Source organism: Lygodium microphyllum, chromosome 10 (assembly GCF_053477565.2).
Source record: "Lygodium microphyllum isolate KBCC chromosome 10, Lygodium_microphyllum_v1.1.10, whole genome shotgun sequence".
Lineage (NCBI taxonomy): Eukaryota > Viridiplantae > Streptophyta > Polypodiopsida > Schizaeales > Lygodiaceae > Lygodium > Lygodium microphyllum.
The window spans coordinates 70,464,193-70,536,281 of NC_141144.1; the positions used below are offsets into that span (position 1 = coordinate 70,464,193).

At 39.1% G+C, this 72,089-nt stretch overlaps 2 protein-coding genes across 2 annotated transcripts; one reads left to right on the forward strand and one right to left on the reverse strand.

Moving 5' to 3' along the window:
- Window positions 1-14,846: 14,846 nt before the first annotated feature.
- Window positions 14,847-53,756, reverse strand: LOC148030140 (E3 ubiquitin-protein ligase At4g11680-like). Its single transcript, XM_087686416.1, has 5 exons — window positions 52,963-53,756; window positions 44,349-44,468; window positions 44,102-44,234; window positions 16,064-16,231; window positions 14,847-15,850 (listed from the first exon to the last, which is right to left on the reverse strand). The coding sequence occupies exons 1-5, from the start codon at window positions 53,544-53,546 to the stop codon at window positions 15,677-15,679; spliced, it is 1,179 nt and encodes a 392-aa protein (XP_087542542.1). The 5' UTR covers window positions 53,547-53,756; the 3' UTR covers window positions 14,847-15,676.
- An 11,032-nt stretch (window positions 53,757-64,788) lies between these two features.
- On the forward strand, window positions 64,789-67,194 carry LOC148030141 (uncharacterized). The gene is made up of 4 exons (XM_087687365.1): window positions 64,789-64,928; window positions 65,138-65,199; window positions 65,297-66,040; window positions 66,851-67,194. Exons 1-4 carry the CDS (start codon window positions 64,789-64,791, stop codon window positions 67,192-67,194), a joined length of 1,290 nt encoding a protein of 429 aa, XP_087543491.1.
- Window positions 67,195-72,089: the final 4,895 nt, after the last annotated feature.

Sequence of the window (72,089 nt, forward strand, 5' to 3'; positions counted from 1 at the left end):
TTCTCATCAAAGCATCTCCAAAATGTTAGGTTTACATTCATTAGTAATGCAAAAATATGGCTTACAACAACCGTTGTAAGCTCAAGGCGACCTGCAATTTTACTCTGGAATTGTCGCAAGATATCCAGCTGTACTAAAGCATGTAAATTGGCAGCCTGTAGCGTGTTGTCCAAGCACGTTTTAGCGGTCCATCGAGAAACAAATCTAAGTGTCGCTACACGGCACTCCCATGGAATGTTACGGGGTTTGTCCGCTTAGGGATTCCTGAGTCCGCCGCCTCGCAATGGAACGTTCACATCCGAACCCACTAGGATCGACCTAAAATCTTGGTCCCTGATGGTCAAGGTCTCCTGATAGCATTCTAGTATCAGGTCCCAGACATTCTACTTTACGCAGAGATGTCCAAGCCGAAGCAGATCCATGCCGCACTTGGTTCAAAGAGAATGGGAAACAAGAGGGATGCGCCGCTCAACCTCTCTGCCCATAGGGCATAGTCTCATTCTGGTGCCCTAAAACGACATGAATCACATTCTAACCTAACCATATCTAAAGGTCAAACGATGGTAAAACCTTGTGAGAAGCCTCCCAGTTCTCTGGGACCACCATGTCATAGGATAATGCGTCAGGGTTCTGCCCACCCACTTCCCTTGATAGCTTTAGTTTTCTAATTAGGTCCTATCACATTTATGTATGACATTCACAATCAGCTTCCTTAATTAGGCCTTTTAGGGAATAGGACTCGTTTGCGTAATTTATAGCACTAACACGAAAACAAAACAAGCAGTCCTTTTTACAAACAAGTTCCTTAACTTATCTTCAAGTTAATCTTTGTCTCATGCCCATACAGGAGAATTATGTATCCCTTATGTCCAACAGAAGTACCCGATTCAAATCACATGGCACCATAATTTCCATCCAGTATCTAGAATAGGATCTTCCAATGCCCTAGACATTGGACTCACAGGAGTCTACAACTCCATTCTGGACTCGGCAAGGGGTGTCCGGAGCTCCACTGACCCCAAGTGACCTAGGACTGAGACACACTTTCCCTAGTTGGCCTTTTTACCACTCGACCTTCGGCCCATGAATCGAGCAGTGCCCTCTCGGAGTAATCCGTAGTGCGATCTTGGAGATTATCCACCCATGCAAATATCCTTCCTTAATTAATCCAATTAAGAATCAAGCACAATTAAAGCAATTAGCTTAATATCATCTTTCAAGGAAACATTCATTTATTTTCCATGGCAATTTTTCAACACAGACCCATGCCATGCATTTACCATCAACACAAGCACTTGGAATAATCATCCAATTCACATCCACAATCAATTTAATGCAAAAGAATTTAGGACGCTATCTGACCAATCAACAAAAACAATGGTATCCTTTTCCAAACATTGCAGGAATAGTCGTGATAACCTTTCCATCGCATGTTTTCTCTCCCCCTTGGGACCAAGAGCAATTCTGAGTAAAATTTATTTAACACACTCTTCTGTCGACTAAGGCATATGTTAAGGTTTCAAACACTGTACAAGACATAAGCTCTATTAATCACTTACATTGATCGATAATCTAGCCCTCTTCTCGATAGGTACAAAAGCATTTGTCTTTCCTTCGACTAAGGGTTTCCCAATCCCTAGAGCTCTCCTCTTGCCTTTGAAGATTGGGATTGTAATTCATACCTAGCCCAATCCCTGAGTTGGGTTAATGAAGGTGGTAGTTGCCAGACGGACCCCAAGGCATCTTAGTTTTAGCCCTTATGATTGTTATTTATGCTAACTATACATAACATCAAGGTTCCAATCTATCAAACATGAGCTATTGGTTCATGTTGTTAGCAAGAGGTTGGGCAAAGCCTAAAGCTTCGAAAAGGAATTTCCTTAGGCTAAATCGCTTATCATGCCTTCCATCGAGTGTGCGAGCTACATCATACCAATGGGGTGGTGGAAAGACACCTATTGTTGCGAGGATAGGAAGACAGCAATGCTTGAAGCCTTACATGTTATTTATAAGTTTATCGTATGGCATCCGAATACAATTAACTTTCCTTAATACACGCATTTGGGGAATTCAATCCTTCAAATACTTATGATGCAGTTTGTCCTTTTCAATGTCCTATTCTTGAATGGCATCATACGGCCCTAACGTGTCTATAATCAAGCAAGCATCCAATAATCCGGAAATACATTACTTACGACCGGTATCGCATCTGGATTGGTAGTGATGCCTTTGCATGAGGCTTCGTTGCTTGTTGAGGGACTACCATTTGGGTGCAACAATTTCTTCTTGGGTGCCATCTCTGATCTCTTTTCTTTTAGACATGCTTCGCACAGGACTTCCGCATCTTGTACTCCATTAGCGAGGGCCAGTTGGGGAGCAAGATGAGTTGGCGATCGAAGGATAATCATGTGGAAACGAGGTATAGGTCAACGGCCAACAGGAGAGAAGGAATGCATGTGTACACCCTCTCTCTCTCTCTCTCTCTCTCTCTCTCTCTCTCTCTCTCTCTCTCTCTCTCTCTCTCTCTCTCTCTCTCTCTCTCTCTCTCTCTCTCTCTCTCTCTCTCTCTCTCTCTCTCTCTCCTTCTTCTTCTCTTCTTTTTCTCCTCTCTCTCTCTCCCCCTTCTCTTCTTCTTCTTCTCTCTTTTTCTTCTTCTTCTTCTCTTCTTCTTCTCCTCTTCTTCTTCTCCTCTCTCTCTCTCCCTCTTCTTCTTCTCTTCTTCTTCTCCTCCTCTTCTTCTCTCTCTATCTCCCTCTTCTTCTTCTCCTCCTCTTCTTCTCTCTCTCTCTCCCTCTTCTTCTTCTCTTCTTCTTCTTCTCCTCCTCTTCTTCTCCTCTCTCTCTCTCCCTCTTCTTCTTCCTGGCAGTCAGGGGGGGGGGAGAGAGTAAGGCTATCATTTTCCTTTGCTTAAGGGGGGGTTTTATAAGGGAAAGAAAGTTTATTATGGGGGGGTGAAAACAGATAGTGGGGGGGAGTGAGGTGGCACATGTGTGCCCCTCCCTCCATCGATTTGATCATCGACTTCATCCTGATCCTCCTCGTGCTCGTCACCATCATCTGCAACCTCCTCGTCGCCCTCTCCATCATGATCTTTGTTGTCGGTGATGTCCCTTCCCTTTCCTCCCTCCTTGCCACCTGTCGGCGATGACAAGTGGTTTTTTTTTTTAAATCGATTGATTATTAAGGCCGATTTCTGGGCCGCAAAATATTGCACAGTCCAAGAATCCCAAGGAAGGCATGCAAACTAATACAACCCAATTCTTTCCAGCCATGCCTTGTTAGATGCATGCTCAACATCCAGTGCCAACGTAGAATCTACGAGCGTTGTAGACGCAGCACTTGAAGTAAGTACCTTAGGTGAAGACCTCAGTATTGATGTCGCTTCTAACTACTCCAAGCGCTCCTCCTCATGCGGATCATACTCGGTGTTGTCATCATCCTCCACATGATCTCTTTTCTTCCTGGACAATGCTTTGGTGGATGTACATCGAGTATGTGTCATGGCTGGAAATGCAAATCGACACACAGATGAAGATGGAGAGAAAGAAGAGGAAACAAAAGAAGAACTCTTCATCTCCATCTCAAAGTTGAATTCCAATTGTCTATGAGTTTGAATCTTTTTGTGTCATTTGTCACTTCAGTATGACACAGCTTAGACCACTCCACACAATCACTACATATCACACTTGAGTTAACAAAGCATGATAAGATTAAATTAACATGTGCATAATAAGGTTGAAACAATCTCTTAAGTCTGAATCCATTGACTGCAGGCTGTAACACCTTACCCTGCAATCTTTAAGCAAAAATGTACCATGTCCGACATCTTTAAATATCACAAATGGACCTGCATAATGGAGTTTCAATTTACTCGAAAAATACCGAATTGAGAATTATACACCACAACCCAATCACCTTCCTGAAAGATTTTCTTTCTGATATGTCTGTTCACCCAAGCTTGTCTCCATTACTGGGTAATTCCTAAAATGTAGGCACCAAGAACCATATTCTCCTCTAACTTCAGGAGTTGTCCTAATCTGTGGTTCACTAATTCTTGAGGATCCAACTTATGTGTTACTGCAATCCTTAGACTTGGTACTACAAACTACATAGGTACTAGAGCTTCCAACCCATAAACAAGCCTAAAAGGTGTAAGCCATGTTGAAACCTTATATGCTGTCCTAAAAGCCCACAATGTTGAATCAAGTTTTACATCCCAATCATCCCTGTTATCCTCAACAATCTTCTTCAAAATACGGAGTAAAATCTTATTTGAACTTTCAACTTGACCATTAGCCTCCTGTAGATGATAAGGAGTAGACTTCCTATGTAAAATCATCTGCTTGATAGTCAGTTCTCTAACAGCTTGATTCAAAAAATGTTTTCCCCAATCACTTATCAACTCAATAGGACAACCAAACCTGGTCATAATGTTAGAATACAAAAATTTGGCCACACTAGCTGCTTTATTGTCCTTCAATGCTTGAGCTTCCACCCATTCGGTACAATAATCCGTACGAACCAAAATATATATGTTACCGATTCTCTTGGCTGATGGCTTAATCGGCCCCACAAAATTAATTCCACTTTTGAAAAGGATCAAGTGGTAAGGCAGGATGATCTTGCATTCTATCCCTATCAAGAGGTTGACCTTCCTTCAAACATTGCAAACATTCTTTAGCATACTGATGAGCATCCTTCAACGCAATAGGCCACCACAGATCTACCTGCAATATTTTCTTGCCTATGATTTCCCTTGAAAAATGACCACCTGACAATCCGAAATGGGCTTCATGCAGAACTGCTCGCTATTCATATTCAAGAACACATCTTTTCATAACATTATCTACTCCTCTTTTATACAAAACATTCATAATAACGTGAAATGATCAACTTTTTAATGCCAATCTTCTTCTTTGATTTGTAGTAAGGTGTGCAGGCATAACTCCTTCCTTCAGGAGCTGCAACAATTGATCATAATATGAATCACGATTAGAACATGTACTTCAAATAGTTCAGCATCTGGAAGTTGATCAAGAACCCCAACTTCAGGATCATCATCATCCAATCTACTCAAATAATCTACTACCGCATGCTCTTTGCCAGAAGTACGAATAACCTTAAAATCAAACTCTTGTTGGTTTCCTAACAAATAATGCTGAAATTTCTGTAAAGAAAAAGCCATACCAAGTGCTTCTCTTTCCATAGCTGAGTAATTCCTTCAATAGCACTCAATCTCTTGCTAGCATAGTAATATGGTCTAAACCAGCCTGATACTTTATCCTGCATAAGCATTGCTCCCACTGCAATGTCAAAAGCATCCACAAATACATGAAAAGGAAAATCCCATATTGGATGTTGCAATATTGGAGCCACTACAAGCATTTTTTTGAGAACACTAAGAGCCTTGTCTTGATCAGACCTCTGGTTTTATCCATATCATCAAGATGCATTTTGATCTGATTATATCCTGAAAATCCATCCAAAAAAATATACATTTCATGTCCTCCTACATCATCAAGCAAGGAATCGGTAAAAGGTACTGGGAAGGGGTCAGTAATTGTAGCTACATTCAACTTCCTATAATCCACACAAACTCTAATCTTGCCATTCTTCTTAGGTACAACAACAATGGGGGACAACCAAGTCACCTCATTGACCGGTTTAATAAATCCAACTCTCAACAACTTATCACTTTCCTCCTTAACCTGCATAGCATATTTAGGATTCATCCGTACCGCTTTTGAATAATTGGTTTAGCATCCTTTTTCAAGTTGATTCTATGCTAACACACTACTGGGTCAAACCCTTTCATGTTTGTATAATCTCAAGAAAAAATATCCTGAAATTCATGACATAATTTGATAAGGTCCAATTTGAATACCTCATCTAGATAAATGCTCATTTTGATAGGTTTTCCTTCCCCTTGTTCATTCGCCTCATCTTCAACTACCCTTTCAGATCTTCTCATGGTATGCTCGTACCTCTGTTTAGCTTGAAGAATAGCTCTGTGCCCCTCCCCTTCCTGTATATCAAGATAATCATGGTCCTCTATCAATTGCTGATCTTCAAGTCAAATGCTGCATTTTCTTTCAGGAGAACTACTTCCTGGATCGTAAATCACTTTTCCCTTATCAGTTCTTCCTAACCTCTCATGAACATCAAGTTGATTCTGCTTTTCACAAACAGTCACAAATTGATGTCTAGACAGATTTGGGACTATAGAATAAACAGTTTGTTACTCCAAACATGCCTTCCCCTCCATCAAAGGAAACTCTTGATATCCTTGAATAATACCATCAATATCAATCTCAAAAACTAGGACTACAGAAGGATTTTCTTGCAAAATAATTCCTCCTCATCATCTTCCACTTCATCCACCAAATTAATGGTCTGAAGAGCCACTACAAGTCAGGCCAAACTTTTCAACATGACTTTATTCACTATAAACAACCTAACCTCCTTAATGGCCCTAGGAATACAAACATAATCATTTTCCCAATCATGTTTCAACTTAGCCAACTTAAACCAAGGTCTATCCAAAAGCATCTTGTAAGAATCTCATATTTCTGACATTCTTAGAACCACGAGGCTTACTTTGAACTTCAAGCTTGCCACTTTGATAAATTGATTCCATAGAATACCCAAAGGTTGTAATCTTCTCTGATCTGCCATCCTAACCTAAAATGAAGCTAGTAGCAATTGCTCTTGCTTTGTTGCCAAATATGTATACTCAGGTAGTATATTCACTCCTGAACCACCATCCAACGATACATCTTCAAGATTCCTTCCAGAATATTCCACCTGAATTGTAGGAACTTGATAGTCCACCACCTCTTGCTGAGTCAGAATAACTACTTGACAATCAAGAAATTCCTGATGCTGCACTACTGTACTATCAAACACCTCCTAGTGTTTCTATTTAAGTTTCAACAATAGCTTTTTCTCAAAACTAGGAATTAATGCACTAAAAGTTGGACTTGCAAAGCCAAAAGTTGGATTAGCACCAAGATTTGTTCTAGGGTTAAGTCCAAAGAACACTTTTCTAAAGCATGAAATAACTTCTCAGAGCCACCTTGCTATGACTTTTCAAAACCTAGGCCTTTAAAAATTTGATCCTGATGTTCAGGGCACTCCTCCTACAGTTCAGGAGACTACTCCTGCAGTTCATGAAACTGCATTCCAAAACCTCTACTATCATCCAATTGTTCAAATTGAAACTTTTCAACAAGTTTTGAAACTTTTGAACTTGCATTATAGCTTTTTTTCTTGTCTTCTCTTGTTCATGCCAATCCAGCTTTGGGCCTGCTTATTAACTCCTAGTGTCTGCTAGTACCAATGCTTCATCAGGACATTCTTTCACTTGAATGCAATTAGAACAATCACATTCAACATGCAAACTTACAACATTTGATATTCTTGACACGTTTTCTGACCCTTTGGGAAGTGTTTTAGGATACCTTTCCTCATAACCAGCCAGATTTGAATCTTCCAAAGGCTACCTTTGCTCTTGTTGGTCAGGAAGCTCTATGACAACTGGTACAACCGGGGTAGGTGGTTGTTGTGGATGAGATGGTCCTGTAGGTCTTCCTTCATTGCGTAACCTTTATTGGCATTCCTCTCTCAGTCCTATGCCTTGTCCAAAGTTCACAGTTGGGTCCAACAAAATTCACTTGACCACCACAATAATGGCATGCTCCCGTTTGTGTAGGTTGTTTCTATGCTTGAAAATTTCCCCAAGGTTGTCTTGCCTACATTCTTCTGAGTCCCCTAAAAGGCCTCTAAGGCACTATTCAGACATAATCTGATTAACTGCAACTAGCTGCATAGGTCTAGCCCTAGGCTGCATCATTGGAACCTGTTGTGCTATCCTGACATTAGGATTATACTACCAATTCTGAGTCTCATGGCCATTTCTCTGGCAGATGTCACAATACTTGTCTTTCTTCTTAATATTAGAAAGACCCAAATCTTGTAACTTCTGTTTAATCTTCTTGTCTAGTTTACTTTCCACAACCTTTGCTTTAATTTTATCTTTTGTTTTCTTACCTTTGCTTTTGACTGAAAGAGATTTATTTTTCTTATGCTTCTTCTTCTTGTTTGAATCATCCTCATCCTTTGAATCATTGAAATCCTCTTCTGAATCCGAATTAAAATCACTTTCCTCTTCTCCCGTATCACTTTCTGATCCTGAATCCAAATATAAATTTGAATTTGAATCTAAAGAATCATCATATTTCAGGGACTTTGACCTAGAAGTACCCAACCTCTTTTCCACTCTCATAGTAACTCTAATCATAGTATCCAAAGTATCATTCTAACCAAGTTCCAAATTGACTATAGGGTTCCTCACCTGACTTCTTAGACCCTTAATAAAGTAAGTAATCTGCATTTCTATGGATGGTGTATCAGCAGCATCCAACCTGTTAAGGAGATTTTTAAACTTTTGAGCATAATACTCAACCAACATACTCTTTTGCTTATTCTTCTTGATCTTCCTCAAAATATCTCCAAGAGTTTTATCCTTCCTAAACCTGCTTTAAAATGCAATTTTCAGTGCATCATATGTATTAAATGCTCCCATTCCATAACTACTGAACTAGTCCATAGCTTTTTCCTAAAATGTGGCTACAAACTGTTGTTTCTTAACCTGATCACCATACATCTGGTTAAACCCACTTGCTATCCACCTAGTTTCAAACTGGGCTACATGACAATCACGGTCTTCTTTTTTCTTTCTAAAAAACTTAGAAGCTCTGACCTTTGGTTTGACAAGCTGATTGGGATTCATTATGTTCGGCTTATGAGGCCTCCACAATGATAGTAATGGATTAAATTTTAAAGACTTCTTAACTTGAAATGTTGTACTTCTCAATAAAACTGATCTCCCAAGCACTATATGTTGTAGCCTCTCCAATGCTTGCTTAAGAGGAGTTTCCTCATCTTCAAGTGGCAGTAATGGTTTCTCATCTTCTGAAACATTAGGTAAAATTGAAGGAGTTGAAGGAGTTGGAAAAGACTCTTCAGAACCAGCAGGAGAATTCTAGATAATTGATGTACCCCCACAGGGACCCACATCCTGATCTCCTTGACTATCAAGTACAGCATGTTCTTCATCCAGCCAGCCTAATACTGCAACTACCTCTACATCATTGCGAAAACCTTCCTGTTGCTGTTGCCGTGCCAAAGCCTCCCTTAATTCTCGTTATATGCTCCTGGTAAGAATGGGATTGGATAAATAAGGATAATTGTCTGACATAAATGTTGCCCATAGAAGGCACTTGATACATCGTCAATGCCATTAGCATTCATGCCGCCTAATCTTGTAATCGAATTCCCCAAAGATTGATTCCATATTTGCACCTAAATCAAGAGATTATTTCCCTCAAACTGGCAAGGATCGCCAAAGTGTTTAGGGCATTCACAAGGAGGAAGCAAAGAATGCATGAACACGCCATGGTACTAGAATAAAGAACATAAGCATAGACGTAATCTCTGCATAAGCTTCAATACCCATAACCGAAAATCTTTTATGATTCCACAATATGCAAACAGAGATTCAAATACTTAAAGAACATGACATAAGCATTGAGAACAGCCTGCAGTGACCATGAAAACATGTCACTGACTCTCTATATTCAAAAATCATGCGACTCTCTTCCAAAAAATACAACTATCTGCATATCAAAATCAACACGTGACATACAGGTATTCTATCCCATGACATTTAAAGACACAATCACCTAGGCCGATCTCAAACCATTATATCCGTATATTAAAGTAAGAGACTAAGGTCATTAATGGAATTCAAGGCCTAAGGATTTACGCCCCTGACACTCGCTATTGTATAAGTATACATTCTCTAAGTCAATGCTTGGATTCATAGAGCTCACCACAGTTGCTGAAAAGTTTGTGGTGCACATGTGCAAAATCTAAGTACTATATAATGGTCATTCCGTGCCATTAATATCTGGTAGATGCATATGCTCAAGAGTTCCATATTCTCAACTACCCTTAGGTAATATATACTTGGAATCATGGAAAAAAACAAGATCCTCTATTATCTGCTTGGGCGTACACCCCTTAAAAAGAAGTTGATCAATTTCGATGTGGTAGCACTTGTAAAACTCATGACGTTTTGCCACTATTAGCAATCCAGAGGATATTCCTTTGTAAACATGAGGAAATCAAGCATGTAAATATCATGAATTTGCTCATCCTCAATGCACTATAAAGACTTAATATTTGCAACATTTCATTGAACACTTATTGTGGATGCAATATGTATGTTGTGTGTGCATGAATACACATTGCACCAATGCAACTACTGTAGGTTGAGAATCAACCTTTCTTTAGTTAAGAGCTAAAATTCTACCCTTCTACTACTTTCATCCATCCCCAATTGCATATCCTTTCACCTTGAAAGCTCCCTTCATACTTGGACATATGTGCACCCAATATGAACAATTATTAGTATCAATGATCCATTTCCCTTCCTCATATTTCCTATTACGCACTTCTACTGAAAAATGGTCATTCTTCTCTCCATCACCATAGAGTTTGGCAAATCCAATTGCACATGTCCCCTTAGTAGTTGGACTATGAGTTATGTACATATAGAAAACTAAGTCCTTATAGTATTTCTAAGATTTATTTACCAATCAAAAGATTAACATATCTTTTAAAGGCTAAGCATTGGCCCCAATAAGCATTCCTTTTAAGATTCAATATGTATAATATTGAATAATACTCAAATTCATTGATGTTTTGTAACATTTATAGATTGAAAAAAAAGTAATCCCACAAGTGTTGTTTATTAGTATTTATAGCTTTAAAAACAAGCTTTATATAAACTACTATTTTTTGTGGTGCTCATGCAAGGTGATGTGAAGAAAGTCTTCAATAAAGTGGGTTGGGAATCTATAAGGCAAACCTTGTTGAAGATGGGCATTAAAGAGAAAATTGCCAAGTTGCCCTATCTAGTAGCTACCAATGCCTTGTCTTATGGGCCAGTCAATGGATTACTGATAAAGCCTTCCAAAATTACGTGCATCAAGGTTTCCCCTTGAGTCCTCTCCTTTTTGCAATAACAACTCACACTCACTACACCAAATGGTAGGCATGTACATTGTAAAGGATTGTGCATGTCCACAATCCTTTACATACCGAAGAGGACATGACTTGTTGTTTACCTACTAAATAGGTCAACTCCCCACTGACTTTTGGATAGGAAGTCTCCCCTAGCTAATTCATAAAGTGACACACAAGAGTGCACTTTTTGCATTTGTAGTCAATCAAAATGATAATAAACATGATATTTTTCAATTGTTTACAAAATGTGTCCTTTTGGTGTGTAAAGGGTTTGTGCCAATGTCCATGCCCAGTTTTAAAAACTACATGCCCACACTCTGGGCAAGGGTTGACTACCCATCATTTGGTATGTAACCAACCTCACCCTATGTTTTGTCTCATGGAAAAAATGGTCAGTAAACCGAGAGCTAGAAGGAATCCATTATAGGAGAAAGCAAATCACATGTCAAGGGAGAAAGCCCTTGTTTGTCAAGTTAGGAATATTGAAGGCCCTTGTCTCCCCAACACTTAGATATTACCTTACCAATTCTTAGATGGAACAATAAACTCTATGTATTGAATGGGATTCAATTATTTGGCATTTCCTATGGGGCAAATTTCATAAGGTAAGATATCCTACACCCATTAGTATGCAGAACCTCAAGCCCAACCTCAAGAAAGGTCATCTTCCACTACTTGAGATTGGCTTTGAATCTAATGTCATGAGAACCAAGCTCCCCAGAAAAGCTTTGGAATCAAGAATCACATTGGTCAATTATGATGGTGGACATAATTATAGCCTAGAATAAGCAATTAATGCTAGCAAATGGAATGAATATAGATGACTAGGACTTTCTCTCTTCCCAATTGATCTTTGAGATAAAGGCTAAAGGATTGTTGTCTCAAATTCTATCTTCACGGAGGAAAGTCCTAGTCAATAGCATATCTTGTAATTCTGGTCCAATACTATGTGAAAAGAATAATGTCTTTTGGGGCTGGGTGTTTCAACCTCCCCTTGCCCAATCACTTGGTAGGAAAGGCATATCAATTACTAAAAGGGGAGTATACAAGGCAAAACGCTAGATAGGCAAGATGGCAAAGCCATGACAGCATTAACTTGGTCATTGGTAGAGGTTTCTTCAATAGCCACAACAATGTGCTTGCCATTGATGACAAGAAGAAAGCATATTCTGAAGGGTCTACAAACTAAAGCAATTTGGAAACTATTGCAAGATAACCGTAGCATTGCTATGAGAACCGAGGAAAGCTAAGACCTTGAAGTTTCAAAAACAAATTTGCAAGACATTTTCAAGGAGACTTGGGCCCTCATATTACCATTCAAGGACAAACTATGTACTCAACAAGAAATCAAAGAAGCCTTGATGAGAAATTTCCCTATGGAGTTCACGAAACAAATCGTACATATCTTCTAGAATGAATGTGCTACCATGAGAACCTAGGAAGTTCTACCACATCTTAAACTAAATAGTTCAAACCACCACCACACAAAACACTATATTTGGTGACAAATTTAGAGGTGGCAAAAATAATCTTTTTGGTCTACAAAATCTAAGAACCCTAACAATCCAAGAGTTGTGGGATGCTATGACTAAGCTTGTTTTCTTTGTTATTAGAATAAAAGTAAACTAGGCTAAAATCCAAAACGAAGTATGGTGGTTTTGGAATGTTGCATGTTATTTTGGGAAAATTGAGAGGGACAACCTAGGTGCATTGAAGTGTATGTTGAACTAGCATGTCCCCTCAAAGCTATGTATGCACAATGTTCTTTCCTAATACAAATTTTGAACCTTAGTTGAATTCGTAACAAAGTAGACAATTTTTTTCTTTTTGTTCACGAGTTCCATGTTGTAAAGTTGAACGAATCATTTTTCATTTCCACCAAAAGAAAGAGGTATAATACAATGAAACCCCATTTAAAGTATTCACAAAAGTAAATGGTTCATTGACATAATATCATTGTGCTTATAATAAATAACCTTTATGTTTCTCTTATATAAGAAGAAAACATTTGCCCAATGGTTTATATTGAAATGTTATTTTGTGATCATGTCTTACATACCTTAATCCTTGATATTTTTGTGTATTTAGAGACCCTTTTTAGACCCCTTGTGACTAATAATTATCAAGACCTTGACCTTTCATTGCCATGACCTAAGAGCCTTGATTATCTCAACCCTTCACTCATAATCCTTGGCCTTTCTTTCACAACTTTAGATACCCAAAATCATTCACGTTCATTGCCATGACTCTATTGTTAAACATAACTATCCAAATGCTCCACAATAACCATTGATTCCTCTCATTACTTGAATGATCTGAGTTATACTAGATCAATCTTTTGATTAAGTAGATATTGTTTAAGAGAAGCATGATGCAATTAGATAATGCCAATGTTGTCCAATTTACAATCCAATAAGAATGGCAATTTGCTGCCAACAAGGTTATAGCTCAAGTGGTTTGAGCATGTGGGTGTGTATAATGGCATGGGAGTTCAAACATCGGGTACATCCTTGCGACATCTTTCAAATTTCAAGCCATTCTCCAAAAAAAAAGGACAAAACAAAAAACAGTGGTAATTTGCTTACAGAAAATCATTTTAAGCCAAGAACTAGCATCATTTTGCCATACTTTGGAGAAGTTTTTTCAGGTAGTCCTGATTCAACGGCCAATTAGCTACAAAATAACTAGCAAAATCTTCAAATGGTTGTCTATCCTATAAGATGTCCTGAACTTCCACTCGAGTGGTAGTTAGGACCTCACAGCCCCTCATCATGGATCACAGTTAACAATCATGTAACAATTTACAGTGCTCTACATTCAAAAATGTTGCTGCTCCTTGGAGGCAGGGCAAATGGATCATGCAATTGTGACTAAGAAGAATCTCTCAAACACATTTTCTGGGCTGGATAAACTGCACATCAAGCCTGGGCCCAAGTTTGTTTGAACTTCACAGTACAAGGGGACAATTCACAGCGCATTGGTGACCTGGATTTTTGGCATCAACAGCATCAAGAGCAAACATAGGCTCTTAGCATTCCATGTGATCAGACTGGTGACCTTAAGAGCATTGTGGGAAGCTAGAAATGCAAGAGTTTTCATGGGCAACATCTGTGAGATTGCCTGGAAGGAACTAATCCCCAGAGCCTCATGATTTTTGGAAATGTCCTGTAATCTTCATAATATGAATAAAACTGATGTGACTCAGGAGTATGGCCCATATCAAGTGGTCTTAGTAGCATGTAGCTCGATATTTATTAATTCAACTATCTTTTCGCATCTAAACTGCTCCTGTGCCATTCACAATATATTTTGCTCTGAGTCTTACTGTTTACATGAGAGTATGTATACCACAACACTTTAGCATGAAAAAATGATAAAATATCACCTTAAGCACAATTAAATATACACCTTACATGCGTGAAACTTACTATACTTGTATGAAACACAATTTTATGCCAAGCTATTATGATATTATATCAATTTCATGCTGTATAACAGAAAAAACATAACCTGAGAAACTATACTCAACAATAAACCCTTGCATAAGCATACTGTGGAACCTCACTAAATTTGTTTTCAGTACCCTAGACATAAGGAAGAAAGTTACAAGTTAACATTGAACACAAAAAAAACCACTTCAACCTAAAGCAACAAGGGTGGCTCAACAAACTACACAAAGCTCTACACCAATATAGCTTTTGTAGCATTGCATGCATTTGAAAAATGTTTAAACTCACTTTAATATAGATCAAACCCTCGTATGAATAAACCCGGTTACTAGTTGTTCTCCTGATAATATGAAGCTAATCTTCTGGACTGGAGCCTCGAAGCACCTACACATCATCTGAACCTTAATCGTCTCATAACCTTTCTCTGATTCCACACACACCATGTACAAGGTTCACATAGAAAAGAGTAATTCTAAAATAAGGTTTACCTGGGCCTGATTTTGACCCACATTGGCCACAAAAATGAAAAAGCATTTCTTGAAAAACTTCCATGCTCTTAATTTAGAGGGCAATCGGGCCTGATCACATAAAAAGTTACAAAGCGTAGTTTCTGGAAAGAGCTTTGCGTAATATTGTAATACTTTTGCTATAAAGCATCCAGGAAGATGCTTGCCACCCCAAAGAAGACGGCTTTGAACTCTGGCTTTAGAAACTGATAGCATCAACAAAGATGTTCGGCACCGCCAAGAAGAGGTTTTTGAAAGAGCACTGGCTTTAAGGAACTGACAGCAGCCTGAATCCTTTATCTGGTTACAAGCAATTGATTGAGAGATTCCATTTTGCCCAACTCTTGAGACCGTAATTAAATGACATTCCCCCTGACATTATGCCAGATACCACTACTGATGCAAGGGTATCTCCAAAAGTCCGACAATATTAGTCATGAAGACAAGTAGCAAGATAACCAGCACCAATGCAAAGCTTTTCAGTACCCATTGGTTTAAGTGGGTACAAAAATTCTCTGTGGATCTACATGCCACCCTCTCATAATATTGGCAAACACATGGCAGATGCATCCAATGCATCGGACATCCAAACTATATACATATCAGAAGCAATTCAAAGCATCTCCACTGCTAGGCATCCTCCCTACCAGCTGTGTTGTTTTTAATAATATTAAACTTGCAAAGAGGACATGTGGCATTAATCCGAAGCCATTTGTCAATGCATGCACAGTGAAAGTGATGTGTGCAAGGAAGTTCCCGAAGTTCCACCCCATCATCGTAAACTGAGAGACATATGCAGCACTCCTGGCACAAAGAAATTCTAAGAGTTTTCAGCTTCAATTACATCACCAGTTCCAACAAGCACAGCTATGCAGTGTTGTGCTAGGAACATGTGTAACAAGATCAAGTTGCTCAACACAAAGCACTATTTTGACAAATTTGTACACTACTCTTACCATTTAAGCAATCATTTAGAGAAGTATGATTTTTGCAAATTGAAAACAGAAGGTATTTTACCGCGTTTTCTGCAGATAACAGGCGTTCTCTAGGAGCAGTGGAAGATCCAACCAAACTCATTATACCCCTAGAAGGACCAGACTTCTCTCCTGTACTTTTGTCAAAGCTCCCTGTGCGTCGAAACTTGAACTTTGGAAGAATGCTGATGTCTTCCTCAGATGCACCCTCCTGTTTACAAGGATCAAACATTGATGGCTATCCTAACATATGATGAAAAAGCTGCTAAAATGATGACCTTAACAACCATGAAGTAAAATCACAAAGTCCCATCAAACAGCATAAACAAGAAATTGTAACGAAGGCTAGCACATTATGTTGAGCCTCACTGTATCCTGCAATGCAAGAGGATACTAGAAGCTCCCCATATACAAAAATTCAGATCTAGTGTTGCCACTGAATCTGCTTCATTCACTTCAGAAGATTGGTCAAAATTGTATAACAGTGCAAAGTTGCTAGAGTGAATATTATTATAGGGCTTAAAGGCAGACCACGGCAGCATTGAAGCAGGCCAAACAAACATCACTGAAATGCATTCAAAGGCAGTAGGAGTCTGAATCAGCTTGTGGTGCCAAGAACCTAATGAAAAATGAAAGCAGCACCTACACCATAGCAAGAAACTTGGAGGGATAATAGTAGCCAAGGTGATACTTGATGATACCTAAAATTTGACCTTAAGAGAAGAACCACTAGCTCTGCCATGAGGACATGTATTTTTGAAACCTCACTTAACACGTGGCTTAATTTTTAATCACGTGGTTAAGTAAATGTTTCACATGTGAGGTGTAACTGGGGCTAGAATAAATTTATGAGCTCGAGACCCGAGGAAATCACGGGATATCAAAGGCAAAAGTTGCTATAAGTTATGCCGCACACGTACTTGGTGGTATCTGGTGCCAGTTGTTAGCCTAGGTCATTCATTTGGCCATAAGTGTCAATTGGTGACACTAGAGAAGTGGCCTTTAATGGTACCTACCGCCAATCTGATGGTAAAAGATGGCACAGAGACACTCAAGAATGGAAGTTGCCTAGCCAATTTAATTATTGGCCAGTCAGATTATTTTTTAGGGCACTGAAATAATTATTAGATTAATTTTCAGTATTAGAGACTGAAATTTAATATTTAATTATAGCTAATGCTGGAAAAACCATTTGGAAAGGCTGCCACTTGTCAAAAATGCCCATGCAAGACTAAAAAACGTCTTTAGAGGCTGAAGAGGGCCTTTTAAATGTATTCAACCTGCAAGAGAGAGGGAGGAGATGCTGCTAGTCTGATTTGCAGCCATTCAAGAACCTTCTGAGGCAACCAAGGGCAAGAGAAGACCAATCAACAGCAAGTGACAGCCGGTACAGGCTATTGAGGCAAGGCAGCAGCAGTAAATGACTGATTTTCTTTGCATCTACAAGCTATTGTGGCAGGGCAACAGCTGCATTTGACTGATTTCAGTCATTCTTCGTAACAAAACTCTGAATTTTTTCTCTCTACAGCTTTTTCTCTCATCTCCCAGCCATTTCACAACCTTGCTCCAAAGATCTCAACATTTGGACGCTTGGAGATTGAGAAATTGCAAATTTCTCTGCTAAAAGCCCTAATTTGCAATAGAAATTAGGGTTTAGCAACAGCCTCCGGAAGCGTGCCAAAAATTGAAAGCTCCAAGACTTGGATTTTTCAGGGCTGAAGGTGAATTTCAGCTTAATTCAAGTGGAGGACTAGCCACCCATTGAATTTGGGACATTTCCATCGTCTATGAAGTGGGTGAAGGCCAATTAAGTGCCCAAACCAAGGGGCAAATCAGATTGAAGACTTGCTTGTCACTTGGACAGCAAGGGAGTTTGGATTGCGAAGGGGATCGGGAGAATCCCATTGTAAATCAACCCTTTTTTCAATAAAGCTAAAGAAATACCGAACGGGCACCAATTTTGGGGTCAATCAGGTGTGCATTGTCCAAGATCAATGGGTAAATTTGTATTTTCAGATTTGCATTTATTGTTTGTTGTTGTAATTAAGTTATGATTGGGGATTTACCACCCATCCACGAAAGGAAGGCTGGTCACAAGCTTTGTCTCCATGATGGCAAGAATACAAAGGCATGCTTTATCTCTCACCTTGAGACGTGCAAGTGCCAGTCACTAAGGCATGCTAAGAATTCCTAGTTCTAACCCCAAGTAAAACCTATAGATCTTGGATGTTGATGCCTAAAAACAATGGACGACTTAAGGCCAAGGCTCTTACATCCTTGGATGTCCAAATGGATGCTAGTAGCATTGGTCACAATGGTCATGAACTAACTTAGTGTGAATGCACTTAGGGCACTTCAAAGTTAGGGCAACTAAGTCCCATTTATAGGACCCAAGGCCCTATTGTGCACATTTATCGTGTGATCACCACTCGCACTCTTGGCGTGTTGGCTAATGCATCTGCACACCGAGATGGTGTGTGCTAGTGGCATGAGACGCCAACCCTTGGATGTGGCTGTGACCCCAAGTGCTGCTAGATCCTAGTTTTGTGGATATGGCTTGTGCCGTGTCTCGTGTGTAAGTTGGATTCTAGGGGGCCGTTTCATTGGTATCAAAGTGTCAACCTACAATTGGACACAAGATCCAATGACATGCACAAATCACTTTTGTTCACGGAACTCTGATACTTCACGCCTGACAAGTACACTTTTATCTCATTTAGGATGGTATGGGACACTACTAGCGAGGATGCAAGGGGGGCACATATTGCGGCTGGTGGGTATGATAAGGTTGTGAGAGTGCGCAACGAAAGGGAACATGAACACAGAGCCAAAGCAACAAAGAGAGATTGCAAGAAAATAATTAAAAAATCTGCATTGAACAAGGAACAAATGCTAAATACATAAGGACTGATCGGTCCCTGCCACAGCCCACAACATCAATGAGGACACCAAATCACGTTGATGATGACAGCAACACTGGAGACGAAGAAAGATGATGGAGACGGACTATACCCTTGGCAAGGAAGAAGGAAGATGATCTGCCAAACCGAGGGGGGAATATAGCCAAATAACCCCAAAGGCTGACCAACAATCTAGGCCAAAAAAGCGGTTGACTAGCATTTTAATGCCAGCCCAACCAGCATTTAATGCAGGTAAAAATGCCAGATGTACTGAGAAAAATCCAGCAAGTGACACAGACTGACATATGCAAAAACTATCAAGGAAATGTGCATAAAATTCCCCTACTAGAGAAGAAAATGCACTAAAATGCAGTAAATCGACTTCTTTAGAATGAGCTACCTCCTCCGTCAAAACAAGTGACAGACAAGTCAGAGCTCCTAAAGTCCTCATCTAACTAAGACTGAGGCTCACAAGCAAGAAATGAAAAGGCATGACAATCATGATCGTTAACACCTCTCAGATCCTGGATGTGGCAAAAGGCCAAGGGAGAAACGGATCCTGGGGTGGCAAGAGGAATACCAAGGTCAATGAAGTCCTCAACATGCACACATGCACTAGGACAAAATCCTACAAGCTCATAAAGAGGAAAGATCAAGCTCCAAAGTTGAGCCAATTCCATAAGGCTGCACAATCCATCGATGGTCCAACAGTGAGATCCTCCACAAGACAAGGAATAGGATGGGTAACAAACTCCCAAAGATCGAAGGTATCAAGGATACACTCGACCTTACATGACCAAAGCAAGTAGTTTGAAACTTCAAGCTGGTCTTCTTTGGGCAAAGAAGGGAGTACGACACCTGTATAGAGAGTGCCATGGATGGCATTCTAAGGCCAACCGAACATGCCTCCTGAGAAACACGGAGAGAACAGGGAGGATGTGTGTTTGCTGATGCAAACAATAGCGGACAGCAAGACGTAGAAAAGAGAAGATGAAACAGGCCACCTGCAAGAGAACTAGTTGCGTGGAAGTAAAATGCAAATTGGTGAGGTGTCCAGAGGAGACTGGGATGGTCGCCTACACTCTAGAGTGGTCACCTTAGCAATGGAAGGAGTGTTGCAGCTCCACACAGCTTTGTGTGTAACCAACCTTCCTTCTGTAGATGGGTGGTAAATTCCTGATCACAACTTAATTACAGCAGAAACAATTAATGCAAATCTGAAAATAAAAATTTACCTACTGATCTTGGACAATGCACGCTCGATTGGCCCCAAAATTGACGCTTCTTTCGGTATTTCTTTAGCTTTAAGAAGAAGAAGTTGATTTACAATGGGATTCTCCCAATCCCCTTCGCAATCTAGACTCCCCTTGCTGTCCAAAGTGGCCAGCAAATTTTGCCCCTTGATTTGGGCACTCAATCGGCCTTCACACCCACTTCATAGACTATGGAAATGCCCCAAATTCAATGGCTGGCTATTCCTCCACCTGAATTTAGCTTAAATTCACCTTCAACTTTATTGAATCCAAGTCTTGGAGCTTTTAATTTTTTTTGGCACACCCCCCAAGACTACTGCTAAACCCTAATTTTTACTGTGAGAAATTTGCAATTTCTCAGCCTCCAAGGATCCAAATGCTGAGATCTTCAAAGCAAGGCTGTGAAATGGCTAGGAGATGAGAGAGAAAGCTGTAGAGAAAGAAAATTAAAGTCAGTCAAATGCAATTGTTGCCCTGCCACAACAGCTTGTAGATGCAAAGAACTAAAGAAAATCAGTCATTTACTACTACTGCCATGTCTCAACAATCTGTACATGCTGTCACCTGTTGTTGATCGGTCTTCTCTTGCCCTTGGCTGCCTCAGAAGGTCCTCTAATGGCTGCAAATCAAACTAGCAACATCTCCTCTCTCTCTCTTGCAGGCTGAATACACTAAAAATGCCTCTAACCACTAAAAACGTTTTTTAGTCTTGCATGGGCATTTTTAACAAGTGGCAACCTTCCCAAATGGTTTTTCTAACATTATCTATAATTAAATATTAATTTCAATCTTTAAATATTGAAAATTAATCTAATAACTATTACAATGCCCTGAAAAATAATCTGACTAGCTAATAATTAAATTGGCTAGGCAATTTCCATTCTCAAGTGTCTCTACGCTATCTTTGTCCATTAGATTGACGTTAGATACCATTACACGCCACTTCTCTAGTGTCACCAACTGACAATAAATTACCTAGGCCAACAACTGGCACCAGATACCACCAAGTACCTGTGCGGCATAACTTATAGCAACTTTTGCCTTTGACGTCCCATGATTTCTTCGGGTCCCGAGCTCGTAAATTTACTTTAACGCCAGTTGCATCTCACATGTGCAACATTTACTTAATTATGTGATTAAAAATTAATCCACATGTTAAGTGAGGTTTCAAAAATACATGTCCTCATGACAGCCCCCCCCCTTGAAATCCTTGCAATCGTCCTCGATTGCACTGCCAAATGCATCAAAAGCAAAGTACTACACTGGAATTTCCATAGGACATCATAGCCAACACAACATTACACACTGTTGTTCAACCATTCCATATGTCCAACATATGCTGAAAATTACCAGCCAACATAACATAGCATAAGACTCACAAAGAATCTCAAAAACATTGCCAGATTATCATGTGATATGTCCATTTCTCATGAGCTCAACTCATCTGGCAAAACCAAACCATAGTATAGAGAAAACCAAGCATAAACCATGGCTAAAACATCAATGGCATCATAACATATGCTATTGTCCATGGAACTAGATGTGAACCATTGAAAACTTAGCATAATCTGATCATAAACTAATCACTTGTTGATCTGATAATTTATCACAAACTGCTACAAATGTGACTCCAAACTGATCACAAACTCATTGCAAAAACTGACCAACAATCAATGCAAAACTAATACACAACTAATCCAAAAAGTGACCATAAACAGTTCTCAAGCTAATCAAAAACTGAGCTGAAACTGATCAAAATTTTTGTCTCAAAATTGAGGCAAATTTCATGCTAAATTAATCATAAGCTAATGCAAAAGTATAGTTCCACTGCCCGGGTGAAACTCATACTCATTTGCATACATCTCACAGTGACTAGTACACTAAGCAATGATCTCATGGCAAACATACTGGATACATGTTGAATACATCCGAAATCCACTACATACAAGAGTTGTCCATAACTGAAGGAGGGGAAGAGCTACCTCAGTGATCTCATGGCAAACATACTGGATACATGCTGAATACATCTGAGATCCACTACATACAAGAGTTGTCCATAACTAAAGGAGGGGAAGAGCTACCTCCCCCTTGAGCATCAAGCAATACTCCGAACCCTTGCTCTCCTGAACCTGACGGAGCCCGAACTAAAGCTTCCATCCATTTGGCATCCATTGGTAAATAATTCTGAAATTTCACCAAGTACCTTCTGGAAACTTTACCTTTGACATTTCTTTCCTTATGTGCCAAAATCTGCTTAGGTATCAAAATCTCATCTAGATCCTCAACCTCAGGCTGAATTTCAGCAAACATATCCTCTGACACATCTTCATGAAAAGGCATCAACAAACTAACATGAAAGGCATTGTGTATCCACCAATGTGGAGGTAATTTCAGTCAATATGCCACATTCCTAATCTTCTCCAACACTTGGGAGGGCTCATAGTATCTCATACTTAACTTCAGATACAATCTTTCTCTTCCTTTCATCTTTTTTAGCCTTGTCTTTTCAAAACACAGCAATACATAATCACCCTCTGCAAACTGCAAAGCACGTCTGTGGCAATCAGCTGCCCTCTCTCTGAAGTGTATATTTTATCTTTGCATAGGCTACATCCAAGTTTTCCACATAACAATCAGCCTCAAAGATCTTATCCTTAGTTTGCAGAATAGGCGGTACCTTCTTACCACCCTCAATCACCTCAAATGGAGCTTTGTCCGTAGAACTATGCATTGTGTTGTTGTAAGCAAACTTAACCAAGGGCAAATATTGCTTCCATTGTGTCTTATGGTCTGAAATATAGCACCTCAAAACATCTAACACTATGGAATTTGCTTCCTCAGACTAACCATCTGTCTGCAGATGGAAGGATGATGAGAATTTCAGCATGGTACCCATATTCTCAAACAAGCCCTTCCAAAATAAACTGGTCATCCAAGGGTCTTGATCACTAATGATTGACTCACATACCATGATACTCAAAGATGTGCTGCAAAAACAATCATGCCATATGATCAACCTTTATTTTCTTCCTCACCGGAATGAAATGGGCTTGTTTGCTAAACTTGCAAATGATAGTCTATATCCCATCATTCCCTATAGGTGTCTTAGGAAGCTCAAAAATAAAGTCCATTGCAATGCTCTACCAAGGCCTATTTGGAATAGGTAAGGGCTGCAACAAACCCGGCATTTTTTGCTTATCATGCTTTACCTTCTAGCATACGATACATGTCTTAACAAATTATTCTACATCATGCCTCAAAGCTGGCCAATAAAAGAAATGCTCCACTGCCTTGACCATGGCATCTATACCTCTGTGTCATTCATATTGAGAAGCATTACTTTCAGTGATAACTCTAGGCCTTAATTGCTTTGTGACACATAGTCGTCCATGCATCATTAGAAATCCATCTCTTAGCACAAAGTGTCCATGCCTTTGATCATTGCAAACCTGATCATAAACATTAGCAAAGTCCGAATTAGTAACACATTGCTTTTTCATAGCATCAAACTCAGTGTGATAAACCATGCTGACAGCTGAAATTTGTGGCTTACGTGACAGTACATTAGTCACAATATTCTTTTTACCATCAATATGTACAATCTGAAAATGAAACACCAAAGATATTGCAATTTTTCAACCTCCAAGGGTCCAAATGCTGAGATCTTCAGAGCAAAGTTGTAAAATGGCTAGGAGATGAGAGAGAAAGCTGTAGAGAGAGAAAACTCAGAGTTTTGTCACGAAGAATGACTAAAAATCAATCAAATGCAGTTGTTGCTCTGCCACAACAGCTTGTAGATGCAAAGAACTAAAGAAAATCAATCATTTGCTGCTGCTGCCCTGTCTCAACAGCCTGTACATGCTGTCACCTATTGTTGATTGGTCTTCTCTTGCCCTTGGCTGCCTCAAAAGGTCCTCTAATGGCTACAAATCAAACCAACAACATCTCCTCTCTCTTGCAAGTTGAATACACTAAAAATGCCTCTCTCCAACCACTAAAGACGTTTTTCAGTCTTGCATGGGCATTTTTAACAAGTGGCAACCTTCCCAAATGGTTTTTCTAATATTATCCATAATTAAATGTTAATTTCGATCTTTAAATACTGAAAATTAATCCAATAATTATTTCGATGCCTTGAAAAATAATCTGACTAGCTAATAACTAAATTGGCTAGGCAACTTTCATTCCTAAGTGTCTCTACGCCATCTTTGACCATTAGATTGGCGTTAGAGACCATTACACGCCACTTTTCTAATGTCACCAACTCACACTTATGGCCAAATGAATGACCTAGGCTAACAGCTAGCACCAAATACCACCAAGTACATGTGCAGCATAACTTATAGTAACTTTTGCCTTTGACGTCCCGTGATTTCTTCGGATCCTGGGCTCATAAAATTACTTTAACCCCAGTTGCACCTCACATGTGCAACATTTACTTAATCATGTGATTAAAAATTAATCCACATGTTAAGTGAGGCTTCAAAAATGCATATCCTCATAACATTGTGTTCTCTCCTTTGGCGATAAAACCATGTGAGAGTGCGCAATGAAACAGACAAAGAAATAGAGAGAGACTCCACGAAAGGAAAAAACAAATTTGTACTCAACAAGAAACAAATGCTGAATACAAAAGGAGGATTGATCAATCCTTGCACGCAGCCCATAGCATCAATGAGGGCACCAAATTACGCAAATGATGATAGCAGTACCAAAGACAACGGAAGATGACAGAGTCAAAGTATGCACTTGCCAAGGAAGATGATTTGCCAACTGAGCAAGAAAGGCTATAAGTAGCCAAATAACCCCAAAACTGATCGACCAGCAATCTAGGCCAAAAAAGTTACCGCCCATGCTGGTCTAACTAGCATTTAATGCTGGTAATGCCATATGTGCTCAAAAAAATGCAGACTATAACGTAGGTAAAAACTACCCGAGAAATGCACATAAAATCCCAACTAGACAAGAAAATGCATTGAAAGGCAATAAATTGACTGCTCTAGAACGAGCTACCTCCTCTGTCAAAAGAAGTGACAAACAAGTCAAAGATCCTAAAGTCCTCATCTAACTCAAACTAAGGCTCACACAACAGTAGATGACAAGGAATGACAATCATGACTGCTGACAAAAGTACAATTATTGTCTAGTACTCATACTCAAGTTGCCCTGAAACTTTTTTCTTAGTTCTTAATGTAAGATTTAATGTTATTGCTATTATTATTTCTAGTCTTGATATAACATTAAATGTTACCAAACTTCTTAACATTTAGTGTTTGTACTAATATTATTATTGAGTTTACCTTAGAATAAACGTTAATGTTTAATTTTGCTGGTGAGTCCTCAAGCATCAGGAAAATCGTGACGTCAAGAAGAGAAAGTCTTTGAAGGAGAAAACAAGTACTATCGAGCGGGAAGACGGGTTTTTTTTTTGGGAGGGGAGAAGAGAGAGAGAGAGAGAGAGAGAGAGAGAGAGAGAGAGAGAGAGAGAGAGAGAGAGAATAAACTGTCGAAGAGAGAGATTAAAATCAATCTTCCTCCTCAGATAGGGTGATAAATAGCCTGATTAAATACTAATTACAACAAGCATAAATTTCACATAAACTGAAAATGCACACTTTACCACTTTAATATTGGACATTGGACATCCGGTTGGCCCCAAAACTAGTGTCCCTTGAGGTATTTCTTTATCTTATATTGCAAATGGAAGAAATACAACTAAGATCCTCCAATCTCCTCCACTAATCCGAGTGCCTCCCGATAATCCTAGTGCCTCTTGCTGTCAAAACTGACCAACAAGCCTCCAAACCAATTTGCCCCTTGGTTTGCTTAGGGATTACTCTTCACCCTGCTTCTTTAAAGACAAATTCGGCCCCAAATCTAATATTGGTTGGTTGGCCTCTTGAATCTCCTTGAAATTCCTCAATTTCAGCTATTGGAATTCAAGTCCTATGTTGGGAATAAAGGCTCACCATGCCTTTTACCGTGTTCGAGTGTGAACGCACCCTTTCACTTTTGAACTTTATATATATTCAAAACCTAAAATGTGGTACACAAGTCTTTGTACCAAACATCAAGTGTCATGTTCACTCTCTCACTCTACTGCTCTCAACTCTCTGTACCTTCACTCAGCTCAGCTCATGTACAGTCTTCACAACAAATTGGTATCAGAGCACACAAGTTGTACACACTTCCCGAAGCCAGTAATGTTATCATGTAGGAAATTTTGGCATGTAATTAGGACATAACCATAGCCATAAAATGGGACTGACATATGTAAACATACTCTATAATTAGAGGATTAGGGTTAGTTAGGTTTGGCTAGGGTTAGCTATAAAAGAGAAAGCCAGCCAAATGTAGGGGGATCCTTGGACCATTTGAAAAATTCATGTTCTTGGTAATTTTCTTGTACTTCTTTCCTAGTTTAGCTATGGCTGTCAGCCATGATTAATAAAAGTTAGTTTCTTTCCATTTGAGTTTGTCTTGTTGATTATCCATGGTTGGTCATGGATTTAGGCCAATTTAGGCTAAGCTAGGATATCTTCATTACAAACGGTCACCAGATCACGTGACAAGTGAGCAAGAGCTTCAGGCACCAGTTGTTAGTGTTCAGCATGTGCAGAAGAGGTAGTCCGACCAGTAGCAGTATCGTAGGTGTCACATGTGTTACAGGCGGACTAGACGGGTTTCTGTCAGCAAGTCGCAAGCGTTGTAGGCAACACGTGATCAAACTCAGGCAACTAGGTTGCAAACAACGCGTTGCAGGCTCAGGGTGACACAACCAAGCCCAAGTGACACGCAACCGGGTCAACGGGCAAACACGGCGACAAGTTCGGCGACTGAACAGGACGGGGACAGAACGGGCAGATGGCGACCAGGACCAGTCGCCACAAACGTGGCACGCAAGACAGGTAAAGGTCAATGTTTTTTTTTTAATATCCTTCTTTTTCTTTTCTTCTTCATCGAGTGTTCACACGCCAAGGCAGAGAGCCAAATTCTCCCTAAGAAAATTCGGCCTTTTCTTGGATTTGGAAACTTTAATGCAAAAGTGAACAATCTAACTCAAAAATTGCAAAATCAGTGCACAATTGCCCATGAAATTTTGGGGTTTTTCACATTTCAGTGAAATTTCTTCAATTTGAGTTAAATTTGTGCACACCAAACTTGAAAATTTTGGGGCTTTTGCAGAATTTTATTAATTTGTGCAAGAATTGCTTGGTATATGCACTTGGGTACTTGAATTGATGCAATTTGAACAAATTATCCTCTAAACATTTGGGGCTTTTGATCCAAATTGTCAAATTTGTGCTCGGGAACGCCTTTAGAGTAGAAATTGCAGTGAAATTTTGGGGATTTCACATGTAACTATTGCCTTGGTCTCTAATTGTGTCAGAAATTGCTTGAGGAGTGCAACAAACAAAGGGAATCAAACCAGCAGACATGGAACAAGACGAGTGGCATGACTTGGACGAGCTTGCTTGCTCTACCATTGAGCTCTCAGTGTCAGACAACTTGCTCTTCAACATTTACAAGCTGAATTCAACATATGCAATGTGGCAAAGGCTTGAAGAATTGAATGCTCAAAAAAATGCAGCCAACAAGGTTTATTGGCTGAAAAAACTCATGGACTTTCGCATAAAAGAGGATACAGCCATGTCTGTACATTTGAATGAGTTTGACTCAATTTTCAGTCAGCTGATTGCTTTGGATTTACACATTGATGAAGAGTTCAAAGCTACATTCTTGCTATGCACTCTACCTAAAAGTTGGGATACCTTTAGGACAGCTTTGAGTAATTCGAATGCTCCGTTCTTATACTCTGATGTGGAGAGTTCCTTGCTGATGGAAGAACTCAATAGGCAGAATAACTCAACAAACAAGTCTTCAAATGTATTACACACCAGAGGCATATTTCAACATAAGAGCAATTCTAAAAACAAAGCACGCAGCAAATCTCGTGGAAAGAATGTGGAATGCCATCATTGTGGCAAAAAGGGGCACTATAAAAGGAATCACTTTCAACTAAAGAAAGAGAAGGGCAAAAACAAAAACAATGAAGCCAACAAGGCTGAAAACAAGGACAGTCAGCCTATCAAAAAGAGCAATGTGAAAATGGAAGAGGTTAACGTAGTCACTCACGATAATGACAATGATGGTTGATATTCACACTTGGATACTTGATTCAAGTGTGTCCTTTCATGTCACACCCCATCATGAGTGGTTCTCTGACTACAATGGTGTTGTACGTGGTGTTGTCCAATTGGGGGATAACTATGCATGTAAAATTGCAAGCATTGACAGTGTGAAACTGGAATTTCAGCATGGCTCTATGTTTGTTTTGCATAATGTGAGACATGTACCTCAGCTCAAAAAAAGTTTGATAAGCACAGGGCAACTAGATAATGAAGGTTGTCACACCACCTTTGAGGATAGCAAATGGAAAATATGTTAAGGGCTCCCGCATTGTTGCCAAGGGGTCCAAAAGTGATCCTCTATATCCTTTGCATGTATCTAGTATGCGTGACCATGTTGTCGCCATGACTGAGGAGCCAAGTGTTTCTTTGTGGCATAACCGGTTGGGACACATGAGTCAATCTAGAATGAAACTACTCTCTCGTTTGGGTTATTTACCGTCTTTGAGGTATGTTGATTTTGAACAGTGTGATCATTGCATTTATGGTAAACATACTCAAACGTCACACAAAAATCCTATTTCTCTAAAGTCTTCACCCTTAGAGTTACTACATTCAGATGTATGTCAAATGCCAGGATTATCTCTAGGGGGAAAGAAGCATTTTATTACCTTTATTGATGATGCCACACGCAAAGTTTGGATTTACCTAATCCATCGCAAAGACAAGGCCTTGGATAAATTTAAAAAATTCCTAGCACTCGCTGAAAATCAGACCAGAAAGACGTTAAAATGCCTTCACTCTGGCAATGGTGGGGAATATGTGTGCAAAGCCTTTCAAGACTTTTGTGACAACAAAGGGATTAAAAGGAAGCTTACTGCTTCTCATAATCTGCCCCAAATGGTGATACAGAGCATATGAATAGGACCATTCAAGACAAGGTCTGTACAATGTTGTTTTACCCCATGGTTTTTGGGCAGAGGCTATTATGACAACCATACACTTGATTAATCGGTCACCAAACAAGTCTTTCGGAGGGGGGGTTCCCCGAGAAGCATGGTCAGGCAAGCCACCTTTGCATGCACAGTTGAAAGTCTCTGGCTGCGAGGCATTTGTGCACATACACAAGGAAGAATGCAACAAACTTGAGCAAAAGTCCTGTAAATGCATTTTCCTAGGATATGGTGATAAAGGTGAAATGGGGTATAGATTATGGGATCCCGAGAAAAAAAAAGTAGTACGCAACAATGATGTTATCTTCCGAGAAGATCGCATGCACAAACAGCCTGAAAGAACAGAGAAGGTTCGAAGGGTTGTATTCCGAGAAGATGCCAATAGGACAGCAAAGAATGCCCATTAGACAAAAGCAAGTACCTACTGAAAATATCCCTGAAAATGCAAGGAATGATGCCATAAATGATCAACAGGATCTTGCCCATGATGTCCCACAAGTTCCGCAAGAACATGTGCACCTAGAACAACCTAAACCAATTATACAGCAAGCTGCTAATGCAAATTTACAAGTTGAACAGCCAACAAATATTGACCACTGGGTCCATAGGTCGACCAGAGTGCAAAAACAGCCAAATAGATTTATTCCTGGAGCAAACTATGTGGCTGATTATGTCATATCAACAAATTGTGGTGAACCGTCATGCTTCCAGGAAGCAATGGACAAATGAGATATTAAGAAATAGCAAAAAGCAATGCTATCTGAAATGGAATCTCTCATAAAGAATGGCACTTGGGATTTGGTACATTTTCCAAAAGGACAAAAAGTCCTACCCTACAAATGGGTTTACAAAATAAAAGTCATTTCTGGTTCTTTGCCCAAGTACAAGGCATGCTTGGTTGCTAAACGGTACAAGCAAGAACATGGAGTTGATTTTGATGAAATCTTTTCTCTTGTAGTCAAAATGACTACTTTGTGAACCACCTTGGGCTTGGTTGCATCTAAGGACATGGAACTCATACAAATGGAAGTAAAAACCGCCTTCTTACATGGTGATCTGCATGAGGAGATCTATATGCAACAGCCTAATGGTTTTGTTGCAAAGGGAAAAGAGCACATGGTATGTAAACTCTACAAAAGTCTGCATGGGCTGAAGCAGACACTGCGCGAATGGTAACACAAATTGATACATTCATGCAATCTCACGGATTTCATCGTTCTCAAGTTTATCATTGCTTATATACCAAGAAGGTAGCAGATGGCAGCCTTATTCTCTTGGTATTGTATGTGGATGACATGATGATTGCATGCAAGTATGTTCATGCCTTGGACTCCTTGAAACACAGTCTACACAATAGCTTTGATATGAAAGATCTTAGCGAGGCAAATCACATTCTTAGCATGCGTGTACTCAGAGAGAGATCAAAGGGTCTTCTTTATCTATCATAGCAAGAGTATATTATGAAAGTTCTACAACGATTCAATATGGAGGAGGGAAAAGCTATTAGTGTACCATTGCCTCCATATGTGAAACTTAGTGCAAATGACAGTCCTACATCACATGATGGTAAGGCTAAAATGGCCAAGATACCTTATGCTTCAATTGTTAGTAGCTTGATGCATGTTATGGTTGCTACACGTCCTAACATTGCATTTGCGGTGGGAGTGGTTAGCAGATACATGGCATATCCTGGTAATACGCATTGGGAAGCAGTGAAGGGTATCATGAGATACCTTAAGGGCACAAAGGATTTGTGTATCTGCTTTGGTAAGCAAAAGTCATCTGTTGTTGGTTTCACGAATGCAAACTATGCTGGCCATCTTGACTACAAAAAGTCTACTTCCAGATATATGTTTATATTTACAAGAGGAGCAATCTCTTGGACATCTAGGCTACAAAAATGTGTTGCACTGTCTACTATAGAGGCAAAATATGTGGCTGACACAGAGACATGCAAAAAAGCTTTATGGCTTTCACGTTTCGTGACAAAGCTTGGGATTACAAAGGTTCCTATCCTCCACTATGACAGTCAGAGTGCTATTGTGCTAGCACAGAATCCTGTCTTTCACGCAAAGACAAAGTACATATAGCTGAAGTATCACTTTACGAAGGATGTACTTGACAGCAAAGGCATTGAGCTTGTCAAGGTACATATATATGATAATCCTGCATAACTTCTTACGAAAGGTCTTCCAGCCGAACGGTTTACTCATCGTTGCCAAATGATGGGGATTGGATAATATATGTGTCTTTCAGCTTTGTACATACACAGACTTAGTTGATTCTTTCCTCTACCTTCAAATACGTTGCCTTTAGGTGGGAGGTTGTTGGAAATAAATACGTTGCCACAAGTGTTTATATGTATAATTTCCAAGGATTAAAGTTATCCTACCATTTTAACTCTTTTCCACGTATATCCTTCACAACATCCTAGGCCCTCAATTTTGAGCACGCATCCTGAGGTGGCTATCAAACCCTTAATTTCTGCTGTAAATTAGGACTTACATCAGAGATTGACCAAAATCTCTTCTTCTGATGGCTCAAACTACCAAGAAATGTTGAGATAACTTGAGAGATGGCTGGGAAACAAGAGAGAATGCTGTAGAGAGAGAAATTTCAGAGTTTCATCGCAAGAAATACTAAAAAACTGTTGTTGCTCTGCTCAAACAGCTATGGAAGCTGTCACTGACAACTTAGGACCACTAGAAAGACTATTGCCCTCTCTTATATGTTGTCATCTGCACCAAGACATTGGACTACTGTCACTTGCTCCTAGAGGGCTCCAAACTACTGTCATATGCTATAGGACTGATCCCTGGTGGCTACAAATCACATCACCAACCTCTCCTTGCTCTCGAACAACCTCCTCCTCTCTCACAATGGCTGAAATAGACTTTTGTCACCCCTAAAAACGTCTTTCTCACTTGTATGGGCAAGTTTTGCCAAGTGGCACTCTTCTAATCCGATTTTCCAACATTATTCAACTGATTACAATTATTCTAGTGCTCAAAAAATTATTTTCACAAGCCAATAATTAAATTGGCTAGTCCAATTTGTCTTCCAAGTATTTCTCAATAGTTATTAGCCCTTAGACCAATATTAATTAATTAATTAATGCCTAGTCTTTGATGTCACCACTAACATTAGTGGCCAATAAATTGGTCTAAGCCAAAATCTAACACCGGGTATCACCTAGTACCTATCACGCATAACTTATTATAACTTTTGTCTTTGGCATCAACAAATATCTCACCGTCCTTGACCTGTTACTATGAAATACTTGCCATGTGCATCACATGTGCTAAACAACCTTGCACACTTGATTAATAACTTAATCAAAATTATTGATAAGATTAAAGCATTTTAAAACTTCAAGTTCCCGTAACACAGATAGAGAATCTCTCCTATCTCTGTTGGGCAAAGAAAGATGTTGAGAGTGCGCTACAACAGGAAAAGTGTGCAAGTGAGTGAGAGTAACAGAGAGAGAGAGAGAGTATGATATGATTTTGACTATACCAATAAATATATTGGTACACAAAGAATAAAATGTGCTTATACTTAGGGCACGTTCGGGTGTATTTTATCACGAGGACGTGGAAATTTGATGCTTTGCTTATGTTTAATTGACATCTGATTAAAGGATTAATCAAATGTGCAATTAAAAGATGCACATATGTTGCACATGTGGGGTGCAAGCTACTTTTTCACAGTTGAAAGCCGAAGGACCCTGTGAAAAAGATGGGTGTGAAAGGCAAAAGTTGTAACAAGTTACACTTGTTAGATTCTTGGTGAATTTTGGTGTCAGTTTGCCCCGAGGACCATTAATTGGCCATTAAGTGTCAATGGTGACACTCGGAACTAGGCATTAATTAATGGATTAATGCTTGTCCAAGGGTCAATTAATGCATGGGACCACTTTGGGTTGCAAATGGCCTAGTCAATTAATTTTTGGATGGGCAAGGTTAATTTTCCGGGCATAGATTAAGGGCTGAATTAATTTTCAGAATTAATTAATTCTAAAAATTAATTAAATGGCTAGAAATTGCTGAAAATTGATTAAGAAAGCTGCCACTTGGCAAAACTTTCCCATGCAAGTGGGGGAAAGGCTAAATAGGGTTGAAGGGAGAGGAAAATCTCGTTTTTTCAATTTGGAGCTGTTGGGAAGAGGTGTTGGATTGTTACTGCCAGCTTTTGGGGCCATTTCCCAACCATTGGAGACCATTTTGGTGATGGAGATTGCATATTCTTGACCTTGGGAAGCTAGCAATTGCTGCTGGTGCACTTTCTCCTGTAGATCACAGTCTTTGATGCTCCTATTGTTGTTGGTGCATCCATTTGGGGCTGGTACAACAAGGCAGCAGCTGATTTTGATCGGTTCTTTGCGACAAATCTCAGAATTTTCTCGCTCTACAGCATTCTCTCATCTCCTTCAGCCTATGCTCAGCCATTCTCAGCAATTCTTAGCCATTCGGAGGAGATCTCAGCCATTTTTGGTGGGCTGATCTGTAATTTCTGCAGTAAACCCTAATTTACAGCAAAAATTAGGGTTTAGCAATCACCTTGGGATCCGTGCTAGCAATTGAAGGCTCAAGGGACTGAAATCAGCAGCTGATAATTGAAGATTATCAAGGGATTCCAGGAGGCAACCCATCCCAAATTGATTTGGGGTAGCATTTGACCAGCTAAGGGTCAAATTGGAGAAGAAGTCCTGGGTGAATTAAGGAGCAAATGACCCAAAAGGCTTGCTGGTCATTTATAACAGCAAGAGCAATTGGTTAGCAGGAGGAGATTGAAGAATCTCAAGTTGTACTCCTTTCAATTGAATGAAAGCTAAAGAAATACCACAAGGGGTGCCAATTTTGGGGCCAACAGGGTGTCTACTATCCAAGAATGTTATGGTAAAGTGTGTATTAAATTTTATGTGCATTCATTTATTGTTGTAATTAACTCTTAAATCAGGTTATCACCACCCATTCCAAGAAGGAAGGCTGGTATCACATTCACATATACAATATAATAATACACGTGTAAAATACATGGAGGTGAATAAAGGACCTTAACATCCCAACAACCTCCCACTTAAAGGTCCGAAGTGAACCTTTAACCAACTCCCACTAGTCGTATGCAATGCTCATGCTGAGCCTTGCTTAGACTTTTAGTGAGAACATCTACAGGGTTGTCCTGTGTTTTTTATCTTGATCAATGTCATTAGACCATCTTCCAAAATTTGTCTAATAAAGTGATATCACACATCTATATGCTTTGTACATGAATGATACATGGCATTCCTAGTCAGATACACAAAGCACTCTGGCTATCACATCCCAACACTAGTGTACTCATAGACATGCCAAGATCCTCTACAAGTCTGTTTAACCACATAGCTTCCTTAGAAGCTTCACTAGCTGATATGCATTCAGCTTCAGTAGTATTCAGTGCTACGATGTTCTACAACCTGGAGCACCAAGAAATTGCCCCACCAACAACTGTAAAGACATACCCGCTAGTGGACCTGCAAGTGTCCAAGTCACCTGCCGTGTCTGCATCACAATAACCCTACAAACTAAGTGCACCCTGCCCATAGCAAATACACTTTCTTTCTGTACCCTTTAGATATCAAAGAATACAATTGACAACCTCCCAATGTGGTTTGACAAGATTTGACATAAACCTGCTGACAACTCCCATTACATGAGCAATGTTTGGACGAATAGCGACCATAGCATACATAAGAGAGCCACAAGCTGATGCATAAGGGACTCCCTTCATAGCATTGGCTTCCATGTCATCTTTTGGTCTGTTGACTTACTAAGCTTAAGATATCGAGGTAAGGACACCCCAAGAGGCTTAGCTTCAGCCATGTTAAATTTGTCCAATACCTTTTCAATGTACTTCTCTTGAGATAAGGACAGCAATTTCTGCATTTTATCCCTGTGAATCCTCATGCCCAATATATGCTCTGCATTCCCCAAATCTTTCATGGAGAAAGCTGATTTCAGCTGATCTTTGAGAGCATCCAAGCTAGTCTTTCTTTTCCCAACTAGCAACATATCATCCACATACAAAACAAGTATGATGGGATAGCCATTTGTATCCTTTTTCATGTACAAACAATGATCTGCATGGCTGCGTGTAAAACCATGAGAGAGCATAAAAGTGTCAAACTTTTTGTACCACTGCCGTGGTGCTTGCTTCAACCCATACAAACTGCGTTTTAGTTTACACACCAACAACTGCTCCTTTCCAGGAACTACAAAGCCCTCCAACTGTTTCATGTAGATTTTCTCATCAATGTCACCATGCAAAAAAGTTGTTTTCACATCCATTTGGTACAACTCTAAATCCAATACAGCAGTGAAAGCAAAAAGCACACATAGAGTGGTCATCTTGATAATAGGTGAGAAGACCTCTTGGGGGTCAATCCCTTCCTTCTGTGCATACCCTTTGGCAACCAATCTTGCCTTGTACTTGGGTTTCCCATCAACTGTTTTTACTTTGTAAACCCATTTGTTTGGAAGAGGCTTTCTTCCTTTGGGCAATGACACAAGATCCCAAGTATCATTAGCATACAGAGATTTAATCTCTTCCTGCATAGCTAGCTCCCACTTACTGCTGAATTTGCATGACTTGGTATGTTTATATGTAAGAGGCTCGCCCTCATCTGTAAGCATCACATAGTGCAAAGAGGGGTCATACCAATGTGGCTGCCTTCTTAAGCGTGTAGACCTACGTACCCAATGATCTACATTCTCAAGAATCGGGTCTACATCAAGAGGTCTTGGACTTAGAGCATTTTGATGTATGGAGTATGCCCGTGAAATCGTTGGGTGGTGTTGCATATTTTATCTCTTTTATTGATGATTGTTCCAAGAAGATTTGGGTTTATTTGTTGAAAACGAAAAGTGAAGTGTTTGCTGTTTTTAAAACTTTTCATGCGTTTGTGACCACTCAAACAAGTAGAAAGCTGAAATGCTTGAGAACTGATAATGGGGGTGAGTTCACATCTAGTGAGTTTAAGTCTTTTTGTGACTTGCATGGAATCAAGAGGGAGCTTACAGCTCCTTACAACCCTTCTTCAAATGGTGTGGCTGAAAGATACAATAGGATTTTATGTGAAAGAGTGTGGTGCATGCTGTCCACTGCTAATCTCCCTCATGAATTTTGGGGAGAGGCACTTAAAACTGCGGTTCACATTTGCAATAGCTCTCCAAACAGGTCCTTAACTAATGGCATCCTTGAGGAGGTTTGGTCTGGCAAATCGGCCTCATATAACCATTTACGGATATTCGGTTGTGATGCTTTTGTGAGCCTTTTCCATCAACCCTCTTCAAAGAGGTAAGAACATCAAGTCTTTTCTAGCTCATATGGCCTAAACTCTTGTGCCACAACTCCAAATGACAACCAATTTCAGCAACTGCAAGAAACTTGCCATTCAAAGCTTTACAGTGCAAACAATACAAAGTGTCCTTCTCGGTTTGTTTTGCAATCAGCATGGAACCCTTTTTCAATTTCCACAAACCACCACCAAATAGTGTAATGTAACCATGCAAGTCAAGCTAACCAACAGATAGTAAACTCTTCTTGATGCCAAGCACATATCTGACATCTTTCAACACCAACTGTTGCCCATTATCCAAAGACAAGTGTAGAGTGTCAATCCCATCAATGCTACAAGCATGGTTATTTCCAAGATATACTTTTCCATAATTGCCTGCATTGAACATAGCAAAACACTCCAAGCAAGGAGTTACATGGAAAGAGGCACCAGAGTCTACAATCCAAGTCTGAGTGACACCATCATCAACTGACAAAAGTGTATCAATCACATCAACCTTGGTAATCTGCATATACTGCACATAGTACATCAGCCTTTGCATCCGAGAGCTCTTCTATGACTACACTAGCACATTAGCCTTTTCCTTGCCTTTGGCTGCCTCAAATACATTTGTCTTATCCTCTTTCTTCTTTTTGTCTCCTGCATTCTTCTTTCTCTCTTGTTCCTTCTTGTAGTACCTGCAATCAGGTTTCTTGTGGCCCTTCCGACCACACTAATAGCAAGTAACATCGCTCTTTTCCTTTCCTTTGCTCTTGCTTCTGCTTCTCTGCCCAGCATTTGCACTTTTCTTTTCAGCCTTGCCTCTAACATTGTAAGCTGAGTTGTTGCCTTCTCCACTAGACTTACGTCTAATTTCTTCATTTAGGATTGAACCCCTCACACCATCATATTAGAGATTGGGGTTATTACTGAGAGAAACTACCAACGTCTCCCAAGAATGAGGTAGTGTCATGATCACAAAGATCGCCCTCAACTTATCATCAAAATCCAAATTAGCATCCTTGAGCTAATTTAATATACCAGTAAATGCACTCAAGTGCTCAATTACAAGCTTCGACTCATCCAGTCACATATTCACCAACTTGCGCATTAAATGCGTTTGGTGATCTCATAAGTAGTTTTCAACTTCTCCCATATTGCATGACCAGTATCTAAGCCCATAATGTCTGTCAAAATGTCATCAGTGACACCCATCTTTATATAAGCCAAAGCCTTTTTGTTGACTCTGGCCCAATCTAGATCAGACATTTGTGCGGGTTTATCTTCCAGCAAAGCATCCTCACAATCCTTTAAGAACGATATGCCTTGCATATAGTTTTTCCAAAGGTCAAAACCCTAACCATCAAACCGTTTGATAACCATCAAACTCTTAATGTCAGAATTGGAAGAAGTTGCACCCATTTTTATCACAAACAAAAGTGTAAATGCACTAAACTGCAAGAGCACAAGCTGAACCAGTAAATGCACTGCTGTTCTTGCCCAACCAGTAATAAGCCTTTGCTGTTTTTACATAAACCAGCCACTACACGGGCAAATACTACAGAAATCTACCAAATTTGCACAAAAATCCCAAATTTCTAGGTCCGACAGTGCGTAAATGTCAGCTAATTTGACCCAACTGAGCAAAATTTCATCAATACATGAAAAGCCCCAATTTTTCTAGGTCAAATGTCAGGAAATTTTACTCGGATGAGCAAAATTCCAACAAATTTGGCAAAATCCCCAATTTAACTAAGGTCAACATGCACAATGTTTGCAATTTTTGACACAACTTTATATGTTTCTTCATTGTATAATTCATATATGATTTTTAACTAGCTCTCTTTGTTTTCTAATTGTGCATTTATTTTATACAATCATGCTCTATATTTTATCGAACAGTATGGAATTCTATCTATCTAGTAAATCCAAGACATGGAAACATATCAAGCAAGAACAAAATACTCTAAGCACACAAGACGTGGAGGAGAAAGAGACAAAGCAAAAAGTTTACTAGAGGTCTTTTCATGGTTTTATAGACAAATTTGGCATAAATTCAAGCTTAAAGCTGTTGTCGAGGCTATTCTCTATGGGTTGCAGATTGAGGAGATTGATCTAAAGAGGAGACTATTGAGGAGTCTCTGGGACAATGTTTATGTGTGTGAACGCAAGAAAGGGAGAAGCAAAAATGAGGTGATTCTTTTTTTTTTGGGTGGGTGGGTGGGTTGTTGTTGTTGTTGTTGGGGGGGGGGGGGGGGGGGGGGGGGGTGTTGGTGGTGGTCATTGACCTTGCCCGTCACGTCACGACATTCACGCGCGTCGGCCCGTTAGAAGCCCACGTCACCTGCAGCCCGTCGCATCGCGTCTGTGCAACCAGCCCCAACGGCCCGTCGCCCAATCGCAAGCCCGTCTTCTACTCGGCTCACCCGCACTCGACTTCTTCACGACCTGTTCCTTGGCTGCCTACGTGTCGCCTGTCAGCTACACCTATCGCCTATTAGTCTGCAGCCATGTCACTGATCCTATCAGGTCATGTCTGACTTGTCGAGCAGTCCATGCCGTTAGCTGGTCTGATCTCAGGAAGCGCACACAACCTATGCTCTGATACCAGTTGTTAAGAGTGCACTGCAGTAGAAGTGTGCAGGTGAGTGAGAGTGAGAGTGAGAGTGAGAGAGAGAGAGTATGATATGATTTTGGGTGTACAAACAAATGTGTTGGTACACAAATAATAAAATGTATTTATACTTAGGGCACGTAAGGGTGTATTCACATGTACAATATAATAATACATGTGTATAATACAAGGAGATGAATAAAGGACCTTTACATCCCAACAAAAGAGAAAGAGAGAGAGAGAGAGAGAGAGAGAGAGAGAGAGAGAGAGATTAAGTCAACCTGTGGGACTGATTGTGACCATGCAAGCACAAGCTAGTGGTAAAAGGCCAAGCACAAGCTGCTAGCAACTGGCTAGGCACAAGGCGGTAGCTATGGTCAAGCAGGGGACCTGGTGACAACCTAGATCTAACAAGATGGAGCAAGCAATCATAAACCTAGCAAGATAGGGGGATAGAGGACAAATTCAACAAAACCACTATATCTATCAGCAAGTGATCCAAGTTATTCTAGCTAATAGAGTTGCTATCCTAGGCCACTCGCACCGTGATGAAGTGTTGTGTGAACCTAGCTACCACGTGGATACCCACCCGAGCAGTGTCGACTATTCTTAAAGGGGGGTGAGTTGTCCCATTGTGTCAAGGGCAAGTTGGATGTGGTCAAAGGTGTGAAGATATACTAAGGTTTGCATAGAGAAAACACAAAAAGCACAAACACAGCTAAAACACAATAACTCAAACAATAACACAATAAATGCAAACCCCAAATGTAAAACACAAAGATGAACAAAGCCAAAACCTGTAAAATACCAAGAAAGGGTAGAAACCCCCTCTCAACCATGGATGTCAATGCCGAAGAAGAAAGAAAAACCTAATGTTTGTCTTTGTACGGTGCTGAGAACCATGATGAATCTAATGATAAAGGTAGACCTGAGACCTCTTAGCCAGAATGGCCAAAAGATAATCAACCTTCTATCTACATCTACCTCTCTCTCAAATCAAAACCACATAAACTCTTGCTCTCGATCTGCATACCCTCTCTCAATCTACTTCTCCTCTTGTACCATCATGGCTTCTTCAGGTGTATCTCCTTTTGGATGCACCTGTTCCTATCAAACCTCAACACATGGGGGATGCTTGTCTTACTTCTTCCAAACCCAAAAACAGGCACAAGCAATGTCCCAAAGCATCTTCTACTATTAAATATGATGGAGATCTGTCACTACCGGCAATTCTCCGAGCTCAAATCAAGGACATGCAACGGCAATCAACCGAGATGTGCACTCCCTACTTTCCATTTGTACCTGCAACTATGAGAACATTGTCTCTTCAATTCCAACCTAATCCCTTCAAAGGGGAGGAGAAGGATTGTGATGAGACAAAGATCAATTCATGGCTAACCAAATGGATGGCCTACTTTGATTTGTATCACTTCCATTACACTCAACATATCAAACAGATATAAATCATATTATAGGAGAAAGCATATGGTTGGTAGGTGTGGTTACATCCCAAGCCAATAACATGGGCAAATTTTCAATTTGTTTTTCATAAGCATTTCATGACCATGACCAAATTAAAACTTTCCCTAAATTATTTTAGCTGGATATGGGAAAGAAAGGCTTGGACACATTCACAAGAATTCAAAGATTTGTTACATAAAACAAAGGCCATGGACGATCCTCAAGCGTTACTCTATATACAATACCTTTTTGAATTACCACTAGACTACCAAAATGGGGTACTCAACAATCCGTTACACTTGTTAAAGGATATCTACATGTATTCAAAAAAATTTAATAATACTTTGACTGTGAATAGGGATAACCAGTCAATAGGAGATTCCCATCGAGCTATCTCCATCTTTAAGTCAAAGAAATCTTATATCCAAGCAACAACTCATTAGGCGCCTTTGGAATTACGTAAAAATAAAGATAGTAAGCACAAAGTCACTCGTAGCGAGAATTGGTCCAAGGGTCGTTGCATTGCTTACCTTGAAAGGGCTACTTTCATGACAACCGATAGTGTCCTCAAAATAAGAAGGAGAAGTCTACTTCCAAGGCTTCAATAAATATTGTTGAAGCTCCAAATATTTCTTCTAAATTTTTATCAGAAGATTGTTTTGTTAATGCGAGTAGTTGCAATGGTTGCTCCATTAATAAAACTGTATTTGGCCTACATGATTTTTTAGAAGTCACTAGGGATATTAATGGCCAACAAGTTACAATTTTAAGAATGGCACAATGTGCTTCTGTGTTTATTGTAAAGGTCTCAATAAGGTAACCATCAAGAATAAGTATCTATCACCTAGGATGGATGACCTTATAGATCAACTTTGTGGTGCCCAATATTTCACCAAAATTGATCTTAGGCCCCATTACCATTAGATATGAATAGCTTCAAAGGATATCCTGAAAACTTTGGTTCAAATGTACGAAGGACTGTGCTTATATCGCTAAACCCTTAATACATTTGTTTTAAGGGTATTTGAAGTAAGAAAGAACGCATTAGTAATATGGGCAATAATGGAGGGGGCAAAACACAATTTGTTGAGCTAAAACACGCTTTTCAGCTGATTAGCATTCTTAAACAACCCCAAAACATACTTAATTAATGAAAACCCCTAGAAAGAGAAGCAATCCGAGAGAGTTTCAGTGCTCCCCCTAAAAACCCTAATTCTTTGGGGCACCCTTCAACATCTATAAATAGATAGGCTGCCCCCATTCAGCCTAAAATCCCGTCTGTGTAGGTTTCTCACCCTTATGAGTACAGATTTCAGCCATCAGTCCACACACACATGGCTATCCAGTCCCCACGACTGCTGCCATACCTTCCCTCTGTTGCATTTGCACCTCCACTGTGTAAGCGACTACTAGCAGCCCATCTCCTTCATCAAGCAACCTACTACTGCGTTTGGACCTCTTCATCACCTGGCGGCAGCTAGCGACTACCACTATGTAGGCGACTATTATAGCCCATCTCCTTCATCAAGCGACCTTCTGCTGCTGCGTTTGGACCTCTTCATCACCTCGCGGCAACTAGCGACTGCATCTACAACTTGCGTTTGATGTCTTCTCTCCAAGCAACAGCTTCCTTCATCAAGCAACAGCTCCTCCTCATCAAGCGACAACTGCCAAACCTCTTCCGCACCTGTCCAGCTTGCATTTGTTGGTGCTCCAAGTCCTCCTAACACCTACATTTGCTGCATCCTCTCCATCCTACACTCCGATTGGTGGTCATAAACTTGGGATCCGTCTTCGATGGACGTCACTCTCTGACACTTTGCTCTGCCCTTGAGTATCTATATACTATTACATTCATTTACAGTATTCATTCACTTCAGAGTCGCATTCTTCTCTCCCTTCTTCTGTTTGTGTTGAGTTTCTAAGTTTGAGTTTTGAGTTTTGCATTTAGGGTTTAAGTTTTGCTTTCTGTGTCTATGTCTATCTCTTTGTGTTTCAGTCTGGTCGTACACTTTGTGTTTCCTCAGTACAAACCCTAGCAATTTTCTTCACACAATCCTCTAAACATCAGGATGGCTTCAAAGTAGCAAAACACATGCTTGCAAGCTGAAATGCCACTAAATCCCAATCAAATGATGAAAAAGATGATGGCATCAACAATCTGTCTCCTAGCTCCTGTAAATGCAACCTACATAGTAAACACCCAAATGCAGTTCTAGATAATAATGATGTGGTTGAACAACATACGACAAGTTGAAAGATGTTAGTGATGGGTCCTCCTCCAAGCAACGCAACACCTCCAAGTAGTGGGATATAGCTCATAACGAAGTCAATTGTCATGGACACTAGAGGGAGGTGACATAGCTAGCACTGAAAGTGAGGGAATCCATGAAGAGTATGAGTGAGTAGAATGCCTACAACATGTTCTTTTAAAGTAGATTTTTAGGCATTTGTCCTATCACCAAATAAAATACCCTTTTCTCCAAATAATTCTTTTTGGGGTTGTTTTGTGGAGCTAAATTAAGTCAAAATGCATGATAATTTATCTATTAAGGCCTTTAATTTTACATTACTCAACATTCCTAAAGATTACTCCCCTAATGGAAAAACACGAATCATCACTAGCCATCACCTTTGCAACAAATAGGTAGAAGACCACATGGAGAAAGCCCTCAAAAAATATCATTCACCAATGGTTAATGACACATTGGTGTAATGACATGTAAAGCACAAGACAATGAAATGGAGCTGTTCACACAATCACGCAAGTAAAAAAAGGGTCTCAAATCAATTGAGAGTAGTGAAACATTTTATTGGTCAATTTCTTGGGGAGCTTAGGTTGCCAATCTTCAATGAGTATTGTTGTAACTCGTGAGCAAGCTTGGGTAACTTTTGATGTAAACTGCAGTGTTTATCAATTTGAAAAAGCTTCAGCGGCAGATATCAAAGAAGATACCTCACTTCGTATGCACTAATGATGTGAAAAAGCTTGGGTAACTTTTGGGCATTCACAAAGTGTTTGTCATTGTGAAAAAGCTTGGCTGGCCATTGTGGAAAAACAGACCTTGCTTTGGTCTCAGCTAGTATACATGGCCTTTTTTGGTGCTCTGGATATTTTGGGTATATGGACTTCAAAACACAAATCCTTCCAAAATTAGAGCTGAAGATTGAGTGAGAACTCTTGAGATGCTCAAGTAAAAGACTGCAAAATACATGCTCGCAAATTCTAAAGGATAACTATATCTCCATAATTATGGTTAAAGTTTGAGAATTTTTTGAGATACTCCGGCAAAGGACCATAGAATTACATATTTGTAACTCGCAAAGAATAACTACATCCCCAAAGCTGTGTTTATATAATATGTTAGCATAAACATCAGAGATGCTGAATTTCTTGTAGACAAACAAAAAATTGATGCACTTTTCTATTGGATCAGAAAGATAATAGTTTCATACCTGATCAGCCACAGCATAAAGTATGGCGATGATACAAGGGAGACAGCAACAGACAGCTATCCCAATAACACATGCTAGAGCAACACAGAAAATTACAAACAGAACATCGAATGCCAAATATACAACACACAGCCTGAAATCAAAAAGACATATGTTACACATAGCCTGCAAAAATATCAAAAAATGAAGAGCTTCTTCTTACAGCATGAGATTAACATGATGCTTTAGATGTAATAATGGCTTGTACCAGTATAAACGTGGAGCCTCTTGTATGAGAGCTTGACCGCCAGCTGTTATCCAATAAAAACCAACAATCCACCAGACAAAGGAGAACATTGTATTGGCAGATTCTAGACGTTTGGCCAAGCTGCATAAATCAAGTACCATAAGATATTGAAAAATTTTACACACTTATAAGCCCGGAAGAACACTCATACTTCACAATTCTAGCACTTGTTTTGACAGTATGCATAGCCAGAGAGATACTTCCAATTTTCATGACATGCAGAACATATTATGAAACGAGTGACATCTGTAGACTTCAAGCAGTATTAAGCAGCCGCACTAATGAATCAAAGTCACTCCACTTTCTGTAATATACACCGAGTACTTTGAGCCTCAAAGTAAGCTTGTCATGAAACAGAAGGGAGATCATCAGTTGCAGACATGCATGACAAGAAAACGGTCCTTTCTGCCGGTGCTTGTGAATAACTAAGTGTACTGGGAATTGTACATTTTCCATACATCAAATGGTTGTTTCATCCTAGTTATAAAATGGAACAAGCAAATTTTGTGAAGATGCTCTTTTTGGAAACTTGCACATAAATGCAGCCTGTTGGACCTTTGGGAGATCAATGGATCCACTTTGACCATTCCACACGGTGAAAGGCTGGAAAACCTCTTCTCAGAAAAATAAAGAAGAACCACATTGGTGATGGTTCTTTGGCCTCATAAATCTGCCACCTATTATCACCGACATGATGGACAAAATTTTAAAGTGCACCAACAAATTTTGATGGCATTACATTCAAAGAACATTACCAATATCTTGAAAATATATTTCAAGCACTCCGAAAATGTAAGCTGCTTGTCAATATTAAGAAGACTTAAGTCTTTTTGGGTCCTATAGTTGCCCATGGATTGATGATAATAGATCCTACGAAGGTAAAAAGGTAAAGGCTAATATGGGATTGTCTAGGTTTGGCGTTTGCAAGTGATGCATGGAATAACTTTAATATACTTGTAAGACAAATTGCACCACGATACAGCTTCGCTACTAGTCTAACAAGGATGTGTTCAAAACTAAATGAACAAAATAAGGATTTCCAGCTTTCAATGGACTGCCAAGCATAATATCACTTTTGACTCATCTTGACTTGAGAAAACTTAGCTTCAAGGCACTGCACTCGAGCAGTGTTGAGCCAAGAAAGACATCTAGTAGCTTTTGTGAATCAAGCAACTGAAAAGAAAATTAGGGGTTCTATAAAAAGCGACATCTTGCTATAGTTCATGATCTTACATAAGGTTTTCATTATGATAAACAAAACTGCAGTTGAGCAAGCTTTTTTATTTATGTTTGTTTCTAGATTAGTTATTTCCCCAGAAAAAATGTGGTTGCAAATCCCTTGGCTAGAAGGCCTCCAATGCATGCTACTTGTCACAAGGGCATGAAATTTTGATGTTTTGCTTGGCATTTGATTAAGTGTTAATCAAATGTGCAAATGTAAGATGCACATGTGAAGTGCAAGTTAGTTACTTCACAATGACGGGCCAAGGACCCCAAGATGTTAGTGGGTGTCGAAGGCAAAAGTTCTAATTAGTTGTACTTGACACGTACTAGGTGGTACCCAGTTACAAGTTATGGCCTAGATCATTTTATTAACCATTAATGTCAATGGTGACATTAGGAACTAGGCCTTAATTGATTAATTAGTGCCACTTCCATGGCTAATAAATGCTCAAGAATACTTGGATAACAAAGAGGCCGAACCAAAATTTAATTATTAGCTGTAAAGTTACTTTTTGAGCAAGAATTAATAATTAAATTAATATTTTAAATATTAATTTATTTGGACTGAAAATTGCTTTAAGCAATTAGAAGGCTGCCACTTGGCACCACTTGGCAAACTTTCCTATGGAAGTTCGAGAATGGCTAAGAAAGAGAGAGTGATTGCTGCAATTTTCCAGCCATAGCCTAGCCATTGGAGGCTATCAAAGAGTTGTCCCCAACTGATCAGCAGACCATTGGAGGCAAGTGACAGCCCTTGCAGGCTGCCTATTGTTGAGAAACCCTTCACCCTTTACCCGCAATTTGCGTTTTGCGTTTAGGGTTTGCAGCCCCAAAAAGGGGCGCCATCCTAGACTAACTATGCCTATTTATAGGCCACTCTCTCATTCATTCACCACGGCTGATTCATTCAATCCGTCACCTCTTCTCTCCAGCCTCTCCACTACCCTCACACGCCTTCAAGAGGACATTGCGGTTCGTGGTTCATGGTTGTCTTCATCATCTTCCTTGTGCTACGGCACCCTTGTTCCCTTGTATCACATTCACTCCATGATTCAAAACTTCATCATTTCATTCATCAGAGTTTCGTCTCTCTTCTCTTCTCTTCTCCACGTTTGCCGAGTTCGCTCCATGTTCATCCCCGCAAACCCTACTGTCTCATTGGTACATTATCTTTTGACATGGTATCAGAGCTGGATCTGCTCAAACAGCGGCAAAGATCCTCCACTCCAGTGAAGGCAAAGACCGATGGCGGTTTCGGCATCCACTTCTCTTCTTCTTCCATTGCATCAAAATCTCGTTTTTGCACGTTTCAGTTGTTTTCAGCTTGCTGCCCACACCCCGTTCGCGGAGGACATCTCAGCCGAAGCTGTCCATTGCTGTCTCCATCAATTGGCGCCTGATTTCCAGCCTTCCACCCGCAGTTTGCAGCTATTTACAACAGAACAACTGTTGCTGATCACTCTCCATTCAAAAAACAATCTCGTTTTTGCAGATTTCAGGTATTTCGGCTTGCTGCCCACACCCCGGATGCAAAGGACATCACGGTCCAAGCTGGCCATTGCTGTCTACAACAGTTTGGCACCTATTTTCAGCCTATCACACACTGTTCGGAGCTGATTTCAGCATAATAACTGCCGCTGCTGTCCTGCCTGCGTTTTTAGTCTTCCTCTCTCCCTGCAGGCTGTCCTGCTTGCGTTTTGTCTCTCTCACCTGCTGCCTACATTTTTAGTCTCTCTCCTGCAGGTTGTCCTGCCTGCGTTTTTAGTCTTTCTCTCTCCTGCAGGCTATCCTGGGTGCATTTTTAGTCTCTCTCTCCTCACTTGCGTTTTTCTATTGGTTGCAATCTCTTACCGCTGGTCACATCCTCCTCCCACTGGCAGCTCACTTCCAGCCCTTCCACTACCCTCCCACCCCTTGAGGCGGACATTGCGGTTTGTGGTTCCTGGTGGCCGACCTCTTCCTTCTTCAGCAAGGCACACTGGTATCCATGGCTTCTTTACCAATAGATGACCAGACTATTGGGTGCTCCTACTGTGGCATCTCCGGGCACACCATCGATACTTGCCAACTTCGACCTTTGCTCCCCACCCCCCTGGAGTATATGCGTCTTCCACCAGGCACTCCTTGTGCCACCTCTCCTTTTTGGGCCACAGAGATCGTTCTACATCGGCTATCAGAGTACTATGCTCAAGGCAATAAGACGCATCAGATGCGCACTAAGTCCTTTCGAGCACATGAAGGATCAATTGGCATTACAACCTCCTGGAGATTGTTGCAATGCCAGCGACAGCCTTCTCCCACTTATTTTCAGGTATAGTGGCTTCCACGCCCTACAGATCTGTAGTCCGCTCCATCGAGAGACAGTGATTGTTTGATACCGTCTCCTCGTCAGTCTGCTCCTTCGAGAGACAGTGATTGTTTGATACCGCCTCCTCATCAGTGGCTTCCACACCCTATGGATCTGTAGTCCGCTCCATTGAGAGACAGTGATTGTTTGATACCGTCTCCTCGTCAATCTGCTTCTTCGAGAGACAGTGGCTGCTCGACTCCTTCCTCTTCTTCGGCTACTCGGTCCGCTCCATTGAGAGACAGCGACTATTGCCCACCTCTTGCTCATTCTGAGCCCCATCCTTCCCACCCTCGACTACTCAGGTTCAAGAGGCTACCTCTGGGAGCTCTTCGGCAACCCAGATACCTTCTTCAGCACGACCAGCAACACTTCCTTCGTCATTCGACATTTCTGAGTCTGTGATCCATGAGTTTTTGGATTTCCTATCTACTTTAGAGGGGGATGTTATTTCTTTGCCCTTAGAGGGGGCAACTACTTCGACTTCAGCAGGGGCCCCTCCACCTCCCACCTCAGCGGGGGAACCTACTCCACATGAAGCTCTTCACCCATCCTCTACTTTCTTGGGGTGGCTGTATTCGACCAATCATCTCTTCTACTAATATCCAGAATCTTCAGGTACCACCTAGATCGGGACCTCGAAGGTTTAGTCGCGACTTGATGACGAGGCCTTCGTATTCCTTCCAGCATGGATGCACGGAGCTAGTGGCTTCTCTCCCGAGGTTGAGTTTTGGGTTCTCTAGTTCACTATGTCTACTATTGTTTACTACAGGTTACCTTTCAGGTGGAAATCTTGGATCTTAGGGATCCTCTACATCTTCCTCCTCCTCTGCATTGCATGTTTTCATCATCTTTGTACTAGGGCGCTTGGGCAAGTGAACAATTTCCCCACGAGGGACATTGTCTAAGTGGCACCTGCTGCATGAGCATTCTTCAGCATGTAGCATTGCATCTCCACCTCACTCTTCTCTGGTTCCCCCTTTTGGGCCTGAGAGGGGGTGTTGAGAAACCCTTCACCCTTTACCCACAGTTTGCGTTTTTGCGTTTTTGCATTTTGCGTTTAGGGTTTGCAGCCCCAAAAAGGGGCGCCATCCTAGACTAATTATGCCTATTTATAGGCCACTCTCTCATTCATTCACCTCGACTGATTCATTCAGTCCGTCACCTCTTCTCTCCAACCTCTCCACTACCCTCACACCCCTTCAGGAGGACATTGCGGTTCGTGGTTCGTGGTTCGTGGTTCATGGCTGTCTTCATCTTCCTTGTGCTACGGCACCCTTGTTCCCTTGTATCACATTCACTCCATGATTCAAAACTTCATCATTTCATTCATCAGAGTTTCGTCTCTCTTCTCTTCTCTTCTCTTCTCCAGGTTTGTCAAGTTCACTCCATGTTCATCCCTGCAAACCCTATTGTCTCGCTGGTACGTTATCTTTTAACACCTAGAGGCAGGTGACAAGTTTGGGCCTCACAAGGGCAAGTGACTATGTGGGACTTCTATTGATGGCGGGCTACAGTCAATCAGCCATTTACAACAAGGCAGCATTGAATTTCAGCCAATTTTGGCAATGAAACTCTGAAATTTCTCTCTCTCTAGCTTTCTCTCCCTTCTCTCAGCCAATTCACAACTTCCCTCGAGATCTTAGTCAACTTCAATCCCAAGAGGATGCAATTGAAGGCTTGAAATTCAGCAGCTGAAATATGGGGATTTTGGAGAATTCAAGAGATCAACCAACCAAGATGAAGTTTGGGGCAGACTTTATTGTCCAAGGAGCAGATTGAAGGCCAATCCCCAAGCAAACCAAGGGGCATATTGGTTTGAAGGCTTGCTAGTTGCTATGGACAACAAGTTGTATTGAAGATTAAAGATCAAGCTGGATCTTAGTGTACTTCGACTTTTAGCAATACAAGTTAAAGAAATACCACAAGAGGCACCAATTTGGCAGCCAACCCGGAGTCCAATGTCCAAGATTAGATAGTAACATTTGCATTTTCAGTTTATGTGAACTTTATACTTGCTGTAATTGTTAATTAATCAAGTTATTTACCACCCTATCCAAGAAGAAAGGTTGGTTTCACTATCTCCCCTTTGATCTCACAATATTGAGTTATTCACAGGTCATGATTTTAACTACATAAGGGAGAACTTGCAACATGCCTTACTCTATCGAGGAATGAAGGTCATGCTAAATGTGAATACAATAGATACTAAAAGAGGATATTTGGATTATAATCAAAGAAATTGGATGGAAGTGATGCAAGATGTGCATACAGTAAATAGTAAAGGAGGAGATTTCACAAATCCAAAGCCTTATAATTGCAAACCCTAAATTTCCAACTCCCATCAATTCTTACAACTTTAGACCCACTACAACATCTTCACTTGCAGCAATCTTCAATGATTTTCTAGTACCATACAAATGATAGATGACCCAAGGACTTTGCACCTGCAAATTTCAATTAGAGTTTCAACTCAAGTTCAAGTTTGAGTTCAAAGTTGCTACACCCATAAATGACACAAGCTATATAAGCATGAACAAAGAAACATAGAGGGATGTGTTGAGCTAAAAATGCACTACAAATTGATTAGCTCTTTTAAACGGTCCCAAAACCCAATTGTTACAAAACTTTCATTAGAAAGAAATGTGTTCCTAAAGAGTTTCTATGTCCAATAACCAAAACCCTGATTTGGAAGGATCCTTCTGCATCTATAAATAGACAGTCTATTGTCTGCCCACCATTCAACCTATCCTTGTTCAGCAACTTACACCAGTCCACAACCTCTCTACTGCTGTTGGCGCCCTATTTCCTGCTACTTCCAATGAGTGGCCGTCCAACCTCACACAACATCATGATCATCTAATGTCGAGCCATCATCGACTACAGTCACATCATTTCTGGCATCAAGCATCTTGTTTGCAAATGTGTTTACAACCAAACTACCGATGTCAAGTGCTACACTGTCATCCTGTATGTTGCTACCTGCATTAAGCATTTTCTACCTAATGATGGGCTGCACGCTCCTTTGCAAGTGCGGACAAACTTCACAACAATCCGCAGCCCCAAATCAGCTCCTTCCAATTGTCACCTTGATCAACCAAGTGCCGCCACAACTGCATTTCTGCTACAGCTTAGTCGTACAATTGTTACATTGTTAGTACGTACTACTAGGCTACATTTTGTTGCCTGCCCTCTCCAACGGGTGGTTACAACATTCAGTATCCGTCTCCAATACACATCACATTCCGACTATGTTGAGAAAACCATTTCTTCAATTCATCTCCTTCAATTAGGGTTTCGCACTGACAGCCCCAAAAAGGGCTGGCGCCCTTTTTCTGGGCATTTGGTGCACCACCCTAGACTGTGCATGCCTATTTACAGGCCACCTCTTCCCACATTCAACATACTCACTGTTCATTCTTCACCTCTCTCCTATCATTAGACACCCCTCCACACTCTCTCCAACCTCTCCACTGCCCCCACACCCCTTGCAGGAGGACTTCGAGGTTCGTGGTTGGTGGCTTCTTCCTCATCGTCTACCGGCGTCAATTACACATCTAGGCGACAGCTCACATACCCTGGCGACCATCACTATCTGTTGGCATCAATTTTCCTCCATCATATGGGCACTCCTTGTTTGCGTCTCAACTTCTGGAGGCCTTCTCCCAGTTAGGCGTCACTTCCCCACAGCTGGCATCTTCCCCAATAGGCCCTACACCTTGTGTTTTGGGTCTCCAACCATCTGGCGTCATCATCCTCAACAAGCGATATCTTCTCCAGTCTCTCCACATTGCTTTTGATCATCCTGGTGGCTTCTACTCTAACTAGCGACCTCCTCTACAGCTAGCGTCATCATTTGAGCTATTGGCGTCTACGTTTGGTATCCTGGCCCCCACTTCCATCATTTGGTATCTGTGTTTTGCAGCCTAGACTCTCCTCCTAGCATCAAAGGACTGCATTCTACTCCCTCGACAGCTAGTGATCACTCTCCTCCACTCAAATGGCATCGGAGGACTGCGCTTCGCTCCCTCGACAACTCTCCTTCACCTTCAGCATACATCTTTGGTATTTCCATTGCCAGAGGACTGCATTTCACTCCCTTCACTGTGCAAATACCCTCAGGTGTTGCCGCCTGATTCAGAAAGGACACACTCTGAGTTTCTTTTCTTTCTTGGTGTTTGCTGTACACACTCTGTGTTTCACCCCGCAAACCCTACTATCTCTTTGGTACGGCGTTTTTCTCGACAAACTACTCCCTCAGCCCGCTCCCATGAGAGCCACCAACTCTTGGACAACTCTGCCCTTAAGCATCTTGTACATGATTTCCTTCATTTACTGCATTGATTCATTCACTTCAAAGTTTTGATCCTTCTATGTTTGTGTTTGTATTTTTGTCTTTTGCATTTATTGTGTTATTGTATAAGTAGTTGTGGTTTAGTCGGGTCGTACATTCTATGTTTTCTTAGTGCAAACCCTAGGATATCTTTGCTTGGCATCAAGGCTGGTGCTCCTCTAAAGAGTATCTTGTGGCTATTGTGGAGGCTTGGTTTATGCGAGATACACAAATGACACGTAATTCGCTTATGGTCATCCAAAATAGGTGCAATCTATAGACAATAGGTTTTATCTTGGACAAGTTGCCGAATCCTAATTAAAATGTGGACCTAACAAGAAACATCCCATTAGAGAAAGAGAGAACTCTATTAAGATTGCATAAAAGAACCAAGGCAAAGATCTCAAAGATGTTGCTCAGAGCTTTGCAACTAGGTTGGTAGGCTGTAGCACCCTCATTAGCATGCACCAAACTCCAGAACAAGACACAGAATTTTGTTTTATAAACCAGTCCATAAAATTTTCATTCATAATTACCGGCAGAGAGCAACTGAGAACTACCATATTGACAAATCTGCAGTATTCCTACGGATTACAAATTCACCAGACCACTAAATGCAGTTTAAAAACATTGGAAAGGGAAATGATAGAAATGTATAGCTGGAAACAAACCTGGTGTTCCCTGCAGGCACATCTTCATCCTCAGATGATTGCTCTGTTTCTACATTAGATGCAGAAAATCTCTCACTCACACCCACACTCGAGTATTGTGAAACTCCTCGAGCTGCCATGGCAGCATAGCGCCGCTGCTGATGCCTCCTCTGGTACTCGCAGCACACACAGATCATGTGAACAATACATTGCAGAGCATAGCCCGCCACCCATATTCTCAAGGGCGTGCTAGGCCGTTCCTTCGTGCTCAACCCTAGCACAACAATGGCGACGATCACGAATGCAAGGTTCCAGATAAGATCCAAGATAACGACGGGCTTAGAGTAGGCCCAATCGCTTTGTCGTTCTTCAAGCTGCTCGGCTGCAGTCTCACGGACGAGCATGGAGGGCTCTCGCATCATACGGCGGCTGCCAGCACGGCGGAGGAAGCGTGCCGCGCCGGACAGGCCACTGCGGGGGACGGCAGGGGTGTGGCCGTTGCCATTGTCGGTGCTGCCAGCGGGCTCACTGGGGAGCAGGGGCGATAAATCCATGTGCAGATCTGGGGAGGAGCTGGGACCCCAGGTGACGGATGCCCGCTCCATGTGCGAAAATGGCCGTTCGTCAGGGGCAGATCAGGAACCCTAACATACTATGGCAGGAAGACAGCAGTAGCGAAATGTTCTCGGGTGAGCAAAATCTTGTCAGGTGCGCGATCTCTCTCTCTCTCTCTCTCTCTCTCTGCTGTCTGCGTGTCAACAACGGAGGTAATGATCTCCCCTCGAAAGGTTGGCACGCCAAGTAACAACAAAATGCCTCCCTCTCTTTCTCTCTCATTTGTTCCTGTCTGCCTTGGGTTCGGTCAATGCATTTTTTTAAAAATTTAAACCGACTCCTTTCACAACTTGAAAATTAAGACGAATTGACCTACAGGGCCTGCAACTCAATCTTTGACATCTATTTACTTTTTATTTATTCTATACTACATTATTATCTTGGTTGGAGGTTCCGTTATTTCCCGAACCTCCATTTTTTTCCCGAACCTGAAACTTGAAATTTGAATTGCATGCATGGGGGATCGAGGTGGCTTTAATGCCCCCCACGTCTTCACGTCCTCCCTCTCTCATGATGAGGATGATAGATATATCCAGGCTTTAGGAGCTTCCTTCGATTGTTCGATTGTTTGTGCAGGTGGAAGAGGTTGAGACTTCAGCGTTGAGGCGTGCTTTGAGGCTTTGAGGCTTCGTTGGATCGTGCATTGAGGCGTTGAGGCGTTGAGGCTTCGTTCGATCGCGCACAAGAAGGTGCTCTCTCTCTCTCTCTCTCTCTCTCTCTCTCTCTCTCTCTCTCTCTCTCTCTCTCTCTCTCTCTCTCTCTCTCTCTCTCTCTCTCTCTCTCTCTCTCTCTCTCCAAGTCATTGGCCCCCCCCCAAACCAAGTCGCTGCCATTCGCCTTCGCCCCCTTCGTCTTTGAAACCCCAGGCCTTCGAAATCCACCCGCCACCCCCCCCACCAAGTCGCTGCCCCCCCCCCTCTCTCTCTCTCTCTCTCTCTCTCTCTCTCTCTCTCTCTCTCTCTCTCTCTCTCTCTCTCTCTCTCTCTCTCTCTCTCTCTCTCTCTCTCTCTCTCTCTCTCTCTCTCTCTGCGCCTTCAACCCCCCCCCCTTGCGGAAATCTGCCCCCCCGTCAGCGCGCTGACGAAATCCATGCCCCCCTGCCCGAGCACGCGGCGCTGCCCCCCCAACCCGCCCCCCGCCCCCCCCCCCCCCGACGGCACATGGCGTATTATAATAGTTATTAGTTATTATAATAGTTATTATATTATATTATATTAGTTATTAGTTATTATTATTGTTACTAGTGTTCCTATTATATGAGTTATTATTATTGTTATTATATTATATTAGTTATTATTAGTTTTGTTATTAATGTTATGTTGATTGATAGTTGTGAATGTTATGTTAATAGTTGTGTTATGTTAATGTTTTTTATGTTATTATTGTTATTGTTAATTAATTGTTATGTTAATGTTAATGTTATGTTTATAGTTATGTTAATGTTAATGTTAATAATATCTATCTAATTATTATAGTTATGTTAATGTTAATATCTTCTATCTAATTATTATGTTGTCCTATGTTAATGTTATGTTATGTTTATGTTAAGAATGTTGTTTATGTTATTGTTATTATGGTGTTATTGTTAATGTTATGTTGATTGATAGACGTTGTGAATGTTATGTTAATGTTGTTAATGTTATGTTAATAGTTGTGTTATGTTAATGTTTTTTATGTTATGTTATTATTGTTATTGTTAATTAATTGTTATGTTAATGTTAATAATGCTAATAATATCTCTCTAATTATTATAGTTATAGTTATAGTTATGTTAATGTTAATATCTTCTATCTAATTATTATGTTGTGTTATGTTATGTTTATGTTTATGTTATGTTATTGTTGTTAATGTTAATTAATGTTATGCTATGTTAATGTTAATTTTATTAGTTTATGTTATGTTGATATGTTTAATGTTTGTTTATTTGATTTAATGTTATGTTATCTATCTTCTATCTATCTAATTAGTTTATTTATTTATTTATTAAATTATTAGTTATTGGATAGATTATTATTATTAGTTAGATTAGATTAGAAGTTAGAAGATTAGATTATTAGATTAGATAGATAGATAGATAGATAGAAAACATGAGTAGCTTATTATATTAGTTTATCTAATCTAAATCTAAGCTATATATCTAAATAATTATCTAATCTAATCTAAATAAATAATTAATAATTATGAAAATTTATTAAATGAAATGAAATTAAAATTATGATTATGATGATGATGATGATTATTATTATTATTATTAGATAGATTAGTTAGATTAGGAAGTTGAAGATTAGATTATTAGATCAGATAGATAACATGAGTATTTTATTATATTAATTTATCTAATCTAAATCTAAATAATGAAAAATTATGAAATGAAATGAAATTATGAATATGAATGATGATTATTATGATATGATTATGATTATGACTATTTTATTTTATTATGTTTATTATTATCTAGCTAGCTAATTAGTTTTATTGGTTTATCTAAGTAATTTATTTTTTAGATTAGTTTATTATTATTTGACTAACTAATTAGTTAGTTTTATTAGTTTATTGCTATCTATCTATTTAGTTTATAATTTATTTATTGTTATCTAATTGGTTTATTAATGTTAATGTTAATAGTTATGTTAATATCTATCTAATTATTATGTTATGTTTATATTTATGTTATGTTATTATTGTTAATGTTATGTTATGTTAATGTTAATATGTTTAATGTTTATAAGTTTAAGTTTATGAATATGATGATTATGATTATGACTATTTTATTATGTCTATTGTTATCTAACTAACTAATTAGTTTTATTAGTTTATCTAATTAGTTTATTTTTTAGATTTTTAAATATTAGATTAGATTACTAATTAGTTTTATTGGTTTACTGTTATTGTTAGTTAATGTTAATGTTAATTAATAATTAATAATAATAATAATTTTATTAGTTTATCTAATTAGTTTATTTTTTTAGATTTTTAGATATTAGATTAGATTACTTATAATTAGTTTTATTGGTTTATTGTTATTGTTAATAATGTTAATCAATAATAATTAGTAAAATAATGGTTAATGATGATTAATGATAATGATAATGATGAAATTGTTTTATTAGTTTGTTAGTTTACTAATTAGTTTATTAGTTTACTAATTAGTTTATTGGTTTATTTATTGTTATCTAATTAGTTTATTGTTATCTAATCTAACTAACTAATTAGTTTTATCAGTTTATTGTTATCTAACTAATTAGTTTTATCAATTTATTGTTATCTAACTAATTAGTTTTATCAATTTATAGTTATCTAACTAATTAGTTTTATTAGTTTATTGTTATCTATCTAATCTAATTAGTTTGTTTATTAGATAGATAGATAGATTATTAGATATTAGATTAGATAGATAAAGTAATAAAACTAATCTAAATAATAAAATAATATCTATATCTAATTAGTTTATATTTATATGATATATGATATGATATGATGATGATGATGAATTGTTTTATTGTGATTAAGATAAGATATAAGATTTAGATAATTTAATTGTATTTAATAATAATTTAATTAATAGTTATAGTTTAAGTTTAGTTATTAGTAATATTAGTATTAGTTTTATTAGTTTATTGTTAGTTTTTTATAGTTTATGTATTGTTTATCGTGGTATTATTTTAGTTTATTGTTGTTGTTTTTGTTTATTGTTAATGATTAATGATACTTTATTTATAGTTTATAGTTTATCTAACTAATAAAACTAATCTAAATAATAAAATAATATCTATATCTAATCATTGTGATTAAGATATAAGATTTAGAATTTAGATTTGGATAATTTAATTGTATCTAATGTATTTAATTTAATTTAATAATAATAATTTAATTAATAGTTATTAGTTATAGTTTAAGTTTATTTATTAGTAATATTAGTATTAGTTAATAGTTATAGTTTAAGTTTATTTATTAGTAATATTAGTACTTATTAGTATTAGTATTTATATGATTATTAAGATAAGATTTAGATACTATTTTATTAGTTTATTGTTATTTTTTATAGTTGATCTATTGTCTATCATGGTATTATTTTAGTTTATTGTTGTTGTTTTTGTTTATTGTTAATTGTTATTGTTATTGTTAATGATAATGATGAAATTGTTTTATTAGTTTTTATGATTATTGTTATCTAACTAACTAATTAGTTTTATTAGTTTGTTTATTGTTATCTAACTAATTAAATATTTTTATTAGTTTTAATATATATCTAAATCTAAATAATAATAAATATATAATATCTAATTAGTTTTAGTTTGTATTTTAGTTTTAGTTATTATTATTTATGATTATGATTATTTTTTATCCAATTAGTTTATATGATGATGATGATGTTTAGATTAAGATAAGAATAAGATTTAGATTTAGATATTATTTTATTAGTTTATTGTTAGTTTATCGTGGTATCTATGTAATTAGATATTATTATTATTGTTGTTGTTGTTTTATTGTTATCTAATTAGTTTATTAGTTTACTAATTACTTATTGTTATTGTTATGATGATGATGATGATGATGATGATGAATTATTTTATTGTGATGTGATTAAGATAAGATATAAGATATAAGATTTAGAATTTAGAAATTAGATAATTAATAGTTAATAGTTATAGTGTAAGTTTAGTTATTATTATTTATTTATTTATGATCTATGATTATGATTATGATTAGGATTAGTTTATTATTATTGTTGTTTATTGTTATTATTGGTTGTTTTTTATTTAGATTAGATATTATTAGTTATTAGTTTATTTATGATGATGATGATTGTTGTTGTATTGTTTATTAGTTTAATATTATAATTAATTAATTAATTAATAGTTATAGTTTAATTATGATGATTATTTTATTATTGTTATTATTATTATTATTATTTAGATATTATTAGTTTATCTAATTAATAATAATAATAATATCTAGCTAATTAGTTTATATAATAATAATCATCATCATCGTCATAATGATGATGATGATGGTAATGATAATAATGATGATGATGATGATTACTGTTGTATTGTTTATTAGTTTATTTATTGTTAGTTTATAATTTATAATTTATTGTGGTCTTATTTTATTTAGATTAGATAAGATAAACGTTTTAGGATATGTGGGTAAAACTATCCTTTGCCTCATTGATTGCAATTCGTAGGGCATTATTCAACTTAGAAAGCTATTGTTAATTATATTACTATTTACTTATTCGTGGTCATGACTTTCATTATTGAGAGATACAACTATCCTTTAGATCAACTCATTGCGATTTGTGGGGTTGGCATGGATGTGGTAGCCCTTCATGGCATTAAAATTTCGTTATTGACGTTTTTAAACTTAGGAGATTGTTTAGTGTGTGAATTATAGTTTCATTGGCAGGGGTGGGGCATGATTTTCTAAGAAAGGATATTGGTTGGTGTGCACCATGCAATGTTAGGTGCACCACCTAAAATACCAACTCACTGGTCATTGTGGCGTTGGCTTTGATCCTTGACTTTTCTCATTATGCAAGGGGGGTTTTGTATCACAAAATGGATACATCCATTGTGACAAAAAGCCTAATCTCTCAACTAGGAAGCCATGAGAATTTGCTTGAAATCTAATCCAAAGCATCTTGAAGACCCACTTGAGTCCTGTGTGTGGGATAAACAAATTGAAACCTCACTTTAGATGCTACTTACTATAGCAAATTCTATTATAGTCAATCTAATGTCATCTAGGATCTTCCACTGTTTGAGCATTGGAAGTTAATGCACGTATGTTTCAATTTAATGCATTGGAAGTTAATCTAATGTCATCTAGGATCTTCCACTGTTTCTAATTTTTAAGATAAGATAAGAATAGTTGATATGCACTTGGATGTTGACGTATGTGTTTTGCGTAGCATGGAGGAAAAAAATGCGTTTGTAGCAAATGTTGTGCAATGCGCTCCCAGTGTGCAAAGGGAAAGAGGTTGTAAGGAGGAAGGCAATTCGTCATGCACTCAGGCATGTTGGAGGATATGAAAGTTATGTTAGTTTTTTGAGATTCATTCATCACTTAGATGGGCTTGAGAAGCAAGTAAAGGCACTATTTCGACTTCAAAGGGCTTTGATTTCTCTTAGTGAAAGCATTGATAGCCGTCTACAGAGGATTGAGAGAATTTTGGAGGAGAAATACGAAGGAAACCTTTATGATGGGGTGAGGATACAGGATGAGTTGGAAGAAATCAAGGGTTACATGGGCGAGATATATGAGCATGTCCAAAAGTATTAGCCACGTATTGGATCCTTGGATGATCATGATGAGAATATGAAAGATCTTATTGACAGTGCTGGTCGTATAGAGGATGGCGTATGTGAGTTAATTGCTCACAAGAATGAAAATGTTTCCCTTGATGTGCAACTTACTTCTTTGAAAGTTTCCCTTAATAGGTTTTCGGCAATGTTAACCCAGATGAATCACCGTGTGGGTTCATTCCCTTTCATTCGAGAGCATTGCATGCCCTTGATATGCAATTTGCTTCTTTCAAAGTTTATATGGATAGGTTTTTGGCAATGTTAACTTGGATGAGTCGCCACTGCATAAGCACATCCTTGAAAATCTCCATTTTGAAAAACATTGTCTATCTCTTCCAAATTGAAAATCGCTACATACTTGATATATATAATCTTTGTAAGACTTTTTAAATGAGTTGTGTAAAAACTTTTTAAATTGATGGAAATCTCCATTTTAATAAACATTGTCTATCTCTTCCAAATTATTAAGATTTTTTTATTTTTGATCTCATTTTGATAGTTTAGATTTTCATATCTTCACCTTGGTATTCATCTTTGGATCTTTAACACGTTCGAGCCTTTGCCAAGATCTATGTATGGATCTAAACGAATGAACATCCATTAGTAGGGCTTGCACACAAAGAGAGAGAGAGAGAGAGAGAGAGAGAGAGAGAGAGAGAGAGAGAGAGAGAGAGAGAGAGAGTGTGTGTGTGTGTGTGTGTGTGTGTGTGTGTGTGTGTTAGAGGAGAGGAGGTAAGGCATGGCTATATATTTGGTGAGTGTCATGTGCACATGTGGATGAATGGACATCCATTGAAGAGGGGAATCATTAATTGGATTTTGGTAAGCACTGTGTATGTGTGTGCTCATGCATGATTATTTACACGTGTTCGTGTATGACTGTTCTTTTGTCTTGGAGTCCAACACACTTTCGATTTAGGGTTTTCAGTTGGAAATGTGTTTGTTTTCAATGGCTTTGAGATTTGAGATTTCTCTATTGGGACTCTTATACTCTATTGAAAGTTTCGTGCAGTCATCATGGAACAAAGCAAAGCTATGGACGATGTTCCAGACATAGTGCATTCAACTCCATTGAATGCAATTGATTTGGTTGAATCAAAGAAAACAACGACACCATCATCTCTTCGACGCTTGCCTGCTTGGAGCCGTTCGCATGGGTATGGGAGATAGATATTATTCTAATAATTGTATTTTCACCAAGCTATTTTGTTCTTTTTTGAAAGATAGTCATTTGTGTATTTTATTGCAGCCAAAATGTGGAGCTTAATAGAGTGAATAAAGTTAATGTGCGAAAGATAAAAGAAGTGGCGAGGCAATAGGGAGGGCATGTTAGTAAATCCACAAGGACATCAACGATCCAAAGAAACACAAAGGCTGCTTCAAGTTCTTTGGAGTTTAAACGCCTTGAGACCAAGATGAATGAGTTGATGGAATTGCAGACGAGTTTATCCACACGTGTCGATCATGCACTTGCTATTTACTCAGCAAAGTTGCATGAACAAGCTAAGGGTTTGTATGGTGTTGTGTGCGAGACAAAGCACACCCAGAGTGTTCTTCAACAAGTCTCGAGTGGTTTGGGCGGTGAAGTGAGGGAACTTTCAGCAATTGTCTCCGAGACAAGTAGGTTGATGAATTTGTTGTTGAATGATATGTGGGCATCGTTTTGGGGGCATGCAGATGATCGTAAGCCTATGATTTGCCAGAGGGGTTGTCGACTACCGTCTTTGCAGTTCCAAATGAATGTTAATAGGTTCAATGCCTTGCTACAACAATTGAGTTGTCAAATGAACGGTCCCAATTGAGGAGGATTTGCTTGGCTGAGGCTTATGATCTATTATCGTCTCGCTTATATCTTGCTTGGAAGTGCTTGGACCAATGTTTTTTTTGTAATGATGTGTGCTTCCTTTTTGTGAAGCTTATATTGGTTTTAATGTAACAATGTGATATTCTCTCTCTCTCTCTCTCTCTCTCTCTCTCTCTCTCTCTCGTATTTGGTTCAATTTATTGATCTATATCTATAGTTTATTTATAGATATAATTATTATGTCTTGAAATCTAGAGAGAAAACTTCATTGGTTTTTGCTATGTAGTACGTATCAAGTGTAATATTTTTGCAATGTAGTACGTATCAAAGAGTAATATTTTCTGAAAAATATGTTTCAATGTCTAGGAACTTGCTATGTATTTGAATAAGATTGTGTATTCTTTCTCTTTTCAAGAGTTTGTAAATATTAAGTACATTTTTATTTTTAAGTATATCGTCTCTTTCTTGAGGTTTGATCTATAGAAATACTTATTATGTCTTGCAATCTATAGAGAATAGTTCATTGATTTAAAAATCCTAACGCTTTATAGTTTATTGCGTATTCATGTTGAAGAGTAATGCTTGGGTTTGAGTTATAGGTTGGGGGATCGTGCGTCGGTTGTATATAGCTTTTTTTTTGTCTTTGGGTTAGATATATCTAATTGTATAGAATATATAAAAATATATGATGATTCTAATTTTGACTATCGTTGTTCCTTGCACGTAGGAGGATTATGATGATTTAAATTATCGTAGTATTTTTTGGATTATGTGATTCTAGATTGATTCTGCTTTTAAGTCTTTTTGAAAATATACTATTCCCAATCAAGTCTCTCCTTGAAATAATGCATGTTTTCTCTTGATGTGCAGGCTCTGTGAGAATCCAATCAATATGGGATTAAATAATTAGAGAACTAGCAGGGATTATGTGTTGCGTATTCATAGGCATAGACTCAACTCTACACGATATAGACGACGACAGATTGCTAGGCTTAGGGCTCAAATGGCAAGACATGACCGGAGGGGGTATAAAGAGATGTGTTCTACTATAGTTGAGTGCCGGAACGTTTTGCAAGGAGGGGCTCTAAATCATGATAGCTTGATTCGTGAGAGACTTCACAGCTTGATTGAGTAGCAATTTGCTAATGATTATAATTGTGATGCTGAAAATCACCAAAACTTAGGAAATGTTGTGATTAATGAGTCACGTGTCAATAATGTACCAACCTTTAGTACTCGAAATGGAGATTTTTGCTCCATTTTACATGCTTTGCCTGCAATGGATATTCATCTTGCAACTACAATATTGCTATTTCAAGACCCGATTGTGCATTCCATGGGGAGTCTTTCTGAGATGTGTGAGCGATGTTTAGCTAAATTGTGGAGATGTGAGGCTCAAGTGCAGGGGTCAGTTTTGTTCGGTAAACATTGTTGTCGAAATGGAAAAGTAATGTTGCCACAGTTGCAATATCCACCACAACTATTGCATGATTTGTTGCATGGTATGCATCCTCAAAGCAGAGTATTTAAAAATAATATACGAGCATATAATAGTGCTCTTGCATTTGTGTCACTTGGTGCTAATGTTGATGAGCTTTTGCCTGTTGTGGGAAATTCTTATACCTTTAGAGTGCATGGCTCCATTTATCATCGTATAGGCCCTTTGATTCCTAATGTGCAACGATAGGAAAGGCCAAGATTTGCACAACTTTATGTTTATGATACTGAGCATGAGTTATCTAATCGGTTGGATGTTATGCCTAATTTATTGCCAAACTTGCTTGGGGAGCTTCAGTCTATGATGCATCAACACAATGCATATGCACAAGCTTTTAGATCCGTGGGTATGCAATTGCAAAACAATCCCTTGCATGATTTGAGAATGACTATTTTTGGGGTTCAACATGCTAATAGACAATACTCAGTTCCAGTGGCAACTGAGGTTGCGGCTATCATGCCAAGACAAGGAGATGAGAATACTCTTGATCGTCAAGACATACATGTTTATAGTCGGGATGGACGATGTATTGCTATTTCAAACTTGCATAGGGCATATATGCCAATGCTATATGTCCTTCTTTTTCCTATGGGTGATGATGGTTGGCATGTAAAGGTACCTTATAGTGGTGTTAATGTTCCAATTAATATACATGGATTATCTAATAAGGACTGTGTTACTCAGATGCAATTTTATGCATTTCGACTACAAGTGCGTGAGGACACTGAGGTGTGCATGTTGCGGGGTGGCCGATTGTTGCAACAATTTATTGTTGATGCTTATTGTAGTATAGAGCAATGTAGGTTAGCTTGGTGTCGTAAAAATCAATCAATTTTATGCTCGGAAGTTTATAAGGGCTTAGCAGATATGGTGGGAGTGATGGATGATGGGCCGATGGGGATTATTGGTACCTCTATTGGTAAAAGGGTGGTTTTGCCGTCTTCTTTTACTGGAGGGCCAAGACACATGTATTAGTTGTATCAGGATGCCATGGCTATAGTGCAAAGTAAGGGAAAACCTGATATGTTTATAACGATGACATGTAATCCAAAGTGGTTAGAGATAACTAATGCTTTGTTGCCTGGACAGACTGCTTATGATCGTCCGGATTTGATTGCTACAGTATCTCATAAAAACCATGCTGATATGATGCATACATTGTTGAAAAGGAATCTGTTTGGAAATGTTGTAGGCTATGTTAGTGTGATTGAGTTTCAAAGCGGGGGCTACCACATTCTCATACTTTGCTAATTTTGGAGCACCCTTTTAAACCCTCTGAAGCATACCATTATGATAGATTTGTTTGTGCTGAGTTTCCTAATAGAGAAAAGTTTTCAGCTCTGTTTGAAACTATCTCAAAATGCAATGTCCATGGTCCTTGCAGTGTAATGAATCCCAAGAGCCCTTGCATGCGCAATGGTCGATGCACTAAAAAATTCCCTCAGAGGTTTGTGAATGTAACAACTGTTGATAGCTCTGGCTATCCTATTTATAGAAGATGAGATGATGGAAAGACAGTCACAATAAAGGGTAATACTATTGATAATCGATGGATTGTTCCATACAATCCGTACTTGAGTAAAAAATACAATGCACATATAAATGTCGAGGTATGCTCAACGATGGCAGCTGTCAAGTATTTGTATAAGTATATATACAAGGGACATGATCGTGCAACGATTAAATTTTTTGTTGGAAACTCAAGGTTAAATGGTACGACCTTTCGTGAAGTAGATGAGATCGAGAGTTATTTAGATGCACGGTATGTTTCTACTTCGGAAGCGTGTTGGTGAATATATGACTATGCATTGCACAATGAGAAGCCTGATATACAGCGGTTGTAGGTGCACTTGCCTGGTGAGAATTATGTGGTGTTTCAAGATACAGACAATATATCACATGTTATGTAGAATGAAGATATCAGGAAAACTACTCTTACGGAATGGTTTATGTGCAATTGTGTTCATCCAGAGGCTCGAGCTATTCGATATCAAGACTTCCTGGTGTATTGGGTGTGGAATGCACAACGAAAGGTATGGACGAAGAGAAAGTGTGGAAATATGTGTGGTCAAATATACTTTGTGCCGCCCACATCTGGTGAGCGTTATTACTTGGGAATGCTCTTGACAGTGTCTCGAGGATGTATGTCTTTTGATGATTTGCGTATTGCTAGCAACGTGGTGTACAACACCTTTAAGGAAGCCTGCATTGCAAAGGGCATGTTAGAGGGTGATGATGAGTGTGTTGTGTGCTTGGAAGAGGCTGCATCTGTACAAGTTGGTGCCCAGTTGCGTGCTTTGTTTGCTGCAATTTTAGTCTTCTATGAGCCTGCACAGCCTGGTCAGCTTTGGGATAGGTTTATGTCACCGATGGTGGAGGATATTTTGTATAAGTTACAGCTAGAGCATGTGCATATATCTTCTGCAGTTCTACAACAAGAGGCATCAAAGAGGGCTTTATTGCATCTTCAGGATCTTTTGCGACAGCATGGGCGAAGATTGTTTGACTTTGATGGATTGCCAAAACCTCATCGAATAGATTCTCAGTTGTGTGGTAACCCTCTTTTAGAAGATGAATATGCATATGATATACTGGAGCAATGTAGAGTTTGTGTTTGTATGGAGGCAATGTTGAATGATGGACAGAGGGTTGCATATAATGCAGTTATAGGTGCCATTGGTGGAAACTTTGGGGATGTTTTTTATTTGGATGGTCCCGGTGGGTTTGGAAAGACGTTTCTTTACAAGTGTTTGCTTGCTAGGTTGCGTAGTGATGGTCATATAGCATTAGCATCGGCATCATCTGACATTGTTGCTTTGCTTCTGCAGGGCGGTCATACTGCTCACTCGAGATTTAAAATTCCATTGGATCTATGTAATCGATCCACCTGTAATATTCCTGTTCAAAGAAATCTTGCTCAACTTTTTAGACAATCGAGCCTTGTTTTATGGGATGAGGCTCCCATGATGCACAGGTTTGCATTTGAAGCTGTTGATAGAACTTTAAGAGATATTATGAGCTGTAATAAACCATTTGGTGGAAATGTTACTTTGCTTGGGGGTGATTTTAGGCAAATCTTGCCCATCGTGATGAAGGGCTCCCGTGAAGATATTGCTAATGTGGCACTATGTTGCTCTCATTTATGGCAGTATGTTAAGGTGCTAAGGTTGTCTGGGAATATGAGGATGTCAACCGTTGGTGGTGTAATGGATAATGGATTTGTTGGTTGGATTCAAGGGATAGGGGATGGAGTGGGTATTACGGAGATTTGTGATAAGTTACATATTCCATCTAGCATGGTATTGAAAGGGTGCTGTATTGAAACCTTGGTGAATAGTGTGTACGGTGAAGTATCCACGGTGAGAGACTTTGGGGCATATTTTAGTGAGCGTGCTATACTTGCAGCACGGAATACAGAGGCGGCTTCTTTGAATCATTGTGCATTGCAATCGATGCCAGGAGAAGTTATACAGTACTATAGTGAGGATTCAATTGCAGAGACAAGTGATAGCTCATTTTTATACTCTGTAGAGTATTTAAATACACTGGATCTTGGAGGTGGATTTTCTCCCCATCTATTGTTGCTAAAGATGAATGCACCTATTATTCTGCTTAGGAACTTAAATCCAGCAAAAGGTTTGTGTAATGGTACACGGTTGATGTGTAAGGCATTCAATAAAACAGTGATAGATGGTGAAATAATAACAGGGACAAATGTAGGGGAACAAGTTTTTATTCCTAGGATCACTTTTATTCCTAGCACCTTGCAGTTTCCGTTTGCTATGAGGCGGGGGCAATTTCCTATTCGATTGGCCTTTGCTATGACAATCAATAAGTCGCAAGGCCAGACATTATCTGTTGTTGGTCTTTACTTAAAGACACCAGTATTTACACATGAACACTTGTATGTTGTATTTTCAAGGGTGAAATCCTCATGTGGTGTGAGGGTGTTATTAGATGAGGATGGAAGCACTGTGAATGTCACAACGAACATTGTGTACAAGGAGGTACTTCAAAAGATGCAATGAGGTGCATTGCTTTTTTGCAAAGATGCATACGGAGATGAGTTTTTTGGAGAGTGGAAGATATGCTTGCATTTTTTTAGAGATGTATCTATTGAATTTTGATGGCTTTGTAGTCCTTGCTTGGTGTGTAGGTGAGATAGCATCAAAGCTGTATTCGGTTGGCATATACTCGATGGTAATTGAGTATATATTCCCTGCACTGTATATAAGTGTTTGCTTGACTTTTGCAGATACCTACTCCAAGCTAGGGTTATTATCCAACTTCTGAGTATCAGAAGGAACTGCAGTGTAACTTGCACGCAGTGACAACGGATGATATTATAAGAAGAACGCTTGCAAGGGTCATTGAGCGTTTGTATGATGATGTCAACATAGAGATTTTACTTCCAGTCTTTATTGAGGTGGTGCATTGTAGGTATACTCAATGCTTTCGAGTGCATATGGGTGAAGCTGAGCAGGACAAGAGGTTTCGGCGATCTCACACTGATAGAATACCGAGGGGGTGGTCGGCGTATGAATTTAAGGACCTCAGTTGTTTTGTGACGCTACATCAAGCTGTGACAATGCCTGCCAAGGGGTTTGCAAGTGTTAAGCCAGGTATTGTTATTCCAATGTTAAGTGATCTTTGTCAATTGTTGGATGTGTTCATATTTACGTTGTGAGCTTTTAAAATTTTAGGTGCAAGAAAGAGAGGAAAGACTATCATGTCCCCTGTACCATCACCGGGACAAAGAGTGGCAATGGGACTTGCTTCTCCTGAGCATGCTATGTTGGAGAATGGAATTTTTCCCAGTGATTCCTCAAAGAAAAGAAAGCTTCATTTTGGTTAGGCCCGATGGAAAGTTTCAACATCTTTGTAGCGTTTGGACGTAGATGTATCTATATCTACTTATCATAGGTGTAATCAAGAAGTGGTACTTCGTGGTTTGTTGATACTTGGATTTATGGTACAAAGTTTTCGGCTCTGAAGCAAGGTTTGGTTTTGGGCTTTGCTTCACCTATCTGTATTTGATGCTTGGATATGCTTACACTTTGTGGTTCATTTCAGCGTAGCAATGTTATTTCTGATTGTAACGTCGAATGATCATGTAGAGCTACTTCTAGCTATTGCGCATAGCAGGTGTTGTTGTTTTAATGTTAAGTGGCGATTGGACTTGCTTCGCTTGGCCATACTATATTGGAGAGCGGAAATACTATTATGTCCCCTGTACCATCAACAAGACGAAGAGTGGTGATCGGACTTGCTTTGCTTGGCCATGCTATGTTGGAGAGTTGAAAATTTTCCAATTATTTCTCAAAGAAAGAAAAGCTTCGTTTTGGTTAGACCTTATGGGAACTGTAAATTTTTTTGTAACATTTGGATGTAGATGCATAGGCACAATCAAGGAGTGACACTTTGTGGTTTGTTGATATTTGAAATTGTGGTGCAAGGTTATTGGTGCAGTCTCTAGAAGAAACTTTGGTTTCGGGCTTTGCTTCACCTATGTGGGTTATTAATACTGGGAGTTTGCATGCAATGCTTGGACAAACTTAAATTTGTGGTGTGGCTCATATATCTTTTATTTGTGGTTTGTTTCACCGTAGGAATGTTATTTCTCATTGTAACATCCAAGGATACAAGTTGTTTCTAATTATTATGCAGAGCAAGTATAGGTACAAGTCTATAAGTTTGGTGCATGGTCATTGCATGTATATATGAGTCTATGTACTCCTTGATGCAAATGCATATTTGGCCTTTTATACATGAGAGAGAGAGAGAGAGAGAGAGAGAGAGAGAGAGAGAGAGAGAGAGAGAGAGAGAGAGAGAGAGAGAGAGAGAGAGAGAGAGAGAGAGAGAGAGAGAGAGAGAGAGAGAGAGAGAGAGAGGTTGGGAGTGATTGAGTGAGTGTGGATAGAGGGGGGAGGTGTAAATGGGATGAGAGATAGAGGGGTTGTGAGTAGAGGAGAGTAAAGCATGTGATGTTTTTGTGATAGCATTATCCAATGTGCGATAGGGAAGTGAAGCTGCCATGCGATTCCCTCGCACCCCGCTGCGGGATAGCGTTCCTTGCACGCGAAGCGCGCCAGGAACGCTAGTTACTATTATTCTATTAAAGAAAAGAGCAACACAATTTTCCCAAGTTCCCAAGCTTATCTCAGGCTAGTTACACGCCAAATCACTTACGCCCACTTTGTATGTTTTAACCAATTGAAAATTTTGTAAGTTTATTATTTTTTATTTTTTAATAAATTGTGTCCATTTGGTGTGTAAAGGTATGACACCCATATCCGTGCCCAGTTTCAAAAAGTGCATGCCCACACTCTAGGCGGGGATTAGCTGTCCATCACTTGGTGTGTAACCAACCTCAAACTCATTTACATGATCCCAAAGTCATGATTTTTTTATTTTAATATCCTTAGCTTTTTAACAAATCCTATATATGGCTAGGAAGAGTGACTCGGATCAACTAAGTATGAAAATTCTCTGTGCGCGCACAGCACATTTGCCCCCCCCCCCCCCACCCCCAAAAAGCAGCATCCTGCTAGCATAAAAAAATCAAGGGCAACAATCAATGCAAAATAAATGCTACCAACAAGATGCAAAGCATCCACTTTTTGACATCAACACATAGTACGTAATATTGATGCTTAGCATGCACAAAACTTTGTTTTAATGTACAAATTAAGCACGCATAAACCTTCTGGTCATTCTGTGCAATTGTATTCTATCTAGTTCTCTTCTATCTTGTTGAAGTACCTTAACATTGATTAGACATACTCATAACTCTCATCTTCCACACAAATTTTTAGATACATGTTTGTCTTTTATTGTTGTTTCAACATGTTTTGATATGCAAGCATTGCTTTTGATATTGCTCAAAAGCTTATACATAATTCAACATGTAGATTTGCTCATGGCTTTCAATGTTTAAGTTGATATGAAAGTACAACTTTGCTTTGAGTGGGTATGGTAGAGTGTTCTGAAGTTTTGGCTATGGGCAATGTATTAGAAAATTAGATATGGCAAGAGTAAGCTCTAGATGAGCTTAGATTAAAAAAGCTCCTAGACTAAGGTTTTATTGACCTTGAATTAATGCGATAAACCCTAACTTTCCTTGCATATTCTCAACATGTAGTGTATGATATCCCATCTCTAATACTCTCGTAGGATATGAAGGTTGCACCCCTCGATCAAACTAGTAAGATCAATAAGATTGGATGCACAATCTCTCTTAGGGCATGAAAGTCATCCCCCATTGTTGAGACTAGTAAGATCCATGGACCTAGAAGCTATCTCCATTATTCTTGTAGGACATGTAGGTTGTACCCATTTGCTAGATAAATGAGTATGTATATCATTATGCTCAAGGATCAATAGGATCGTATCTACATTCTAGCCACTCTAGACTTACCATTTATGCTTGAAAAGTGTGAAAGAGCAAAGTTGTAGCAAGAAAAAGTGTGCACAAGAGGGAGATAGAAGCTCAAAGTACAAGAACAAAATCTTGTTTACTAAGTTGCTTAAGGTACAACTTATGTACGCTCTATCTCACTTTGATAGTGACCCATAGGCTATTTATATAGCCTCTGCCTAGTTAGGGTTAGGGTTTTCCTTGCCCTTCAGGCTATTCACACCTATCTGCCCTCATACACCCTTGCTTACCATGGGTTCCTATGCCTATCTTCTAACACCCCCCCTCAATGCCAAGGTGGCATTGGATTACAAAGCATGGAAATGGTTTCCCCCCTCAATGAATCAGTAGGACGCCTTTATAAAATAGGCTACAAGGATGTTTATGGAAAGGTGTAATAGTGGAGACTAGAAAGTTCAATCATCAAGTGCTTTGGAGACATAGTTGGCCTCCAATCCTTTAGGAGCTTCAAGGAAGTTAGGACATTTACTTGTCATGTGCCATGTTTGCAAATTTTTTTTCTTAAAGGAACCTCATTGATCTCAGATGGTGGGCAACGGGCATGTGGATGTATTCTTGCTTTGTCTTTGTGTTTTTTAGAACATGTAAATATCACACCAAGTAACATATTAGATAGCAAAATAACAAATGATATTTGTTTCAAAAGACTATTAAAATAATCGTGCAAAATACTATTCGTTAAAAAATTGTGTAATTCATTTTTCAAAAAAAAAATTATTGGCATATTGTAATTGATATACAAAATAAATAGGAAATTATTTTCCAAAAGATGGTGTGATTCAGTGATGATCTTATGCATTGACAAATTTCCCTATTTGTAACTATCGACTGTCCAAGAACATTTTAGCAGTCCATCAAGGAACGAGTGTAAGTGTCATTGATCAGCACTCCCATGGAATGTTCCGAGGTTTGTCGCCTAGGGTTTCCCAAGTCCACCTCGCAAAGAGAACGTTCACAGCCGAAACCACTAGGATCGACTTGAAATCTGGGTTCCTAGGGGTCAAGGTCTCTTGATAGCATTCTAGCGTCGAGTTTTGGACATCCTACTTTATGCAGAGATATCCAATCCGAAGCAGATCCATGTTGCACTTGGTTCAAAGAGAATGGAAAATGAGAGGGATGCACCGCTCAACCTCTCTATCTGTAAGGCATAGTCCCATTCCGGTCCTCTAAATGGTATGAATCGGGTTCTAACTTAAAAATACCTAAGGGTTGAGATGGTAAAACCTTGTGAGAAGCCTCCCAGTTCTCTAGGACCACCCTGTCATAGGACATGGATTTGTCAGGGATTCCGCCCACCCGCTTCCCTTGATAGATTTAGTTTTCTAATTAGGTCCTATCACATTTATGTGCGACAGTTAAAATCAACTTCCTTAATTAATCCATTTAGGGAACATGGTTCATTCACGTGATTTATGGCAAAAACATGAATACAGAGTAAGCAATTCTTTGGCAACAAGTTCAAACAAATTCCTTAACTTATAT

Coding starts and splice junctions, on each gene's coding strand:
- LOC148030140 (XM_087686416.1), bottom strand. CDS start 53,546: ATGGAGCGGGCATCCGTCACCTGGGGTCCCAGCTCCTCCCCAGATCTG. Junction 44,469..52,962: donor GTGCCTGCAGGGAACACCAG/GTTTGTTTCCAG, acceptor TGATTTATGCAG/CTTGGCCAAACGTCTAGAAT. Junction 44,235..44,348: donor GAGGCTCCACGTTTATACTG/GTACAAGCCATT, acceptor TTTTGATTTCAG/GCTGTGTGTTGTATATTTGG.
- LOC148030141 (XM_087687365.1), top strand. CDS start 64,789: ATGGCAGCTGTCAAGTATTTGTATAAGTATATATACAAGGGACATGAT. Junction 65,200..65,296: donor TGTGGAATGCACAACGAAAG/GTATGGACGAAG, acceptor TGCTCTTGACAG/TGTCTCGAGGATGTATGTCT. Junction 66,041..66,850: donor TAAAATTCCATTGGATCTAT/GTAATCGATCCA, acceptor TCAATAAAACAG/TGATAGATGGTGAAATAATA.